The 72,089-nt window shown below is 35.2% G+C and overlaps 4 protein-coding genes across 5 annotated transcripts; 3 read left to right on the top strand and 1 right to left on the bottom strand.

The window, feature by feature from the left end:
* Nucleotides 1-29,782: 29,782 nt before the first annotated feature.
* LOC132560238 (MIT domain-containing protein 1-like) lies at nucleotides 29,783-40,051 on the bottom strand. The gene is made up of 7 exons (XM_060224900.1): nucleotides 39,995-40,051; nucleotides 38,721-38,941; nucleotides 37,164-37,265; nucleotides 36,347-36,483; nucleotides 35,218-35,304; nucleotides 33,393-33,511; nucleotides 29,783-31,984 (listed from the first exon to the last, which is right to left on the bottom strand). The coding sequence occupies exons 2-7, from the start codon at nucleotides 38,860-38,862 to the stop codon at nucleotides 31,819-31,821; spliced, it is 753 nt and encodes a 250-aa protein (XP_060080883.1). The 5' UTR covers nucleotides 38,863-38,941; nucleotides 39,995-40,051; the 3' UTR covers nucleotides 29,783-31,818.
* Nucleotides 40,052-40,363: 312 nt separating this feature from the next.
* Nucleotides 40,364-46,272, top strand: LOC132560279 (F-box/LRR-repeat protein 3-like). Its single transcript, XM_060224941.1, has 2 exons — nucleotides 40,364-40,495; nucleotides 41,839-46,272. Exon 2 carries the CDS (start codon nucleotides 41,865-41,867, stop codon nucleotides 43,410-43,412), a length of 1,548 nt encoding a protein of 515 aa, XP_060080924.1. The 5' UTR covers nucleotides 40,364-40,495; nucleotides 41,839-41,864; the 3' UTR covers nucleotides 43,413-46,272.
* Nucleotides 46,273-50,102: 3,830 nt separating this feature from the next.
* Nucleotides 50,103-53,614, top strand: LOC132560252 (ectonucleoside triphosphate diphosphohydrolase 8-like). 2 transcript variants are annotated; one of them, XM_060224915.1, is made up of 7 exons: nucleotides 50,103-50,146; nucleotides 50,472-50,865; nucleotides 51,313-51,499; nucleotides 51,613-51,854; nucleotides 52,172-52,464; nucleotides 52,776-52,935; nucleotides 53,127-53,614. In XM_060224915.1, the coding sequence occupies exons 1-7, from the start codon at nucleotides 50,138-50,140 to the stop codon at nucleotides 53,186-53,188; spliced, it is 1,347 nt and encodes a 448-aa protein (XP_060080898.1). In that variant the 5' UTR covers nucleotides 50,103-50,137; the 3' UTR covers nucleotides 53,189-53,614. The 2 variants fall into 2 exon arrangements, with proteins under 2 accessions (XP_060080898.1, XP_060080897.1); XM_060224914.1 differs by having other exon boundaries at nucleotides 52,776-52,940.
* Nucleotides 53,615-58,081: 4,467 nt separating this feature from the next.
* LOC132560237 (autophagy-related protein 101-like) lies at nucleotides 58,082-64,118 on the top strand. The gene is made up of 8 exons (XM_060224899.1): nucleotides 58,082-58,185; nucleotides 58,579-58,615; nucleotides 58,909-58,949; nucleotides 59,373-59,456; nucleotides 59,773-59,865; nucleotides 60,288-60,402; nucleotides 61,445-61,611; nucleotides 62,312-64,118. The coding sequence occupies exons 1-8, from the start codon at nucleotides 58,156-58,158 to the stop codon at nucleotides 62,399-62,401; spliced, it is 657 nt and encodes a 218-aa protein (XP_060080882.1). The 5' UTR covers nucleotides 58,082-58,155; the 3' UTR covers nucleotides 62,402-64,118.
* The last annotated feature ends 7,971 nt before the right edge of the window (nucleotides 64,119-72,089 follow it).

Here is a 72,089-nt window from a genome sequence, read left to right as displayed (position 1 = left end):
ATCCGCCTTAACAATCAGCTACCAACATAAACAAAACCGGATGAGGAGACTATGAACGACATGCAGAATTGCCGCCCCTTCACACTTCAGTGACTTCTTATGGTTCCTTGGTTTGAAAGGTTCTAATTTTGATTGAAATCAATTTAGTAAATTAGTGCTTTTCTCGTACAAAATTGTTACTGACTGCTGTAAATTAGTAGCTCTGTCAATTGTTTACACAAACAATGTTAAATTGATTATGACTTTTCCAAATACAACGAGGTCCTCCATCTAAAGTATCCTTCTTACTCTGCTTATTATTACTAACTTTCAGAACAAAAGATGAACATAATATCCTCATCTTGGTTTCATATTGAATAGTTATACATGATACACTGTAAACTTTCAAAACTTTTAACAAATCTTAACATTAATACTACATATCACCTCCACATTAGTATTCAGTACCAAAGTATAACATTCCTCTTCAACATTAGTAACCAACACCAGTTCCCTGTTGCTATCTGTATGTAAAAAGTGGTCAACTAACAGAGGTTAATCAACCACATCACCTATATCTTTCTGTAAAGAGATGTCGACAAACAGAGATCAACCAACCATATCTACATCCTATGTACAGATGTAAATCACCTGTATCTTAATGTAAACAATAGTCAACTAACAGAAGTCACCCAACCATATCTACATCCTATGTACAGATGTAAATCACCTGTATCTTAATGTAAACAATAGTCAACTAACAGAAGTCAACCAACCATATCACCCATATCTTTCTGTAAAGAGATGTCAACTAACAGAGGTCAACCAACCATATCTACATCCTATATACAGATGTAAATCACTCACCTGTATCTTAATGTACACAATAGTCAACTAACAGAAGTCAATCAACCATATCATCAGCATGAACACAAAAGTCAACCAACCATATCATCAGTATGAACACAAAAGTCAACCAACCAGATCATTAGTATCAACATTGAAGTCATTGCCATTATATTCACCAGTTTACACAAAAAAATCTGTGAATAAATTTAATTCATCCATATTTCATTCTGTACATGTGTGATTAAATGATTTAACACTTATTTAATCACTGGTTGTTATAATCAGGAGACTGACCTATCATATGATTAAAAAAAAAATTTGTCCTTTAAAGTCTAACCAAGGTTATAACTTAGCCACAAGATCTAATTAACAATGTCTCTGACAAAGTTAATGATAAGAAAATGTCTTTACCATATCCCCTATAATAAACATCCCCGTCATAAATCACCATATCTACCACATTCACCACCATCAGAACCCATCTTTCCTCATATCATCAACATCTGATGACCAACCCCTACCAATTTAGTCACGTCCACGCCTGTAAATTTGCCTCTATTTGATTTTACATGGTCTTCACACCAGTTCATCACCCATGTCAACACTTGATTCTGACTTCGATGATTTTTAATCTAAATAATACACCAATCTCTCTGTTTCTTTGTTTCGATCATTCACAACTAAATGAATAGAGTGGGCTGTTTTAATCAAGAGAGATATAAAGCTACTGTGTTACCATAGAAACAGTGTAAACAAAGACAGAGGAGGGTTCTTTTTCCCTGGGTATAATTTCAAATGTCAAGTGAGGGCTTGTGGCTGAATAATTTCAAATATGATAAATTATTCATAAAACTGTGACAATATAGCTGCATTATGATGTTCGATGTCCAAAGAATCTTTTCATATTCCTGTAATTTGAATTTATCGCTTTCAATTTTTCCATTAATCAGGGTAGTCCCTGGGAAGATCCTTTCTTTCAGGGATTATGTTTTTGTACAAGGTCCGACATACATTTCCTGGAGATTTCCATACTGTTTGTTCCTGTACATGCCATTCCATATGGAGATCCACTTTACATGTATAACCTGTTTACCTGTATTGGTCAGGTGCACAGACCATATAGAGTTAAGTATCCCCAGTCAATAAGCACCCTTCACCACTAAATCAACTGGGACATTATTTTGTCAGAGAAAATCAACACATATGTGAACTTTTGTTGATATGAAGTTAAGGCCACTCGAAAAAAAAAGTTCATTTCGAGTAGAAAAACTACAAATTACATGAAAGATATTGTAAGAAAATGTCAAGAAAACATGAAGCGTTAAATTTCCTGTTGTGTTAGACTGTGACTTAGTGCTAAAAATCAGGCCTGTGTATGATACAGATGTGTCTACAAATCATAATCCTTTGATGGGATTGAGTCCGTCTCACAACGCGCTCGGTCATACGAAAAAAGAAATGGAATGACAATCAGGATCGTGTTCGTGTGTCCTTAGTACTCCCTCGGACGGGTCAGGTTCCAGTTATCAACCCGAACAGGATGAAACTGTATATGGAACTTAAGGGTAAATGTAAAAAAACATAATTTGATAATGTTAATTCTACTTACATCGCCTGAAGCAATTATGTTATCCTGTATTGGATGTCAGTGACAGATTTGGTGATAAGTTGTAGAAAACTGAGGTCGTTTAGATGGTATGGTGTGATTTTTGTGTGTTGGTGATTAGGGTTAGATAATAAGTTCACCTTAGTTAGGTAGGGTGATGAGGTACTTCTGAAAGTTGTCACCACATTAGATAAACCAGAGATCCCAGAGGGATCTTGGCGTCCACCACTTGAGGATCTGTTTTCAGTTCTTGAAGATTTGTTTATTTTTTTTGTTTGTTACAGGTGTTGTAAATGTTCATGAACTGGTCTTCATTGAATGTACTCAATGATGGCACAAGATATTTTTATTAAGCACCTATTAGCAAATATCATTTGAAAAAGATCCCAAAGTATCATTAGATAGTAGTCAGTTACAGGTGGATAATGGACAATATGCTTGTGCTGTATTACTGTCGACATACAAGATGGCTGCCTGTGGGCCACCTTGATTTCAAATCAGTCCAAAAAAGGTACAATGCACAACTAGGGACCAAGGGAAACCAATATCTATGAAATATCAGAAGGATCCATCCAGTACTTCCTCAGATATTGCAGTAACAAGATTTTACTCTCAAAATCCAAGATGGCTGCCTGTCAGCCATCTTGATTTCGGATCAGTCCAAAAAGGTATAATGCACAACTTGGAACCAAAGGGAACCTGCATATGAAATTTGAGAAAGATCCATCCAGTACTTTCCAAGAAATTGCAGTAACAAACTTTTACGTTCAAAATCCAAGATGGCCACCTGTCTGCCATCTTGAATTCGAATCAGTCCAAAAAAGGTACAATGCACAACTAGGGACCAAGGGAAACCAATATCTATGAAATATCAGAAGGATCCATCAAGAACTTTCCAAGAAATAGCGGTAACAATCTTTTAAATCCAAAATCCAAGATGGCCACCTGTCGGCCATCTTGAATTCGAATCAGTCCAAAAAAGGTACAATGCACAACTAGGGACCAAGGGGAAACTGCATATGAAATTTGAGGAAGATCCATCCAGTACTTTCTCAGAAATAGCGGTAACAAACTTTTACTTCCAAAATCCAAGATGGCCACCTGTCGGCCATCTTGAATTCGAATCAGTCCAAAAAAAGGTACAATGCACAACTAGGGACCAAGGGGAAACTGCATATGAAATTTGAGAAAGATCCATCCAGTACTTTTCCAGAAATAGCGGTAACAAGAATTGTTTACTGACAGACAGACGGACCACGGACGCAGGGCGATTTGAATAACCCACCATCTATTAGATGGTGGGCTAAAAACCTACAACTTTCTGATTAAAATGGACCATCGTGACATAATATCACATGTAGTCAAAACTGAAATGGCCCAACTGCACCAAAAAATTCACTGAGCTAAATGTGAAATGGTCCATTATTGTACAAAATGTCACATGGAGTTAAAAGTTGAAATAGTCCATCAGTACACAGACCTAAAAGTGAAATAGCACACCAGTACAAGGTACTAAGAGTGAAATAGCCCATCAGTACACAGACCTAAAAGTGAAATAGCCCATCAGTACATTGTACTAAAATTTGAAATAGTCCATCGGTACACAGACCTTAAAGTGAAATAGTCCATCAGTACACAAACCTAAAAGTGAAATAGTCCATCAGTACACAGACCTAAAAGTGAAATAGCCCATCAGTACTCAGACCTAAAAGTGAAATAGTCCATCAGTACACAGACCTAAAAGTGAAATAGTCCATCAGTACACAGACCTAAAAGTGAAATAGTCCATCAGTACACAGACCTAAAAGTGAAATAGTCCATCAGTACACAGACCTAAAAGTGAAATAGCCCATCAGTACACAGACCTCAGAGTGAAATAGCCCATCAGTACACAGACCTAAAAGTGAAATAGCCCATCAGTACACAGACCTAAAAGTGAAATAGTCCATCAGTACACAGACCTAAGAGTGAAATAGCCCATCAGTACACAGACCTAAAAGTGAAATAGTCCATCAGTACACAGACCTAAAAGTGAAATAGTCCATCAGTACACAGACCTAAAAGTGAAATAGCCCATCAGTACACAGACCTAAAAGTGAAATAGTCCATCAGTACATTGTACTAAAAGTGAAATAGTCCATCAGTACATTGTACTAAAAGTGAAATAGCAAATCAGTACACAGACCTAAAAGTGAAATAGTCCATCAGTACACAGACCTCTAAAAGTGAAATAGCACATCAGTACCCAGACCAAACAGTGAAATAGCACTTTAGTACACAGACCTAAATGTGAAATAGCCCATCAGTACATTGTTCTAAAAGAGAAATAGCCCATCAGTACACAGACCTAAGAGTGAAATAGCCCATCAGTACACAGACCTAAAAGTGAAATAGCCCATCAGTACACAGACCTAAGAGTGAAATAGCCCATCAGTACACAGACCTAAAAGAGAAATAGCCCATCAGTACACAGACCTTAAAGTGAAATAGCCCATCAGTACACAGACCTAAAAGTGAAATAGCACATCAGTACATTGTACTAAAAGAGAAATAGCCCATCCGTACAAGGTACTAAGAGTGAAATTGCCCATCAGTACACAGACCTAAAAGTGAAATAACCCATCAGTACAAAATGTCACATGGAGATGAACACAACATGTCTTCAGGACCATTACTAAAAGTAAATATGGCCCATTGACTGAAAAAAGTGGAAAATGAAAAACAAAAGTCAATTGCTAAAAGGAAACTGGAGGGACAAAATATGATCAAGAACCTGAGAGAATAACACAGTTTAATTAACATCTAATGATATTCAGACATTAAAGCGTAATTACAAAGTGATTGATGCAGAGGATTGTACAGCATAAAGTTTAATATTCAAAAAAAGTAATTCATACTTACATATTCATGTGCCAGTTTTTTCACCAAAGTTCATGTATAATTTAACTTTGTAATGGTCCCAAAAGTTTCTCAACACGTTATGTGATTTTCCAATTTACAGGTAACTCCAACTGTCATCAGTACAGAGTATACTAACTATAGCACAGTCTATGATGTGTTTGAAGAAAAATGCGGGGACTGTCGTCACCAGCAGTGACAGAACTATTAGTCCTACCTACAAACCTAGGTGGTACAATGAATGTGTTTTACCTCAGTATACCTGACAAAGGTAACGACATAATTAATTAGCAGCCGTGACAGAAGAGTTAAACCCCTGGAGGTGTATAATGATACAGATGATGATTTCCTCTGACTCAATGTTTACTGCAGCTGAAATAAAACAAGTGTTGATGTTCTTACGACTTCCCTCGCTCCAGGGCATCAACACTAAAGGACGGACATTGGTATAAAGTCGGGGGGTCAAAATGTCTGCTGAATCCAGGGATGTCAAATGACAGTGTCAGTCGTCAACAGACAAATCATAGCCGCGTTACTGACCTTTGGTCAGTTGAAACATCATGGATTTATCAAGTTTTATAAAGTGTCTTGTCACTCAGTGAAGCAGTCACCCCAATATTAAAGTTGATGATATACAATGTGTTTGTGACAGTCATTCTACAATAAATGTACACTTATTGTTATTAGGCCTAATGTTATGTACTTTTGATATCTCTCTTTCTTAATATAGGTGTAGTATTTAATGGTTATAAATAATGCATACTTAACATTATATTTATACTTAATGGTTTCCTATCAAATATCATTACCATCAGAACCCAATTGTCAAGACAGCTGGGAAAAATTTTGGCTTGCAAATGGAGGTTCAGGAATACCATCAAGTTAAGATATATCATTATCTTAAAAAAAAATCATGAAGTGCTTTTCTATGGAAGCGTCCCTCAAAGATCAAATCTTCTGATGCATTTTATAGAATCATAGCTTTTAAAAATTTGAAAAGAATTGTATGGAGATTAAAGAAAAAAAAATAGAAACCAAATTTAGGACCCTTTGTCCAAATTACAAATGTATTGTTTTTCATGGAATAATTAATGCACAATAAATAATTCCTTTAAAGATTAAGATTCTCAGAAAAAAGTCCCTTCGCACACTTTCTCTTTTAATCATATCACAAGGAACAAAAAGTGAAGAAAACAAACAAAACAGAAACATTTCTTCTTTATCACGATGCTACGATATCATTGTTAAGGTATACAGGGTGTAATTAATAAATTCTGGTCCCGATGTTTACAGTCGTTTCTGACCTGGCAGTTTCTGGGTTTATGTTACAATCTGGCATTGTTGATTGTTAAATCTCAAGCAAGACCGACATACAATTGTTTGAGAGCTTTGCATCTAACACTGTTCCTAGCCATTCCCAACAGAATAAGAAAGGATAGAGAAAACAGTACAATTGGCCCAGGTTATCTTGGTCAAGAAATCAGCTGACATAAGTAATAATGTTGGTGAAATAAATAAACCTTAAGGTCAACATTTGCCAAAAACTTGCCCTGTAAAAAACCCCATTGACAAAGGAGGAAAGAAACGCTATGCAAACTTTAAATATCAAAATTCAAGATGGCGACCTGTCAGCGATTTGGTTTTGTTTTACTGATCAGTCCTAAAACCAAACCAGCACAACTGGTGACCAAGGGAAACCTACAAATGAAACCTGGAAGAGATCCATCTAGTATTTCCCAAGAAATAATAATGATAAACTTTAATTATCAAAATTCAAGATGGCCACCTGTCAGCCTTGTTTTGTTTCTGATCTGTCCCAAAATCAAATGGCACAGATAGAGACCAAGAAAACACTAGTAAATTACATTAATTATACAGCCAACACTTGTCCTATTTACTTTGACAGAGGTTGGACTTTATAATGAGGGTCAATCTTATTAACACTCGTTAAGAGTCAAAAACTAGCAATAAATAAATAGTAAAGATTTGATGGAGTAATCCCCTATAGCTAGCTAGCCTACAGCCTAAAACTTATACCTTTAAACAGTTTATAGCCTGAGAAAGAAAGATAAAAGGTGTTTCAATATAATAGTATTTTTTGCTTGAAGACCTTTGATTGTAATGTTTGTGTATACCTAATAGGAAATAAATTCCACAACTTTTAATTAGAGGTTTGAGATGAATAATACATAGGTAAAGATATCTATGATACTACTTCCTAGTTTTGATGTATGAGCAGTGTACATGGTGTGAATATGTAGTAATTAAATCAGGATGATTCAGAATAAATTCAGAGAAATCAAACATTCCATCTGTTATCTGAAACTTTATGTTAAGTTCGTTAATATTTACACCGACACATGTTTGATGTCAAGTAACCTGTAATTATCCTTATGCATAAGTTAATGCTCATACAAATTAGGGCTGTACCTACCCACGATAAGGCTAAACAGGCGATGATTTATATTCACCTGTCCACTGTGGTTTAGTCGTTAACCTTTGAAGTGTTGAATCAGATGTCAATACCACCTAGGTGATCAGTACTAATCATACACCTAAAGGTACAGATTGTACAGGTAAAACTTACAGTAAGACAATAGCTGCACACCTGTCTATTTAACACCTGTATAAAACCTGCTAATAGTCCAATCACTAAACATCATCCTTTATTGTTTTATATAGGAGATGACATCAAATATCATGTACAGCTTCCTGGGGAAAGTCAACAGAAAATTTTATACACACATTATCTTCAATAAAAGCAGGACAACACAAAGAAGGAGTATAATTGTTATATATTTTGTACCAGAAATACTAAAACCTCTCCCTAATCATAAAGAATTTAAACAAGGTTTACCCATATAACAGTCAATCAAAAATGCTCACCTCTTTGACAGAAACAATCTCAGAACTCAAAAACTGGTTTTTTTTTTTTTTTTTTTTTATTCAAAATATGAGAAAGCACATGAACTTCAAGTTAGCAAATCAAAATGTGAGATTAAAACCTTTCTAAAAGAGTATGGAAAAGAAAATTTTCATATCTTTTTATCATTTCTAATGAATGTCACCAGAGCAACAAGGTTTATTTGTGAAACAATGCATGGGGATACCACAAAAACCTACCACTAAACATTTAAAACCAAGAAATCTGTACTACTGTTCTGAATATCTACTATCTTGTACCTCTCTCACAGACTTGTAGGCTCCCAACAGATTTCAGTAAGGATGCATAGAGGGACAACACACACACATATGTATACATTTATTTTATATTCTGCACCTGTTTACAATTTCTATCAGTTTTATTTTGTCCACTTCCTTTGCTTTTTATTTCTATGAAAACTGGCAGCCATATAACTACCTATACATCAGTTTTATACCAGGACAACAAAGGATTGCCTGGCAATCGTCTCAACAGGAACATTTGTCCTCTTTAGGCAGTAATCCTTTATACACAGAAAAGTAAATCTGTCAGAATGGTCGAGGAATATGGCACAGAAATCTGACATGAAGATGGGAAAGAATCACATCTCGGTACACCCACAATACAACACATTCCTATACCTCTGGTTTATCTCTTTTTTATTTCGTACAGAAGTCTGAATCTAATACTGGCTTAATCATTTGTTCTGAAGGTCAGCAGGAAGTAGCAGGTCAGTGACTTGTGTATATCCACGTTATGTTGGTATAGTTTTTTTACATGTAACCTTTACTATGATATATGATTTGTGTCACAAACTGACATAGAGACTAAATACATGTATTTACAAGTTCTTTGTTCATCAATAGTGTTTTCAATTATCAACAAGTTTTTTCAGCAGCAACGTCTGTTTCAACCATCAATACTGAGTCATAAAATTACCATTTCAAATTGAAAATAAAGTAAACAGATCTCGACATCCACCATTATATGATTTTTATTGGTTTTTGGTGACAGAACTTTTCCCTTCCTTTTCTTTTTCAAATCAAAATCAAATATGTACAACTACGGACCAATGGAAACCTACATCTGAAGTCTGAGAATGATCCACCCAGAACATGTCAAGAAATGGCGATAACAAATGTTAACCTTCAAAATCAAAGATGGCTGCCTTACAGCCTTCTTTTTCATCGAATTTGTCCATAAAGATTTTATTTACAACTAAGGACCAAGAACAGTACACACATAAAATCTGAGAAAGATCCACAAAGTAATTTTCAAGAAATGGCTATAACAATCTTCATCCACAAAATCCAATATGGCTGCCATTTTGGTTTTTGCGATCAGTTCCAAAATTAAGATGTCCTTACATTTTTTGTTTTAATTATTTCTTTAAGAAAGATTCTATATCCTGAAATCCTTAACCACAGTAACAATGAATGTATGTAGCACCTTCCAATACATCCCATCTAAAATGTAGATTAGTAGATTTTCAGAATTTTTATCATAGACTGGAGTATAGGAGTGTAAGACAATGAGGCGTCCTCTAATGAAAAATAAATTATGAAATCAGTCCATATATATCATAACTACCATATTGTTATCAATGATATCGATCATGATTGATAAGGTATGATAACCCATCCTCCATGCCAGAGCAGACTGCCAATGGTGCTAAAGGCCATCCTAGAGAAAATCTCAGTTGTTTCCTTTGTCTGGGAAAAGAGAAATTGCCAAAGAAAAACATGAATGCTGACAACAAGATGTTTATCATCAAAATAAAATTTCTTTCTATTTTGTTTCTCAATTTTTAAATCTTAGCCAAAAAATTCTTTATCTCTGCATAAACTGTAGGCTGCTTTGTATTTCAGCTGTAAATTCTATTTCACACTTGAAGACAACTGATGATATACCTTAAAGTGGACCTCCTTAAGGGTCAGTTTAATCATGCTGAATTAACTATTGCTTTTAAGAAGAACCTATATACTTATAGATTAGGGAAGTATCTATCAAGTACGTTTCAAGAAATAGTTAAAAAACAAGTTTTAACAAATCCAAGATGGCCACCGGTTGGCCATTTTGGGTTTTTTAATCTGTCCTAAAAGTAAACAAAAGTAAAAAAGAAAATAAAGTTTGTGAAAGATTCAGCCATTACTGTAAAGAAATAATGTGTACAAAATTTACTTAAAGAAGGACAATAAATGAGGGAATAGTGATGACAACAAACAAACAGTGATTTGAAAAGCTCACTATTCAATGATGATGTACTAATGCAATGTTATCTATAGTCTTATATAATGTTTGATTTCAGCTTGATTTTGTTTCATTTTTTTACCTTTTTTTTTTTTATAAAGTTTTTTTCATTATACTCCAAAGAAGAACTTTAATACTCATGATATGTGACATTAAAGGTCTTAATTATGGAGAGAAAGATTTTGAAAGATATGAAATCATTTTCTTTAGGTTCTTAATTAATAGCCAACTGAATACTTCCTTTTATAAAAGATTTCACTACCTCTGGCCTAAGCTGATATCCCAGGTAAAGGCCAGTATTGAGCCACGCACACTCATGAAATAAAAATCAATTTGACAACAATGTCCATCAAACAGCAATATAGTAATTACAAGGATCCATATCGTTTGGCCAGAATCACTTGACCATGTGTTTCTATGGTCAGAACTGGTCATCCTGACTCTTACTTCTGATGGCTTTTAAAGAGTCATTTCTTTTTCATTATCTTTTATCTATCAGACTGACCACATGATATCTAAATTGAGCCGTTAGGTAAATACACCTGAATGGTCAAGCCCTGTGCGAACCAAAAAAAGTAAACACAAAATCAGACGATCATTTGATGGGGTCTGTAAGGTTAAGGTAGCCGATCTGTGGGCGGAAAATTGTCATTTAATCATCTTTTTATGGATCTGACAGAAAACAAATTCCTGTATCCAGACTTAACCCTTGTGTAAACATTTGAAAATAATAGATCTCAGCAAAATACTGCTGGTTCTGAAACAGGATCAAGACATCAAGACAATAGATCGAAAAGTCAAAGGAAGAACAAACATTGACCTGGCTTCTTCAGCTGCCTGATAACAGGTAGGGATGGAAATGGAATCTCAAAGATAAACACAAGTTCTGCGTTGAGTAAACATTTCAAGCTTGCAGCTTAGAGGGTCTGTCAGAATGTACAAGATCACCATATTATGCAGCCAGCCTTGGCCGTCATGTAGCTTCGTTTTGGCTTTGTAGACGTCAATCTGCATCCAATCTGTTTTCAAACCCTAGAATTAATATCATCTTATTTTTCCAGTCAATATGTTCTATTTGAAGACTTATTTGGCCGAAAAATGAACCTTTCCTAAGGATGTCGCAGCCTGAGCAGATGTATAGGAATGTTGAGATACTCGCTGTAACAATACAATAACGACCCTGATACAGGTGGGCCTGCACAACACACAATGTTCACTACAAGTAATTCAAATTTTTACAATATTGAAATTTTGCAATATAAAAATTTGAATTTTTCCAATACTTGAGATCATTATAATACACTTTGAACATCTGTCTATATAAAATTCCATCACGGTTGATAATAATCCTTGAATTAAACCAGTGTGTACTGTAAAGGCAGGTCAACAGATAGTGATAAAAGCCTTGTATACTGGTGATATACATAATATACCTTAATTCATCCAGGCAACTAAATTCTGAAGTCAGTACATCATGATCACAGAAAAGCGATATATTCAATAAGATATCTGGAGTCTTGTATCTAAACCAGAATTTTTGGTAGAGTATTGTATGTGAAATAAAATATATCTCTGTGAGGATATCATTTTGCAAGGTTTTGGCCGATTTCCTGCAGCAATTTTATAATTGTGTAATTTTATGATAGTCGTAATTTTATGATAGTCTTGTTTTTATTTTAAGACTGAAATACAAGTGTTGTATAAAGGGTAAAATATACTTAACTTTGTTCTAAATCTTTTTTAATTGATAAGGTTGTCTTAGGAATCTTACCAGTAAACTAACAGTATGATTCTAAACCATGACGCTGCCTTTGATGCTGTGTCTAGTTACAAGGAAGTGGATAGCCATCCCTCCCATACAGCATACAACAAACCCTATATTAGTCCTCACAGCCAAAGACAATTTCTAGACCCTCGACCACAACACTCATATTAGTCAACACTAACAATTTAATCTGACTGGTTCGCTTCCGATAAAATCACAGTGTTTAAAAGTATCTGTGTTTTGATACGAAAATTAGTCCACTCTTTGTAATCTTACTAACTATTAGTAATTCTTAGATAGTTAAAGTTTTTGTGGCAGTTTGTACTCAAATTTCAAAACAATGTCAGTCTGTATGACACATAGATCCAGGAAGGATAAACACCCAGGTGTTAAATAAATGTCCTGGTCATTTAAATATATACTTGTACAGAATGCCTTCTGCATGTAGCCAACAATGCCGTCTAACAAAATGTATCATCACATCATTCGTTAGCAGCGAGAACATTGTCCAATGTTCAAGTGTCTTTATATATAAAAAAAATGAAATATTATTCTGAAATATTTTCATTGGAATTTTTTTAACAGAAACAAAAAATTCAAATACATGCTGTAGTGACCTTGACCTTATTTTAGACTTTTTGTGACTGTTTTGTCTCCAACTCTGGTCAGATTTCTGCATGCAAATGGATACCTTCTATCAAATAGTACTCCTACTTATGATAAGGTCACAGTGACCTACATTTCCCACATTTTTTACTCAGTTTTTTTTATCTTTATCATAGGTCTTAAACACATGTGGAATGTCTCAAATGATTAAACTTACAACAACCTCTTCCCCGACAATAAGTAAATAAACACAGACCTTTTAAGGAAATCCAAATTACTAGTAATTACATTTCAAGTTCTCATGGGTACCTGCCCTTTAAAGGTGGCCCCTAGAAACCAGGAAGGGTAATAAAGGGCTGGACTACCTAAGGTGATGTCAATGGTAAGATCAGGGCAAGTCCTTACATCAATGCTTGACCATGGACCTTAATGGACGTTTAATAGCTCCTTATAGGGAGTCTGCTCAATGAAATCTCTCTGGAATCTGAGCTTAATGTCCAGTAATGGTCACATGTTACCTGTGGCCATTGAAGTTGGTGAATGTGTGTTCCAATGCTGACATATTTTAGCTAGCTTCATTACCCTGAGGAGTCGTGGAACATGGTGAACATATTGTATTGATAATTATCATATTCATTTTAGCTGAATTTTCAATACCATATCAAAAGGATCATATATATATATGCTCAAAATTTGGTTCCCATTAGTTTCTACTGGTGGAAATATTTTGATATTCAAGTTATATTAGTGACTCAAGATAATATGATTAGCTTTGAATCCGTCCATACGCTGGTTTTAATCACGTATAATCACAGTGACTGTATTGAACGCTCCTCATCATTTTAACATCTTCTACGGGTCATTTTTATTACTTAAAAACAGATTTTTCCAGTTCAAGTTCAAACATTTCTGTCTCATTGAGTATCATTATACCAGTACAAAGCATTTTGTTGATCCAGAAGTCAGGAAATTGCACAAAAAGCACTTAGATCATAGTAGTGTCTGACAAGCCGTACCGTTTCATTTGGAGCAATAAACTGAAATTTTTTCTTGCGCTACATATCACTAGATAAATTTTAGTTATTTCAAGTATCATCAAAATCATATTTATCAAGTCCTGTGTCTCATTATACAGAACAGAACTGAAAGAACATTATTCATAGGCGGTTCCCCGTGTTCATGTGTTCAAAAGGATAAATACCGAGCCACGTTCCAATAAAGTAAAAAATATTCTATACATCCACATTTACTTCTCTTCCTCAAGGCTTTATTCATCAAAAATATATTACACAAGTCAAATTATCACAAACTACATATTTCATACTCAGTTAGAGCGTACAGCTGAGGATTTCAATGTGACAGATCTACTGCTGGCGACAGGAAGTTTTGGCTGAAATAGGTTTCAAGGTTCCTATCCCATAAAGACAAATTAATCTTATGACTGGAGTGAATTAACTATTGAAGAATTATAAATGTAAATTTGCTGCATCAGATACATATAAATTATAACGAATAATTGATATTATAGAGCTATCTAAAACACATTTCCGATCTTCAGTACAGTGAAAAATTTATGTAATACATTTGCTCAAACTTTAAGTACCTTGAAAACAAACACCTTTTATATCAATATTTATTTCTGAAAGGAAAATAAATCATGACTTATCACCACTTCCTACTTATGCATTAAATAAGTCATACTGATTTATCATATACATTTGTGAAATATTTCTTCTCCAAAAAAAATTTTGAATGAGTTGTGTGTTTTTAAAAACCAACATAAGCTGTCATCCTATTGTGTCACTGTGATAAATACCTTCCTCCTAAATGGAATATGTTTTTCATATATAGATAATTTAATGATTGTAGTGATCACAGGGTTTAGCCTTTTAATAAGGTCATTATGACTGGTTGTATTAACCTTAGAAAATGGGATATTTTACCAATGTCTGTACAGTTGTACCAAGTAACTTCTGATTTATATCTTAAACTGATAGTAATTTTAATGATGATGTCACTACCAGTTAAATATGTGACCTTTGTATAAACTCACTCAGCCTCTGTACCTGACCACTTTGATATTTCTGGTGTCACCCTGCAGCCTAAGTTTGGTTGTGAAAACAAGATGTTTCCATTGCAGGTAACCTTTGCATCAACTCACTCAGCCTCTTTAAGCGACTCGCTTTAATATTTCTGTTAACTGAGAGCTTTGCAGTCTGAGTAAGGACATGAAAAAAATATTTCCGTCACAAGTTTAAATCTTTATGAAAATGCTCTCTATATTACATTACAGATAAATTTTTACCAAGATATTATAAGTTAGCTGCATAAGTAAAGTTTAAAGGAGGCATTGGTACTGATGTCTACACATGTTGTAGTGATGCAGTCAAGTGTAAAGATATATACCAATCTAGTGATGACTAGTGTTTACTGGTGCTGATGTAATCAGGTAATTGTATAGAACTTCTTACTTCAGATGTCATCCAGATAGAACTTAATCAGATACATGACCATGTGTGAGTAAGCCTGACCACTGTCTGGACGTGTAATGTTTTTTGTAGGGAGCTAGTTCTATATCAAAGGGTGACTTGTTACAGGACTGTTACAGCTCATGTGTCACCTGTGCAACCTGTTGAGGTACACCCCAGGTAATTAATACCTGTGTTACATTAACTATACACCATGTTACGGCTACATTAGTGTCACAGCAGATTAATTGAGTCAAAAGGGAAATCCTTATTACAAGGACGAGAGCATGAGGTCAGCTGTGAAGAGCTGTTATTATACAAGATAATACATGTTATATCTCATTTCACAGGATTTATTTTAACATCAGCTGTTACAATCAAAAATATAAATTAAAAACTCAACACCTGAACACATGTTATTTTCTACGAGGATGTGATTTTGTTCCGTATGTATTCCTAATTATAACAGACAGTAATTCTAAAGGTCTGAAAATCAGCTTTAACTTCTACATTTAGGCCTGCAGCGATTTTATTTTTTTCTCTCTATCACTAAAACCTTGTTAGGGCTTGTAACGTTTACATATAATTAATCCTGAGCTTTAACATGGAAGTCTTAGGTCCCAGATAAAAGGTGAAAAAGCATGTAGAGGGCAGGTTAATGGATGTACATGTATACAGTGTCATGTAAAAGTAGGTGATAGACAAAACACAGGCAAAAATGTAAAGTTAAAAAAAAAAACATTATATAAAATCTCACAGAAATTGTTTATGAGAAAATCAAAAGGGAAATCAATAGATTTACATCATGTTTGATCTGTATATGTTTTATAGTAAAAGGAACATGCAACAAAATATAGAAAAATCTGTGCCTATTTATACAGGTGAGTTTCTATCTTTCACAGGTAGATGTTAATTTACAGAAGTACTCTCGCAGTCTCACATTTCTTCAGTGAACATGCTGAAAGACTTTTAAGTCAATGCTACAATTTTATTGATAACTAGTGAGAAATCTGATAAAACATTTTTAAACATCAAATTGAAATTGAAAGCTGAATTGGATATTATAAAGCCATGCAGTAAGGAATGTACCCTACCTGTTCTGTCGGGTCTGCAGCAGTTTTTGTTTGTTCTGATGTCTGGGTAGAGGTTGGACTTGTTTCTGTAATTTGTAATTGAAGATGGGTTAGACAATGATCAGACAAACAGTGATGTTCACACTTGTCTTTGTTACACTGTAATCTTTAACAGTAAACACCTCTATCTACAGCCATCAGCCTCCAGGCTACACATACTCTACACTGAGCGGATATAATTATCAAATTATTTATTACACATTGTAAGGCAATCCAATTTTATTTTTCTTTTGATTGTAAATACAATACAAAGAGGTGTTAAGTTTGATTGGACTTCAAAGAGGACCCTAGCCCTCTGGGTCGCGTTATACACTGACCAGAATTTGGGAGAGGTGTGACAGCCTGTTACACATTCTGTATAGGTTACCTCACAGCCATATAACACCAGAGTTTCCTCCCTTGTTAGCCCAGGTATTTTACCTTTACTGTGATTAGTGTTTAGCACATCGTGTGGTGATAAAAATGGTTGTAAACTGTTTGATGTTCATGCTCTTGTGTGTCAGATTTCTTCTTTTATTGTTTTCATTCACAGGGACTGTTTATATCTAACCTAACATAGCAAACCATTGACTTAATGTTCTATCTACCTGCGGTCACCTAGGTCGAGTGATCTTATTTGTAATTAACATACCTTGACATTTTTTACCTGTAATCTTTGATAACTGTTCATTGGGCCACCTGGGTGCAGGTGGGGTGCTAAGTCAGACAATGGTAGAGACTGTAAACTTTTCAGAGTGGAGTTTTAACAATGCTGAGAATAGTGTAGACCAGATAGTTATATGATCATCTCCAAAGTCTGTTTCAGGAATTTTCTCACATTAAGTGATATATATGAAAATGTTATAAAAAATGGCAGATCTGGGACTTTTTGTCAGCTGGTGTTCAATATGAGCTGAAACTTTCTCTCAGCACTCTTGATAAAATGTATCTGTATAGATAGTTAATTGAGTAAACCTCACTGTATTTTTTATTTATGATTCCTGAAAACAGATTTTAATGTTAAAGTGATACAGAACATTCAGCTGACCCTGACACTGAATATGTAGTGACATTGACCTGTACAACAACCTACTTTTGTATATATGGCTCAGCAATGATGCTGCAGTACATTAATAGGAATCAATCCTTGTTTGTCAGTAGATCCGATTTCCTGTTGTATCAAAGCCTTGAGTTTCTAGTGGAGTAAGGTCTGCTTTAATTGTATATCATTTGAAACCTTATGCAAGGCATTGAATGAATTGCACGAAGAGACCTTGTGATAGCGATCAGATTCGTAAAGTCAAATGTGGATAGGGAATCAGTCATGCCCACTTGATCACTTACTCATCAAATTGTGTGCACTACCTAACAAACTACAGAGTTCAAATCAAACACTACAATGCTGTAGAGAAGCCTTAGACACCAAAACAAACGCCCCAATGATACAAATCTCGCTAATATCCATGAAGGTGATATCCCATATCAAGGCTACTTCTATGGCCATACCTAGTGCCGTGAATATGTCCAATCATCTTCTAGTGACCAGTCAAGCGCGCATGTAATCGTATCAAGTGACGATTAAAAGATCTTGACCTCAAGCTATCTTTTTTCACAATCTTTCAGTGCAAATTAATTCATTCTCCAGAAAGCACAGGATATAATCTTTCATCAATTTCCTCCAATTGTCTAAGTTGACCATATACCTGCATTTTTGACAATGGTTTGATCCTGCAGGGTTCGCTGTACGATCGTGATCGAACACTGACGTGAGGTCGATGCTTTATCTCCAGAAGATGTATTGGGCCATTTGCCTTCCACACATGTCTTTCCTTTCCTAAAATGTTAAAAAGCTAAAAAAAATGTCTGTTTGAGTCAAATGAAGTCAGAATTTATGGGATTGTGTAAATGCCATCTAGAATGGTTTCTGTCAAGGCTTCGACAAAGGGAGAATCTTTGTGATCACCATATAAAGGTATTCCTGTAACCCCTTTGATAGAAGTAATCGCCCATTTAGAATCTTTACATTTGTGTTTAGAGTACTGTATTACCATACATTAATCAGACCAGTAGACTCTATACATCTTCTTTCTGTGATTCTGTTTTAAACATCACTGAGAGGACGAGATATTTCATATTACCAGGATCTCTAATTACTGAGACACACTGAGGACAAGATGTTTCAGATTACCAGGAAAGAATCTCTGATAATTACTTTTGCAGAGATATACTGAGGACGAGATATTTCAGATTACCAGGAAAGAATCTCCGATAATTACTTTTGCAGAGATATACTGAGGACGAGATATTTCAGATTACCAGGAAAGAATCTCCGATAATTACTTTTGCAGAGATATACTGAGGACGAGATATTTCAGATTACCAGGAAAGAATCTCCGATAATTACTTTTGCAGAGATATACTGAGGACGAGATATTTCAGATTACCAGGAAAGAATCTCCAATAATCACTTCTTCAGAGATATACTGCGGACAAGATATTTCAGATTACCAGGAAAGAATCTCCGATAATTACTTTTGCAGAGATATACTGAGGACATGATATTTCAGATTACCAGGAAAGAATCTCCAATAATTACTTCTTCAGAGATATACTGAGGACAAGATATTTCAGATTACCAGGAAAGAATCTCCGATAATTACTTTTGCAGAGATATACTGAGGACAAGATATTTCAGATTACCAGGAAAGAATCTCCGATAATTACTTTTGCAGAGATATACTGAGGACGAGATATTTCAGATTACCAGGAAAGAATCTCCGATAATTACTTTTGCAGGAAAGAATCTCCGATAATTACTTTTGCAGAGATATACTGAGGACGAGATATTTCAGATTACCAGGAAAGAATCTTCAGCAGAGATACAGTCACCATAATTGTAAACACTAGAGGCAGTTTCAGATTCCTGTCTTAGACAGAAGCTTTCTGTGAAATTACTTAATATTTCATTGTTTCAAGAATTCATTAGTCCCAAATATTTAATAGATGTATAGTTTTAAGGCATTGCTTGTCAAAATCAGGTCTATAAATACACTTTACTGTGGCTTGAAGTTTTGAATGCATACAATTTCTCCCTCGATAAGAGTGAATCCTTAGGTGACACAATCATAGGAACAATATCATATATATCTATATTAAACCAAATACTATTCATAAAGTTAGTAAAACCAATTCAGCATCTATCAATAATGCAAAAAAAATATATAATTATTATAATAATACACAACAACAAAAATTATCAATTAAAAAATTTGAGATAAAAAATTACTAAAATATTTATCTAAAAGTACTTTTACAGAAACCATTAATAAATCAGACATACAGATGATTATCTTTGTATCTTGTCATTACCTGATGGTGGTCACCAGACAACTCAATACTTTCACCATCAAACAAACCAGCCACAACTTCCTGCGGATCGCTTTGAAGTGTGCTGTAGAAAGATGACAATGTCAACTTGTATTATTCTGAAAAATATTAATGAAATTTTTAAATGGGCACAGATATGGTTGTTTATCATGAGTTCACATGAAAGCTAATAGTCATCATTATTTATAAATTAATACAAGTGCTGCCCATTTTTACCTGTTAGGACTCATACCTGTAAATCATAGTGTAGGTGTATTTCAATCAATTTTACAAATACAAAGTTTTCTTTTATTATCAATTGACTTATTTGGAATTCTTAAAATTTTTACTTTTTCATTAAAAATCATTAATCATACAATAGTATTTATCTGTTTATAAGTTCTCTGTGAACTTAAATGTTTGTATAACTAATATTTACTATGTAGTTCAGAAATAAACAACATGAGGTTGGTATCTTCACAGGAGTTTTTGAAGGTTAACAAATTTTAAAGAATCCAGTAGCATGTATCTGAAGAAAATATCTTTTTCTTAAAAATCAATCAAATATGATTGATTTTAAAATCCTTTTTTTTTCTTCTCTTTTTTAAGTTCTATCTTTGAATACAGAAAAATGTTGAACTCATAAAAAAAAATAAAATGACAATTAAATCAATATTTTCTCATATTTTCTTTCAATATCTGTTGGACGAAAAGTCTCAGAAGTCACCTAAACATAATTAACTTGAAACCAAATGATATAATCGTTCACAAGAAATTGGAGAAAGATATTACCACTACCAGAAATAGCAGTTATGATTTAAAAATTTAAAATCTATCACTGCTGCCTGTTAACTGTCATGTTCTCCCAATCTGCTTCAAAATGTAACATGTACAAAAAATGACAAAAAGGAATATACATTCGTAATTTGTGGTCAATCACATCAGTATCATTACACCAAATGCACTGAGGTAATACAAGACTGGGGGATACTCCAAATACAGTAAGGTAATACAAGGCTGTGGGGATGCTCCAAATACAGTAAGGTAATACAAGGCTAGGGGGATACTCCAAATACACTGAGGTAATACAAGGCTGGGGGGATACTCCAAACACAGTAAGGTAATACAAGGCTGTGGGGATACTCCAAACACACTGAGGTAATAAAAGGCTGGGGGGATACTCCAAACACACTGAGGTAATACAAGGCTGGGGGATACTCCAAACACACTGAGGTAACACAAAAGGAGGGGTACACCAAACACAGTGAGGTAACACAAGACTGGGGGATACTCCAAACACACTGAGGTACTACAAGGATAGGGGGATACTCCAAATACACTGAGGTAATACAAGGCTGGGGGATACTCCAAACACACTGAGGTAACACAAGACTGGGGGATACTCCAAATACAGTGAGGTAATACAAGGCTGGGGGATACTCCAAACACACTGAGGTAATACAAGGCCGGGGGATACTCCAAACATAGTGAGGTAATACAAGGCTGGGGGATACTCAAAATACACTGAGGTAATACAAGGCTGGGGGATACTCCAAACACACTGAGGTAATACAAGGCTGGGGGATACTCCAAACATAGTGAGGTAATACAAGGCTGGGGGATACTCCAAACACAATGAGGTAATACAAGGCTGGGGGATACTCCAAACACACTGAGGTAATACAAGGCCGGGGGATACTCCAAACATAGTGAGGTAATACAAGGCTGGGGGATACTCCAAACATAGTGAGGTAATACAAGGCTAGAGGGATACTCCAAATACACTGAGGTAATACAAGGCTGGGGGATACTCCAAACACAGTGAGGTAATACAAGGCTGGGGGATACTCCAAACATAGTGAGGTAATACAAGGCTAGGGGGATACTCCAAATACACTGAGGTAATACAAGGCTGGGGGATACTCCAAACACAGTGAGGTAATACAAGGCTGGGGGATACTCCAAACACAGTGAGGTAATACAAGGCTAGGGGGATACTCCAAATACACTGAGGTAATACAAGGCTGGGGGATACTCCAAACACAGTGAGGTAATACAAGGCTGGGGGATACTCCAAATACATTGAGATAATACAGGGCTTGGGGGATACTCCAAACACAGGGAGGTAATACAAGGCTGGGGGATACTCCAAACACACTGAGGTAATACAATGCCAAATTACTTTTTCCTGATGCACAGATTTCACCATCTTGTTTTCCTTGCAATAAACTTTTGTATACATCATTACCTTCCAAATAAAAAAATCCTGATATAGAAATTAAATATAATTTTGCATCATATAATGTCAGTAAAAACATTTATCACAAAATGTGGAATAAATTTAATATGACTCACAGTCAGTTGACTTCAAAAACATCTTTAATGCAATGCCATATAAATAATTAAATTACTATTTCATTTTAATGTTAAAAGTAAAAATATCTTCACAACTATGAATAAATGCATTTTTTATTCATTTTGAATATTTTGCATTGAATTTGAAATAATTTTCTTAAAATTCTGCAGATTGGGAATTTACACATTAAATGCACAATGACTATCAACCTCACCTATATCTAACTTAAAATAGAAACAAATTCAAATTGACCCTTTAAAGATATTTTCTCAAGGCTTGAAACTGACAGTATATTTGTAATTACAGCACATACTGCTGTTACATACAACAAGAAATAGTAATTTAATTGACATTTTTCACCTTCAACATCTGCTCTGGTTTCAAATCACATAAATTAGGAACAGAAAATTTAATTTCAAACAAATTATTTTATGATGTCAAGCTAACTAATGAAAGAAACAGAATGCTGAACATTGGGTACATCTCTCTGTAGCTGTATTAAGAAGGATCAACCCGTGTGGGAGATATCTCTGTCTAGTCCTTTCTCATGCCGTCTTCAAGTTTTACATAAATATCACCCACACAGACAGGCACCTCCTTTAAATATGATTTTTCAGCTGTACCAAAATTTGTTTCAAATTTTCTTTAAAAAAAATTGAAGAATGGAAAGAATTCGTGAAGCATGGTAAAAGGTATTAATCTCAAACCTACCAAAGGTGATATTAATGTATCCTCATCAGCGACAATCTTTCATCCTGTCGTCTGCTCATCATTTGTAAATTACTAGCCATTTTTACCCCACACTACTCCAAGCCACACAAAGACGCTCCAAAATATGATAAATGAAATGCCATCTTTTTAAACTGCAAACGAAAAATATAAGTTTTCAGTTAAAATGCATAATATTGCTATCATCTCATACAACAAGTTTTTTTTATTATTATTTTTTTTTTTTGGGGGGGGGGGGAGGGGGGGGGGAGGTAGTTTGTTCTATTGTATTAGTGTCAGTATGAAATATGACAAATTTGTATTATGAATTAAAATGGAGATAATGGCACCCTACATTACAGTACCTGTACTACTCTACACTCACTTTAAGCAAGTGATTCCTGAAACATTCACATGAGGTCTTTTTCACTACACGAGACTTTTTTCGTTTTTCACATCCACTTGAAATGACCTGCGTAGTTTCAGGCCTGAGATTGTATACATGTATAAAAACGCACTACATTGATCAGAAACAGAATCTTGTGGTTTTGATGTCTTCCACATGATATAAAATGTAAAATCTTACTCGAAAGAGAGCAGTGAGGAATTACAAATTAACTGAACTTACAATGAGAGAAATTTCTCAAACCACTTTCTGTAAAATCTTCCAGAAAATAGTACCGATCATGGGGTACTTTTTAGAAGCTAATTAAAGCCTTCAGGAATTGATAAATTACCAATGACTAGGCAAAGCTATCTTTTCCATGAGAAAAGGACACGATTTATGTAAGCAGCACCTTTAATGGAACCTCCACTTCCATGTCTGCTTACTCACCGTATTTATATACAAGCTAATTGATGAAGAATTTGAAGACTGTGATACTGTAAAGAGAGGTTTCTCTATCTTAACCAACAAAACTACTAATCCTCTCTCGGAAATTCATCAGGTTAATTTGACACATTAGATTTAATATGTAAATTTCACCTCACTTGTTTTAAATCAAACAGTCAAATCTTAAATACAATTTTTCACTTTTAATTGCAGAAAGATTATCACATCAAATGGCCCATCAGTCATTCTAATTGGATGAAGTTCTCATTAATCTTTGTCAATGTTTCTGACTGTACATTGGATGTAAATTGTGCAGGCCTGACCTAGCCTTTCAAAACAAAACATTTAATTTACTTTTTCTTTTTATAAATTATCAAGGTAATGGTAGGATTTTTGTTGATTCCTCTGATGTAAAATCATTTTTCTTCTTTTCTAATAGCAATAACAATGATAACTTTCAAAATCAAAATGGCCACCTTTTGACCATTTTTTTTCTGATCAGTTTGAAAGTTCAGAACACTGGGGAACTTGCAAGAAATCTAAGAAAGATCCATCTCGTATTTTGCAAGAAATAGCATTTAACTTTAACTGTCAAAATTCAAGATGGCTGCCTGGCAACCATTTTGTTTTCCCCATTAGCCAAAAAATTTAACATTTACAACTAGCTAAGAAGGAAAGGAAACATATATAAGAAATCTGGGAATAATTTATCCAGCACCAAAGTAATATTTATGTATAATGTTCATGAAGTACTCTTTTATATTTTGTCATACGTCCTAGGAGTCTATATAAGAACTTACAGTAGGAGGTAGCCGAAAACATTTTAACTGAAATCAAAATAGACACAGGTAGTTTACAAGAGGAATACTGAATCTAGACAGAAATTATAATATATACCACTGGTTAATGATAAGAACACACTGAAAGTCCAAGGATGAAATGCAAAATCCAAGGACTTTTAATGAAAATTCAAGGACAAAATGCAAGTACGAGGACACATTGCAAATTCATGGACATATTGCAAATTCAAGGATACATTGCAAATTTAAGGACACAATGCAAATTTTAAATGAAATGTCTTTGAAATATATCTGGTGGGATCCTGCTATTGTTACAGGAACAGAATAATAAAAAAAATGGGTGAAAAAAAGAAAATAAGAATATCTGGCATCTAAAAATAGATTTCTTACATACACCCAGTACAGGCATATTTTCATGGTAAGACCTGCTTACTGAATGCTATCTTGTTCAGTGGTTCTATAAGAAGATTTAACAATATATTGGTCAAGCTCCTAGATACAGATAAATGTGATGAAAATGCCATTGAAGACCTACAGAAACAGCTGTTGGTCATATGTACAACATTTCTGGGTCAACAGGAGCAATAGAATTGATTGATTAACAGGTCATTTTTAGAATAAAATGACTTTCCCCTCAGCAGGTGAGTAACATTGTCCCAGGCTAAACTGGTTAACTTGTTACACCCCCAGTATTCAAACATCTTTAGCCAGGCCAAAAACAAACAGTTTGGTCGTTTCCTCAGCAACAAAAGTAGGAGAAGGTGTCTTGCAGTGTTTTGGAAAGTGAAACATTGAGGATCCCAGCAGTGTTCACAAGTCATTGCATCTGGGTCTGGCATTGTAATTAAAGGACCACGCCTTCTTATAGCCACAGGACTTTTAGTCACCGAAACATCTCCTTGGGACAGTTTTACGGCACACTGGGTAGTACTGTCAAACTGTAACTGACAATTCAACAGACAGTTTGGGACAAAAAAGATCAAAGTGTACCCCTGTCTGAGATAAGGTTAAGAATGACCCTGAACAATGCATGTTCATTACACATCATAAAGCAGATGACTTCCGAACGAATGAACAATAATTTTTATTTGCCAAAAATAACAAATGTTAAAAGACGGGAGTGACTGGTCAAGTTATTAAATAGGACAGTGAGGGGGTTTATGGTCCAGTAATGACCGTATTTGTAAGTCCTTTACCTATAATTTGTCAACTCTAATGAGCACCTCCATGAGAATGTTGCCATCGCTGAAATATGATAGTGAAAACATTCAATTGGAAAGTCTCTCCTATTTCACGGGTACAGGTACAGCTAGGAAATTGGATAATTAGAGAGTTGTGTATGTATTCACTTTACAAAATGTGGGACTAAGGAAGTACACATTTCTATAACACTGTAATTTTTTAAACTGGGGATTTCCTCAAGATATAATATTAATCATCACTGTCTCAGAATTCCTATCCCCATCACCAAGTAGATCTCTATCAGTCTCGCTAAAAATCAAGTGGTGTGTGGTGCTGATAAGTCGATGGTAGCTACATAATACATTTAACTTCTAAATCTTTTAAGTAGCTTTTTCAAGCAGTGACCCTGAAAGTTGTTGCAAATTTGTAGCAGAGTCAAATGTTCACATTTCCATTTTATTAATTTAAAAATCTATTTCAGACAAAAAAATTAATTTGAATCAATTAGGCTAATCCTATTTGTAATAGAAGCACAAAATGTGTTGAAATAAACAAATAACGATAATTTAGGGAAATTAAACAAATCCTTGACATCATAGTAAATCTTAAACCATAACTATAATTCATATTATGTGTTAACATCAGAAGATTGTCAAAATGGAATGAATTAGAAAAGTAACTTCAAAACACTTCAAAAAGAAATTCAAAATCACGGGAAAACCTACAAACAATTCTAACAATCGCTCATCATTTTATGACACTTTAAGTCATTTTTTTAAAGTGCATGCACCAATCAAGAAAGATGTAGGATGCATATTTATCTATATTATTATATATATATCCTAAGAATTTTAAAGATATTTCATACAAAAACATGCGAAATTTAGGGAAAAATATACAAAGTCATTTTGGTGTTACAATCTTATGTCATGTTGAATTCTAATAATTTGATTTGCCAAACAGGACGAACATGAAATTAAGATTGTTTTAACAATTAACATTTTTATATTGCACCACAAAAAGGAAGTCTTGTCTCAAAAAGGGTTTAGCCTGTAATAGGATGAAAATTCAGAAATACAATAGATTATCTATTTTTCCACATTTAAAGTTATTAGATCACAACAAAGACTTTATATGACAAAAAAAGGGGTGTTGAACTGCAGATTTATGGAAGTGAATATATATACAAGAAGAATCCTAAACAGCAAGTTCTGAAAATTCAGGATTAAACAAATAATCTTAACTTGAAATACTGTAACATCACTAACACAGACCTCTGATATAAATTAGTTCCCATTTAGATTGAGAAATCTACCTATTTCCCCCCTGAATCAGAATCTGTCATCTCCATTAGATGACCAGCTGATTTTCTCAGTGATTTCCTTTGAGAGGACTAATATTAATGTTTTCATGAATGGTATGTGGAATGGAGTCACCTGCCTGACCATGTGGGTTTTCCCCAGGTACTCCAATTTCCTCCAAAAGCAAGACCCCTCGCACACAACCATCCAGGCCAACAAGTCATTAATATAAGTTGGAAAAACTTAGTTTCACCATTGTTGTAAAATAAGTAAAGTTTATTATTATTATCATTCTTGTCTTCAATGTTATCATGGTTTTCCCCCTGGGTAGACAGTCTGTTGCCATTTATTGTTAAGTTTTTTCCTTATGGTTTAAGTCTCCGTTTTCTTTCTGGAGTAATCAATGATTTCCACAGGAACCACACACACTTTCCTTCAAGTACATCTCATCCAAACATTTTCTCACATATGCTCCACTATTTCTTTCAGGGGCACCTGTTTTCTTCCATGGACTTCCTTTCATCATAAATGATTTCCTATTTTAAGAAATTGTTTTTTTTTCTCATTTTCTTATGATGATGTGACAAATTTAATAACATGTGTCCCAAATTATAAAACTCAAACTGAAATCAAATATGTGTTTTCTTGTTTTGTTGCTTCTTATTAACGATTATAAAGTACTCAATATAATTTATCAGTGTTTCATATTTCATTAGACTACTTTCCAAATCTTAAAGGACATTTCGAACCAAGAAAAGGCTTTGTTGTAAGGTTTAGACACTGTACTTTAAACATCCTTATTTTAGCACTAAAATTATTGCACTATGTGTATGTGTAAATTTATCAGTGCACAAATTTACCAAAAAGTGATAACACTGTAAAATAATTTTGTGCCATATAAGTGAGTTTGCATTATATAGTCTTTTCATTTAAAGAAAAATAAGAATGATAATAAAAAATGCCACCTAGTATACATGCTCAAAACACTATGTTCTCTGAAATAAAGTACATGTAATTGAAGTCCCTTTTCATCATTTATAGAAATTTGGTGCATCTGTACAAATCAAAGGTTTTAACAACTAGTTAACACAAAAGATAACTAAAGCATTATTTGATTACTAAAAAATAGCTCAAAATAAAGGTAAATCTACTGAAGTCTTTGACAGGCTGGTGTTAATTCTCAGGATCAATAGAGTCAAGAGGATAATGGTGGATAGCTTTAGGAGTGCGTGTGTCAAAGTAGTGGCTGGGAAAATACCTAACGATGGGAGGCATGAATAAGTAATGCTAAAAATACCAAACGATGGAAGGTATAAATAAGTAATTACGGATCTGACAGTTCACAACACTGAAAACGTAAATCATGACAAAATCAGACATTAATCAGGCTTGTTAGCACCTTACACCAGTACAGAGTCAGAGAGGCGTGTTGGGATGGGTGTGCGATAGGGATCTACTACTGAGAAAGGAGAGGATCCAGTGTTAGAGAGGAGTGTTGGGACAGGTGAAAGGTGGGGATCTAGTACTGAGGAGGGAGAGGAATAAGTGTTAGGAAGGAGTGTTGAGACAGGTGTGTGATAGGGACCTGGTACTGAGGAGGGAGAGGAATAAGTGTTAGGGAGGAGTTTGGGACAGGTGTGTGATAGTTATCTAGTACTGAGGAGGGAGAGGATCCAGTGTTAGGGAGGAGTTTGGGACAGGTGTGTGATAGGGACCTGGTACTGAGGAGGGAGAGGAATAAGTATTAGGGAGGAGTGTTGGGACAGGTGTGTGATAGTTATCTAGTACTGAGGAGGGAGAGGATCCAGTGTTAGGAGGAGTGTTGGGACAGGTGTGTGATAGGGAACTGGTACTGAGGAGGGAGAGGAATCAGTGTTAGGGAGGAGTTTGGGACAGGTGTGTGATAGGGAACTGGTACTGAGGAGGGAGAGGAATCAGTGTTAGGGAGGAGTTTGGGACAGGTGTGTGATAGGGACCTGGTACTGAGGAGGGAGAGGAATCAGTGTTAGGGAGGAGTTTGGGACAGGTGTGTGATAGGGAACTGGTACTGAGGAGGGATCGAGTGTTTGGGAGGAGTTTGGGACAGGTGTGTGATAGGGACCTGGTGTGTGAGGGAACTGGTACTGAGGACGGTTTCTGTGTTAGGGAGTTTGGGACAGGTGTGTGATAGGGAACTGGTACTGAGGAGGGAGAGGAATCAGTGTTAGGGAGGAGTTTGGGACAGGTGTGTGATGAGGAACTGGTACTGAGGAGGGAGAGGAATCAATGTCACAGAGGAGTGTTGGGATAGTGGAAGTGAGGTGAGGATCTACTGCTGAGGAAGGGGAAGGAATCAATAAAATTTGAACAGATTAAGAAATAATAGTTGGTCAATAACAACTTCAAGAGAGCTGACTGCTATATTAGTTATCATCAATCACCATGGTTAATAACAAAATATTAACTTAAATCTAATTTTTACTGTCATTGCACTCAACTGAAATTTCAACTGATGTATAAAACATAGATATGTGATACAAAACAGTCAATACTCATTGTAATTCGTACATCTAAACCTTATGTACGTTATCATACATCAAACTGGTATCCTGCCTAACACAGTTGATTATCAGAAAATATTGTCCCTGTATGTTTGTTACATCTAGATTCCAAATCATAATTTTCTGAATAGTAAGGTAACATTGTAATTTACAAATAGTGTCTAACAGACATGATTCAACTGTAAAAAGAAACCGGCATGCTTCATACAATCAGTCTCTCAAAAAGACACCAGAACAGTAATCATGTTTATTTGGCATGTTTATTTCATTAACAAAATTATTCTTATTTTGGGATATAAATAAACAGTCATGAAAATAAAACCAGAGATATGACATGTATTTAATGAAAGGCTCACATGGAACATAAATAAGCAGAACAAATTCCTGGTCCATGTTTGCTGCTCAAGGAGAAGATCGCAGGAGTTATTTCCCTTCGCAGAACAATATCTCTAGACATTTTACCAGCAGCATTATGCAGGATGTTAATCTATTATGGGAAAAGATCATTCATTTAAATTTTGTCCTATATTACAAGTATGCAGGAGTTTGAATACATCAATTTCAGATAATATCATGTTATTGTGAAAAGAATGTATATATGTAAAAAAAAATGGTGAAAAAATATCCATAAGAAAACTGAAAACACTCTTGAATGAAAAAGATGGAAATCATGATGATAGGTTTGGCTTATTTTGTATCTGTCATATTTTACTTAATAACTATAAATTACTGATTGTGGAAGTACTTATAAATAAATCAACAAAAACTATTGACATTTTGGACAATTTACTAATTGAAAGAACGAAGAGAAATTCGAAAAGAAGAGTTTGTCAGCAGATTAATCTCATCTTAGATCTTTGTCAATCAGGGTCAATACATATTAACAGGCTACATATTGTATTATGTTTTACCATTATTGCTTCACTATATAATCCATTAAACTGGAGGAGCTCTTCAAACATGATTCTCTTTAATGATGGGCTTAACAGATCCCATCTTTATTTCATAAAATTTCAAACATTAAAAGAAAACTAGGTTGTGAAATTAGTGACAGATATGTTTTTATTACATGTCATCATTACAGAAAAAGAAACAAATAAAAGGGAAGTTATTGTGAACGCGAGCAAGTCTCTCTGCTTCATTATAACTTCCTTCTAAAAGGTACAAGTAGAGGTTTGAAAATGTTTTTTAAATCTGAAAGATTTTCCCTGAAGTTGATTTATACACAGTGTTGATTCATATTATCTTAAAGATTGACTTTGCGTAATTTTTATGGATGGCATTCTCCATGCTGACCTGATACCTGTTACAATCCTATGGTTGGCTTAATCACAAACATCTGGTAAATATTTATATCACGATTACCTAATTTAAAAAAACAGTTTGTTCTGAGATATCACATAACCACCAGACAACAAACTAATAAACATGAAAACTTTTGAATTTTGAAATCTGATGCCATAAATAAATTACCTTATTGTTTAAAATCCCACTGTGTACTGGTACCTAATTGAGTTATTGATGACATAATGCTATATAGGACACAACACACACAATATATGATGACATCATCCTTTACTGATAACATAATGCTTTGTAGGACACAACACACAGTATATGATGACATCATCCTTTAATAACGCCAGTTTTACTGGGGAAGGGAGCACCCGGGCTTATTCCGGAATGTGACCAAATGTTCACATGATCACAGTAAAATTTTTGGATAAAAAAACCAACTAGAAAAATCCAAACTGATGATAAAGTACACTAGCGAAATAAAAAGAAGGCTCATCTCCCTTACCAACCCTCCTTCTAACTTTTACATAGCACTCTAAACTTTCATCTTGACCAGTTGTTGGTTACTCAGATGTAATTTCCAGAAAAGAAACATGTGACATTTGTAAACTTAAAACTGAATCAACGTTACCATACTCGTCCACGAAAATTGTTAGCATTTCATCCTGTCATGTTTATTGTAGCAATATAATCATCTAAATTTTAGCTTGTTTGTCCTTCAATCAGGAGAGCTAAAAATAGCATTACTAATAGTTTTATTGAATAACATTTAAAGTCACATTATACAGAACAATATAAGAATTTGATGACATTGCTGGAAGACATATTAATTAATGACATTTGCATCGGTAACTTATCACACACAGCAGTCAGGATTACATCATAATCTTATTTTCATCCAACAACTTTCAATAATATACCAGTGACAAAAACATTACAATTCAACAACACCGTTTCCAATGACATCATGATCACAGATAACTACACATTGTCTGTCCTGTGTAAATAATTTGTATGGAATATGTCAATTGTTGTTTTGTGGCAAGGTCGAAGGTCAAAGTCACAAAATCCTATTGTAAATTTAGATTCTGTAGCTTTGTAGATATCCAGTCCACGTCCAATTTTCAAAACCCAGCCATTATTGAACCTGAAACAAGTAAATATACGGTCTAGTGGTATTCTAGAAAAACAGGCAAATTGATTGATGATGTTGAAATGAATTTTCTTGAGATGTTCATGTGTCTATAAGTAGTTACGAGTACCACTTTGTAGCATTGTACTGAAGTGAAAACAAAAAGGAAAATTAATCAAGCAACAGAATTACATGTTATAATAAAGACAACCTTGTCTGACAGGTAAAACTAGAGGAGAGGATCTCCACACAAGATAAAAACAAAATTGTAGTAAGTGGAGAAGACAGTGATATATGCATTGATGATGTAGCAAACTAAGTATTAAATATATCAGGTGAAAATTGGGGGAGATAACATCAAATAGAAACAACTCTTCTAAAAATTGCTGAATCTAAACGTCCTTGAGAATCTAAATGTCCTTGAGAATAAATGTCCTTGAGAATCTAAACGTCCTTGTGAATCTAAACGTCCTTGAGGATCTAAACATGCTTGAGAATCTAAACCTCCTTGAGAATCTAAACGTCCTTGAGGATCTAAACATCCTTGAGAATCTAAACGTCCTCGAGGATCTAAATGTTCCTGAGGAATTTACTATCATTATACAGATATGAAGCCTATGTAGTTTCAAACAAATTATTTAAAAAGATGAGAGAGATCTTCTGACAAAATTAAGATGTTGAAAAAAATAAAAACAAAAGGAATTTCAAAAACTGTTGAATTAAAATGCTGTTCAGATAACAACAACTTCATGTTATGGTGATTAAGCTACCTAGTTTGAATGAAATGATTTGAAAACTGTGGGAGGAGAACACTGAATCAATAAAAGTTTACTACAGACAGATCAGATAATACCACTCAATATTATATCCAGTCCAATGTTTTGACAGGCATTTAATAAGATATTATGAAACAAAATGGATACATACTTTGTTGACAAAAGTTATCACTCCAACATATCTTAATCATCAGCATAATTTTGATTTCCTTCATTTCAGCAAAATGAATCTTAATTCAGAAATAAAAAATTGTCTTTTGTGGTATTTACATTGAAGTTGATAAGCAAGTTTGAGAGCTTTTTTAATTACATTCCAATAAATATACACTCACACAAAATGATAATAAATGAGAAATTGAAACTTCTTGACTTATCAGATTTTGGATTTGTTTATACTTTAAGTTCTTAACAAGGAAGGCCAGGATTTAAAGAGTGACTTTATATATCAAATATATTATCTATTGTGTAACTTACTACAAGTAGAATATGTTGACAAGGATTTTACCTACAACTCATTCAACTTCTATACTTCAGCCTACAAGTCTTTTCATTATTCTATCTTTCTACATAATTGATTGGCGATGTTTATTACTTTTTTGTCTTAGTTTCTATCAACTTTTACCCCCAGTTATGTTTACATCACTCACCTGATTTCTCGGTCATGTAAGGAGTCGTTATACTCGACAACCAGTTCAATGTTGTGTTTCTGTAAACTCCTTGTCAGCTGTGTCAGTCTATTGTGCTGTTGTTGCCTTGAGTCTTCATTCTGTATGTAAATAATGACCAAGATTCAAATAACTTCATCACATAAATTGTCTTAGGTTTATTCCAGTAAAACATCTACCTATACATAGCTACCTGATAATAAATCACTTCTATGCATGGTTCAGTTTCCTATATATTAGTATTAAGTAAATCATGAACAATGGTTTGTAACCCTAAACAAATCCTGGAGTCCTGGGGTGGGATAGATATTTACTGGAATAGCCTAACAAATCCTGGAGTCCTGGGGTGGGATAGATATTTACTGGAATAGCCCTAAACAAATTCTGGAGTCCTAGGGTGGGATAGATATTTACTGGAATAGCCCTAAACAAATCCTGGAGTCCTGGGGTGGGATAGATATTTACTGGAATAGCCCTAAACAAATCCTGGAGTCCTGGGGTGGGATAGATATTTACTGGAATAGCCTAACAAATCCTGGAGTCCTGGGGTGGGATAGATATTTACTGGAATAGCCCTAAACAAATTCTGGAGTCCTAGGGTGGGATAGCCCCCTAAACAAATCCTGGAGTCCTGGGGTGGGATATTTACTGGAATATTTACTGGAATAGCCCCCTAAACAAATTCTGGAGTCCTGGGGTGGGATAGATATGGAATAGCCCTATCCTGGAGATATTTACTGGAATAGCCTAACAAATCCTGGAGTCCTGGGGTGGGATAGATATTTACTGGAATAGCCCTAAACAAATCCTGCAGTCCTGGGGTGGGATAGATATTTACTGGAATAGCCCTAAACAAATCCTGGAGTCCTGGGGTGGGATAGATATTTACTGGAATAGCCCTAAACAAATTCTGGAGTCCTAGGGTGGGATAGATATTTACTGGAATAGCCCTAAACAAATCCTGGAGTCCTGGGGTGGGAAAGATATTTACTGGAATAGCCTAACAAATCCTGGAGTCCTGGGGTGGGATAGATATTTACTGGAATAGCCCTAAACAAATTCTGGAGTCCTAGGGTGGGATAGATATCTACTGGAATAGCCCTAAACAAATCCTGGAGTCCTGGGGTGGGATAGATATTTACTGAAATAGCCTAACAAATCCTGGAGTCCTGGGGTGGGATAGATATTTACTGGAATAGCCCTAAACAAATCCTGCAGTCCTGGGGTGGGATAGATATTTACTGGAATAGCCTAACAAATCCTGGAGTCCTGGGGTGGGATAGATATTTACTGGAATAGCCCTAAACAAATCCTGGAGTCCTGGGGTGGGATAGATATTTACTGGAATAGCCCTAAACAAATCCTGGAGTCCTGGGGTGGGATAGATATTTACTGGAATAGCCCTAAACAAATCCTGGAGTCCTGGGGTGGGATAGATATTTACTGGAATAGCCTGACAAATCCTGGAGTCCTGGGGTGGGATAGATATTTACTGGAATAACCCTTGTAATCATAAACCATTTTACTTGGGAGTCCTATTCAATGTAAAATGTATGTATCAGAATTGAATGCAAAAATAACATACACACCATGTACATATCGAAATGGCCTCTTATACCTTAAGATAGGTCTATGTCACAAACATCATAAAACACATCCTTAATAATACCACTGGTGACATCATACAGATTGTGTTTCATCGAAAAACATTGTTTTTTTTCTTTAAAGAAAACAATAATTTTTACACAATGAAGCAAGAAGCTAATTTATTTTTGAACTGAAATGAATTCACCGTGCATTATATTACCTCATCTCTGGCAGTATATAGACGGACTTTATTCACAGGAGATTGACTCTTCACAAGCATCTCACAGAAACGTAGGAAATTGTACATCTAAAACAGACATCATCATCCCACATACAGTATAATTCAACAACTACAAACCTTTGATTTCGGTCAATATGGTGTTATATTGACCAGGTAGAAAAATATTGACTGAGGGTGACGTCATCAATATTTTCCCACCAGGTTGATATAATACCATATTGACTTGAATTAAAGGTTCTGGATTTTTATATTATATATGCCTCGGCTATTTTATCATTACTTTGTATGTATTTATGAAATAGTGTTATCTTACATTTGAACATCCAGACAAATACATAATAATCAGCATGTTTATTTTCTTAACAGAGTACAAAAAATTTTAAAAAATCTTTTTAACAAATGAAATGCCGGAATAGGAATATCACAAATCATTCTATAAGAAAAGTTCATCATCTTCCCGGCTGTTCTAAATATAGAAACATGCAATCTACTTTATCATCTCTTACCCAATCAGAATAAGGAAAAATCTTGACCTAAGAAATAGTATGGTAAATAGCACAAAAAAACAAGATAAAGAATTACTTCACAGATTTGATAAAGATATCAGAATGGATATAACATTCCATTGGTTAAGCATTTTACTCGTATCAAATATATTCTATTCTTTAATAATACTTAGTTTTATGCATGAATACAAAAGAAATATGAATTATGTCATTAATTATGACATAGTATTAATGATATGGGTAAGTTAAGAGGAGAAAAGACAGTTGTACAGGAAAACATGAATACAAGAAATATCTTAAAACCATAACAGTCAAAACCCTTTCATTCTGGTCTCAGCTGAGTGTCATACCCAAATTATTAGTATCAAGTAAATTTTTTGTACGTGTCGTCTCCCTTAGACTCTAAAAACAACTGAAAATTCCTGGCATGAACAAATAATACAAACATTACAGTATAAATGATAACAAAATTGGCAATTTTTTTCATGAAAAGATGTAAATATATAAAAAATCATGCTTCAGACTTATTTTCAAAGTAGGCTCTGAGAAGCCAGGACAAAGCCGAATTATACAGCTGTGCTATATGTGCGTTTTCCTGTTACCTGGTGTGTTGATCTAATGTATGGGTCTTCTATCTGGACCTCTGTCAGAAATCCATCCAGGTATTTCCCAAACAGGCTCTCATAGCCATGGCCTGTAGAGTACTCCTCTATCTGGATCTGTTCATGGGACTTCCCAGCTAGAGGACATATAGAAACAGACATTTCTGCATTAAATAGAAAGGATTATATATAATATCATCATCTTGGGCCTTTTGGTTAATGAGAGGAAGTTGCTTAAGCATTTCAACACATTTGATCCCTGTGACCTTTCATGCCAATCAATGTCATTCATATTAACTAGAGGCCAATCAACTTTCTGAATTTAAGAAATGATTCCCCACTCGCACCACGAAGAACGAAACACAATGACTATAGGTCATGACCTTGTGGCCAGATGACCTGAAAACAAGAAGAACCACAGTAAGAGAAATTGAATTTCTTTAAAATTTTCCAAACACACATATTTTTGTTTTTAGATATTAGGTACTTTATGCTAAACCAGATAAAGATATAATCGTCAATGAACTTTTTATCAATCTGATTACAAACGCAATGACACTGAATCAAACAGGAACACAAATTCAAAGAAGACACCTAAGTTATAGACATTCACATCAAGGTTGGTGATAATAATATTATAAACAAGTATTTGAGATTATTAGACATTTAGTCCACCAAATTACCTGATTGAGACATGACAGAATTTACAGGTTTACATAGACTCAAGTTTGTTGAGGTGATACATACGATAGTAGGAAAGGGAGCATGCATCCCTCTATGTTGTAAATTCCTGTAAGGGCCATAATGTAGTTTATACCTTCCTTGACCTCCTGGACATGAACCTTGATTTGTTCTGCCCGTCCCATGTACTCCTCTATCTTCTTTCTTACTGCATTCTTTTTCGTCTGGTCACTGGTACCTATGAGTACAATGAAAAAATCACTGTCAAATGGAGCTGTACACTTTGTTAAAGAAAATTTCCAAAACCCTACCCAAGATAGTCTGTGTTACTTAGGAAGCTCAAATTCTTCATATGCTGATGTGGCTATGTTCTAGAGCAAGATACTACCCTTACTGCTGTGTTATTACAACAAGAAAATCAGTGAAACTAATGAATGCTCTCTGAAAACAACTGTATTGGTCACAAAATTTTAACAAATGGCCATAATTCTGTAATTAAAGAATTCCAGGTCCTGAATTTGGTATAATGCGCATTCTTTTGATAGGACTAATGTACACACAAAGTTTCATGAAGCTATGCTTATGACACAAACTTTTAAGAAAGGGCAATAACTCTGTACTGACGGGTCATGGGTCCATACTTTACTCCACTACACTTTGCTTTTGTATGACTAACTTTAATATCCTTGTTTGAATGCTGGCATAGTAATGTTCCATACTCAAAATTTCAACAAAGGGAAATAACTTTGTAATTAAGAGGTTGTGGTCCCTTACCTCGGAACACTGCACACTGTCTTTATATGGTCAGTGTATACACAAAGTTTGATTACCCTACCTTAAATACAAACAAAGTTAAGCTACAAAAAATATTTTTTAACAAAGGGCAATATCACTGTGATTGAGGGGATGCAGGTCCTAACATTTGTACACTGCATATTGTTTTAGTATGATCAAAGTATACACCAAGTTTCACTATCCTACCTTAAATGCAAGTAAAAGTTATGCTTCAGACACAAATTTCTAATAAAGGGCAATAATTCTGTGATTGGAGGGTTGAGGGCTCTGAATTTGGTACACTGCACATCTGCATAGTATGACCAATGTATACACCAAGTTTCATTATTCTTGCTTAAGTTATGTTCTGGACATGAAAGGACTTATTGACAAGGCAGCAAGTATATGCTACAGCCAAAAATGTTTATGGAGCATAACAAATGTGAATTATAAAGCTAATAGCTTATAATAATCATGCTTATCAACCTGGGTTGAAATGTGCAAGGAGTCTTAATGAGGAAGGAAATCAAAGTACCTGAGGGAAACCAACATAGACAGGCAAATGACACCATACCTTTCCACATCAGAGTTGGGATCAAGCCCTCGGTGAAGGGCTTGTGTGTTTCAGTTCTCAACAATCAATTGTAAGAACAGACATGACAATTATATTTTCCTTGCACAGAATTAATTGCTATATTCTTGCACCTTTCACAATCAGAATATGATTTGGTGATGTATCAGCTCAAGCTCTCTAAAGCCTTATGTGGTTTAATTAAAATGCAAATGATCATCCCCTTACAAACAGAAAGTTTCCATCTTCTCATATTTCCATAACAATCACAATTTGGCTAGTACACCACAACTGGTTGATAAGTTCTCTTTACAAATGTTATTTTGCAATTACCAGAGACTGACAAACCTTTGAGGACCTCCATCAACAGATGGATCCCTTCCTGATAGCAGACTACGGATTCATCAAACCTTCGGCTAGCATCAAGCTCAACAGCACGGGTCAGCACCTTCTTAGCTGCAGTTTCAACACCAGCTATTTTGTCAGCCATGGTCAGAATGAAATTTGTTCTACATCATATACAAGACACTAGGGCACCATTGTTGCCTCCTAATCAGCGATACGCAAATCTTTAAAGAAAAAAAGAATGCTCAGTTATTTAATCTACAATAACGTATTATGGTATTGTGTATATGAATTTTGTGATAATCAATATACATGTATATAAGTTGATGTTATAAAGGATTAGACATTTTAATTTTTAAAAGGGGTTTTGTGCATCTGAAGATATTTTATGTCATCTTACCAATGAATTTTCAGTAATCTATCAGATGTTCTGAGCCAATATTAGTATGTTAAGTTTCTTCAAATTAATCTCACATTTATATACATCTTAATGGTTTTGTTTGTAACATATGGTGGCGTGTTGAGAGGTGCCTAAGTAGCAGAGACATATAATGTAATATTTATATGTACCAGCTTAATAGTTATTAAGGCAGTAAGCTATTTTAGGTGCACACAGTCAATCACCAGATGTGCTGGTTTACAAGACAATATCATACAATAAACTCTATATTTAATGCAGACAGCTTACAAAATTCCACATTTTATCAAGTATAAACTACCCCATGATATGTCTCTAAGTAGCGCTATGTAATTCTTACCAGAATTTATTTTGCTTATTACAATGTGGTCTATGGTCCCTGTGGATTTATTTATCTCTTTGTACAAACTTCTATCACTTCAGCTATTTTTTCTATAAGTACTAAAAATTGACAATTTTACATGAGTGGTTAGATAAATAATTTTGTATAATTGGAAAATGTTTGTGATACAGCTTAATAGTTATAGGTGACCATATAAACCTGATTTCAATCGATAATCTATTCATCATGAGTATTTTATTACTGATTATAAAAATGAAACAGATTCAAATTATCATCACTATTCACAGAAAACCACTTTTTGTATACAGTAAGCTGTGAAGATACACGCCAAGCGTCATGTGATCGACATGTTTAAGAGCCAGTCAGTGGTAGAAATGTTCGTTAAATGAAAACTGAATCGCTAGACCTTATGAACACAATACAACGATTGAGCAGCCAACATATTATTGATATCAATTGGTTTCACAAACAAATAGTCACTAAACAGTATGGCACCTTGAATAGCAAGCTATTTACCTTCCAGTAAATCATAGTCGAATGTATGAAGTTGGCGCGGAAGTTTGGCTTTGTGAGCTAAAATTAGAAACCAACGTGGAATATGAAATGCAAATATATTAAAAACAGCGAGTTCAACCAATATGAATTTACAGAAGCCACAAATCAGTACTCGAAAAAATCTATAAAAACATTTATCATGACATATGGCCCAAACTTAACGTTATAATATGGTCGAGGAATCTGTTGGCAAATAGTGAACTACTACGCCGAGTTATTCCGGGTTCAAAGCAGGACCGGAATCAAGTTTAGTAGTCTCCTTTCGGTTTCATCTTCGCAATTTTGTGACGTCAATGCAGTGTGCTATTTTTAACATTGACAGTTTCTTGTACAGGTTAATACACAGAGTCATGTCTATTTTGAGAATTCATGCCAATCTCAGAAAGGAAGTTTCATGGGAGTAAATTCAACATGAAAACTAGCGGAAGATACAGGATATTTCACGGTGTTGACTTCAGAATTGTAAGTTTTCGTTGTTCCTTGATAAGTTTATTTCCGGTTCAGGACGTGCTTGAGTCCTCTATACCAGACTCAATAATACATGTTAGAGTTTCAAGATACTATAATAAATAAATTAAATTAATATGTGCCTCTCATTAGCAATGTTTCTTATACAATTAATTCAATAATAGTTAAGCTATTTCAGCTCTGTAGTTGAAGAAAAGTTTATGATTCCTCCAGTAACGGTCTAACTCATTTTTAAACATATTGATAGTTTTTGCAGTAACAATATGGTCCGGTAGTTTGTTCCAGATTGATGCTGATCTTACGGAGAAAAAGTTCTTGCGTAGTCGAGTTGTAGCTCGCTTTGAAAAATTTTTTTTAGCATTGACTCGCCGACTGTGTCGTTGCACAGCCTCATCCCATAGTTGGACTAAGTTACAGCATTCCCAGTCATACATTCCATTGGTGATTTTATAAAGCTCAATCATTTCTCCCCTGACTCTCCTGAAGGCTAAATATTCGCTGGGTAACAGAGTAAGATTTCAAATTTTTAATCTAAATACCATGTTAAGACTGGGCAGTACTGCCAGAAGTGAATAATACTGCCTGTGTTATTTGTCGTAAAAATATGTATTGTACTGTGTTATCACGAACTTGGATATAGCTAAGTCTGTTGTATAATGAATTTTTACATGACATAGCAACAGTAACTATCGTCCCAAAATCTATATATTGCCACTGGAGTATATTTTAGGGATTATATTTCATGATTTAAGTATCATTTTGATGTGCTTTCATTTGGTATGATTTGTGTAGGAAAATTCCTGAACTTAAGGAAATCTAAACTACCTTCAAAAGCGGTACATAAGTTAAGAAAGAAAAAAACTTAAATTAATGGAAATATCCTAACTTATTTACATAGAAGTTGAGAGTTCAGGTTGCCTTACATCCTCAGCTATTGGGAATTTCTAGATTGTAAAGGTAGAAACTTCACAGTTATAGCTACTTAAGTCTTTGATTTTATATAGAACCTTGTATGAATTTTGCTGCGTTATTGAATTTTTTGGTGAAATGGTTGAGATGATATAAATCAAAGTGTGGGCATAATTGTATAAGGTGTATAAAGTCTTTGGTCACTCAGGTTGATTCCTGGTGATTGAATGTGAAGCTGGGTTCATTTATATCCCAAAAATCTGCAACCATTTCATATAATAAATGCTCTTTTGATTAAACTCCTAGACAAATTCATGGTTCATCACCACTTAATAGTTTTCTTAGGAAATGTGTTGTTTTGTTTTTACCCTGTGATCAAATCACTCATATAAATTTGTGGGCTGACAACCATTATGTTTTCATTTTAGTGAAACACTGTCAAACTCTTAGAGAAATGGAAAGAGAGTCAGAAGAAGTGTCTAAAGGCCAGCTTACTGACTGGACAGACAAATCACAAGCTCAAGAATATGGCAGCTGCACTTCAGATGATGCTTTGGACGCTATAGTTGAAAGGGAAGGAACCCAGTCTCCTGTTAACAATGAAGATGTCCTTTTCTCAACTCCAGATTTCAGTCAGCTTCCAGAAGTAGTTTGGGTGGAAATCATGAGTTATCTGCCCCTCCACCAGCAGTATGCTGTATCTCAAACCTGCCAAGTCCTATATGAGATTTTCAATCATCCAAGCTTGTGGCATACAATGAAGATTCACTTGTTTGGCTGTACTGACAATTATTCTCATGCCTTCAAAAGCAAGATATATATTCCAAATAAGTACATAAAACTTGTCAATAGGTTTGGTAAATTTTTCAAACAGCTTACTCTGTCTGTAACTGAATATCTCAACAGATTCCCAGAGGAATGGATCAAAATCATGCAGGAACTTAGTAAACAATGCCGTCTGGAGAGGTTGACCTTGGAGATAGGAAGATTGACCTCCTACTACCATATAGATGGATACCAGCCATCAGAGAATGATATTGGAACTTTGTTGTCGTTTATTCAACATGCTGTTCGATTGAAGTATTTTCACATTAAATCGTGGCCAATGTACCCAAGCAGCCTATCAAATCAAGATCTGAACATCTTTGATGTAATGCTTAAAAACCCAAAACTGGAAAATCTGGAGACTCTTAGCCTGTTCTGGTGTAAGGCTACAGAATGGTCAGAGAGAATGCCAATCCTTCCTTCGCCAGAAGCAACCTTACCACTCATACACAATTATAGGAATCTGAAACAGCTAAGTTTACGATCACCCATGCTTGATAAAGATATTATACTGGAACTTTCTAAACCTGGACGCTGTAAGCTCAAACTTCTACAGGTTTTTGTGCACTTCACTCCACAAAATCAAAACTTCAAAATACCAGAGATAGCATCATCACTATGGAAACAGTTTGTTTTAGCCAATCCAGAGGTGGAGATGGAATGTACAATATTAGCCAGAACTCCCCATCTAGAATTAGCATCCATGTTGAAAACAGAATGTCCACTTACTGCAATCACATTTTTGAAATTTTCAAAATGTGACTCAGAAATTGTTTCTGCTTTGAATGATATGTACCACAAAAGTTTGAAGAAATTTGCATGCTATTGTGATCCATCATGCAAAGAAGATGAAGTTGTCTCCCTTGCAGTGAGATCCCCGAATCTGAATCAGTTGGTATACCATGGATCTCTTAGCTGTGAATCAGTTGAAAGATTGGCACAACTCCGTGGCACATTTTGGAAAGATTTTGTTATCCTTGATAGCTGTATCACAGTCCAGAATGTACCCTCCTATGATGATGATGATGACAGAGTTATTGCCCCTGGGGAAGATGGCCAATATTATCTTGTTGGAATTGCAAGGTTTCATCAGTCGGTACACCCTGATTCACAGCGAAAACAAGAAATGCAGGACAAAGTGTCAGAAGCCTTGGGGTACAAATGGAAGCCAGCTTAAAAGTCGTAATCACCAATATGTTATGTATTTTTGGATATTTTTTTGTCTACGCCCAGCTATATGCAAATTTAATCATCACATAGGTGTATGCATTTATCTTGATAGGGATGATAAATACTCTAATAGAGAATTTATTTGAATCAGCTGCATTTTTATATTGGTTATATTATTGAATATGTATTGTGTCAATTTCATTATTTATTTTACTACAACAAGGCATATCGTGGTTTAAAATTATGTTTTAACTTGAGGTAAACAGTTACAAAATTGTTATGCCATAGCGAGTAAGCAAAGCTTGATACTTCTATTTCTACAAGAACAAATTACCATATGCTGCTATTAACCTAAAATGACAGCATTGTGCTTTCTGTATCATTTTATCAAATTAAAAAAAAAGTACTTACCATATTGAAAACAATAGGAATATTCTTCTCATAGTAATTTCAGAAGATGTAAGGTACTAATATTTGGTCAGTAGGTATCTAGAATAGAGTAGTACAAAGTTTCTTCATGTAAATGACCTTGACCAATTTAAGGTAACAGAAGTCAAATTTGTAAAGGCACTTTTGATAATCTTCTCAACTTCCAGAAGACTTAGGGTACTGATGTTTGGCCAGTATGTACTTGACATGATGTGATACAAATGTTCCTCATAAATTTTCTTGACCCATTTAGTATTTTCTAGGTCACTGTGGTAAAATAGGTTAAAGCATTTGACAATCTTCCTCTTAAGATCCAGAAGTCTCATTGCATTGACATTAGGTCAGTAGGTACCTTTGATGGCGTGCTGTAAGGTTTCATCATATATATTTTCAAGGTCATAGGGTAAAGTAAGTTAAAAACTTCACTAATCATCTCCAGTTCTTGAAGACCCAGAGTACTGAAAATTGGCTAGTAGGCACCTGAGATGAAGAGCTTAACATTTCCTCATATAAATGACTTTGACCAATTCTCAAGGTCACAGTAGTAAAATAGGATCTTTAGTTCCAAAAGACTCAGGTTACTGATATTAGGATAGCAGATGCCTGGGATGAGATGTTCCGATTCCATGATTTACATGACCAAGGTCACAGGAGGAAAAGAAGTTTGAAAAGTTTTATATTCTTTCTATCAGGTTCCAGACGACCCATGGTAGTGATGTGTTGGCAGTAGGTTATTGACATAGAGAGCTGCAATCTTTCCCCATGTAAATGACATTGACCTATCTTGAAGGTCGCAGCAGTAAATTAGATTAAAAAATTTATTGTCTTCTCAGTTCCAGAAGACCTTCAGTACTGATATTAGGCATGGAAGTACCTGAGATGACTGTTATAAATTTTTCTCACATAACTGATATTTATTAAATTTTGCTCTTATAACTGACATTGACCTAATTTCAATATCACAAGAGCAAAATAGGTTAAAATCTGTTTCATAATTGTCTTCTCAAATTTCAGAAAATACTGATCATATGCCAGTAGGTACCGAAGATTGGAGTGCTTCAAATTCCCATCATATGAATGACCTTGACCTATTTTCAAGATCACAAGTGTGAAACATGTCTGAAAAATTGAGTGATCTTCCCAAGTTACAGAAGATCACAAATCTTAATATTCTACCAGAAGATTACCTTGACTCATCATCAGGATCAAAGGTGTCTTATAGGTTGTTAATCTTCATGAAATGTTTTAATAAGTTCCAAAAGACCTAGAGTATTGATAATTTGAAGGGAAATATATTGAATGAAGTGCTGTGAAGTTTCCTCTTAAAATAAATTGACCTATTTTCAAGGTCACATTAGAGATTAGTAAATTAAAACAGTTCAAGAATCATCTTAAGTTTCAGAAGACTGGGGTCATGATGATTTGCAAGCAGGTACCTTGAATGAAGTGCTGCACATTTTCCTCAAATAAATGCCCTGCAATTTTAAAAGGGTCAAATTTACTAAAAAAAAAATTAAACACAATTTCTTGAAAACCATAATATCAAAAGCAAACATTATTTTGATATCATGACCATCAGTATCATTGAAATATACTTTGGCATCTTGAAAAAGGGTTACAAAACATATGGTTATTTTAGCATTCTTTTCTTAAATTATCCATTTGATCACGCCCCCTCATTTCATTCAGTCTCCTATATAGTCAATGAATTTTAGTATCCCAAATTACCATTGATCATGATGATGATAAAGTTTATTTACCGAAATAGCCCATTGGTTAAGATTATGAATGTAATATATTGTATACGAAACATTGGTTAGTACCTTGGTTTGTACCTCAGCTCTAGGTTATATGTATTTGACACAGTCTAGGCTATATATATATAGAGCTATGTGTGAGTATGTGATTTCTGTTTAAATTTAACAATAGAATCCCCAAATAACACATCCTTGATATTCCAGGGGTTACGATCACAGTGTCTCTCTGTACCCCTGGAACAGGGGCAAAATTGAAGGTACAAGTGATGTAATTTGATTGGTTCTAGGATAAATAAACTGACTAATCACAGGCTGATATGCTCCTTTACAAGATTACAAAGGAGAAATACCCAGCTTCAAAGCCAGTATAAGATACCAATATTTGACCTTGAGATTTGTTTTTTTATGTTCATCAAATGATCGATCTAGTATTTTGGTTTTGTCCAAAAGGTGTCACACATGTAACCTTCAATTTTGCCATGACATGTTCCAGGGGTGTAGAGAGTGAAAGTGATTGTATTTGGACCCTGGAATATCAGGATTAACGTAACATGTAGGATGTAGTAATGTCAGAAGTCTGTTCTCTAGATATTATACTTTATTTGTTATGTACATGTTTGGTTTATGAGGATGGTTTTACACTGGACTGTTTCTATTTATTAAATCAAGTATTTTAACAATTTTGTATTGTGCATGTTATTTTTCTATTTGTAACATAATAATTACTGGATTATTAATCACACAAGTGCTTTTGTTTATTAAATCCTTTTTTATCTACCATCTCTTTACTTCTATTTGTCACCATTGGTGAGAATATTTATTACATATGCTCGATATATAATAACATTTTTATGATAAGGTAACTGTGAACAGTGCCCCATTTTCTGTTGTATTGAGTCCTGTAACATCCACTATTCAGTTTTCAGTCCACTGATCATTGTCAGGATGACCTATAGTCATTGTGTTTCATTCAATGTCAAGTGTAACCTTTTCTTCAGATTTTACCACTGGAATTCATCTGAAACATGCCTGAAATGATCTAGAGATGGTCCTGACCAAGCGTTGTTATCTCTTGAGTCAGCCTGAAATCCAGTATGGCTGCCATCTTGAAAATCATTTCTTCTTCACTTTCTCTGGTGTCCTTTAACTTAAAATTTGTGGGGATGTTATACAATCACAACGTCTTCAAAACATCATCATAGGAACCAGGCCAGTCTTAAGCTTCTCTCAACAACACCTGTAATTCTCATGTTTCAATATTAGGATTTAGCTCAAACTTGCCAAAAATGATGCCAAGATGGTCTGGACAAAGTGTTATTAATTCTCAGGCCAGTCAGTCTTAAAATCAATATGGCCCCCATCTTGAAAACATTTTAAACTTCTCTCATGTTCCACTGGTGCCACTGAGATGATATATGGTGGAAATATTGAGAAACTAAAATGAAGGAAGTGTTACCCTTACTACTGAAATTCAGAATTGATTTAATCATTTTACAATATGTTTCCACTACCATGATTACTATATATCATTCAGGGTCATTAACTCATCACATTCCTCAGGTCAGCTTGATATTGATCATACCATGATCAGCTCAAATTCTGAAAAATGCTAGAATTCTTTACTTTTGAACAGTGCTCAAAAAATTCAATTTTTGGATTTAATATTGTCAAATTAATGCTCAAACATAACATAGAACATCATCTAAATGTATACAGATGTGATAAGTATACAACAGAATTGATCTTGATTATGTTCAAACACTTGGTTACCTTTGATTTTGATGGCTGTAACCAGTTATTATTTGATAACACTGATCATTGATTGGCAGTCTTTATGGTTAGATGATTGTTAAAGCCACTGAGTTTCATCACTCAGATTAAGCTAAATCAGGTCTGTCCTACTGAGATAGTCTCAAGTGTTATTATTTGAATTGATCCAAAATCCAATATGGCCACTATCTTGAAAAACTTATTTCAAACTTCTACGCTAGTTATTGCACAATGATTGAACAAAATTCAAACATACTTATAAAACTTGGCTGTCAAGTAACACATGATTAATTGCTCTCATCAAAGATGTTGATAATGTCATAGACTTAGATACCGATCCATAATAATGTGTTGAAGAATAACTTTTATAACATTCTGTTATCAAAGTTTGACCCGAAAGCCATTAACAGAACATAACATTAGGCTGAAACTGTAACTGTGTTATGTTTAGCCTAAAAATGATTCTTTATCAGATCATCCATAAATAATGACTTTTTTTTTCGCTTTAGCTTGCCATACATTTTACACTCTCCGCAAATCATTGATATTTTTAAGTTGACAGAACTTGAATTTGCGGACAAAATAGGTACACGTCTTAAATGTTTATTTGTTGTCACAAAAATCTGTATGACACATGTTAACAGATAATTGAAAAGCAAATTTACAGATAATGGGAAAATTGAATTTACAGAAAACGAGAATGGTTCCGTTTAATTATAATTTCTGCAATACATCAAAATAGCACCATACGTACACTTCTCGTGTTTGATATTTATAAATGTGTATCATCAATATGTGACTTTAAACAGACGAAGGTTTTTTTTTTAGAAAAACTAACAAAACAATAACAAACATAAGACAGCTTTACATTGTGTGTGTTACCTTTATTCGTCTCTGGATATACATCTAAGTCTGTGTCAAATTAAAAAAAAAAAGTTCAGTTATAAAAAGTTTCCAGGATTTCGTAAAGATTGCCGGTTCAATAAAAACACTTTATTTATTCACTCATTTTCACGGCCCTACGTATGAAATTCGGTAAGATAACCGTTATCGAAAACTAATGTACATGCATTTGATTGTAGACCTCTTCTCATAATTGGATCCAAAACTGAACATCAAACGCTAGAGACTAAAGCCTATACACATGCACATACAGAATTTACAACAATAAATCCTCGCTCCATTCACAAGAAACAGACTTTCTAAAATCCAAGAGGTGATGTTCAGCGTATCGATGGTGCAGTACTGAACTTGATTAAACAGCTATGGCAGGGTGAATTTATCTGTGAAGATGATGATCCCTAACACTCTTTGCAAAATATAGCGATAAGTGATGGCGAGGGATATCACAAGCATACATATTATTTTTATAAAGCAAATAACTTGCCACACCATCCAGATTTTTTTCCAGCTTTTGTTTGGGCGGAGACCCCCATACCATCTACCCTGGCAAGCCCCTGGACTCCTGATTATCTTGTCATTATTTTTAGACTGAATCACCTGCTGTAGATTTTTCTACTCTCCGCGTGACTTCGCTTTCAGACAGGACTGGTACACGTATTAAGTCAGCGACGTAAGTTTATTTCAGATAACCAAGTAATACTTTTTAATACAAACATTATACTTCCCGGGATTATTTCTCAATGGAGAATTACCACATCAAAAAACCAGGTAACACATATTGGAAGGGCGGTAGATGATGTATGCCAAGTCCTTTAATCCCCATACACTGATATTTAAAAGCATTGCTAATTATAGAGATGAAAATCTTATCATTCAAAATTATTTTGACATCATAATTGGTTAACTTTGCTCTAACAATCAGATTCTGTAGGCAGGTGTGACAAAACAAATTCCGGTACAGACTTTTTCACTTCTTCAAAATTGTAATAGATTTCCTTGTATGTAACATTTCATTAGAATGACGCTATGGACATTTTTTCCGATTTAATTTTCTTTTCTGTCGATTTAACAGGAAACTGTTGTTTGACATTGCTGCCATAGTTACTATATGTAACATGCATATGAAAGTACAAGTCAATAGACCTAAATGTGAAAATATTATCGACAACACTGCGATCTACCCTGTGACAAAACGTTTCCTGTCTTGCTTAAAAAAACTACGGCCCTTCGGCTTGAAATATTTGATTTTATATTTTATATTACATATATATCGATACATGGGTAAGTATAATGTTTCGTGGTGTACATGTTTTGATTCTATTTCATAGCAATGTCAACAAAAATATCAAAACTGAACGAAACTGGTCAAACTAGAATTATTGTCTTTATTTCATCCTAATATGAAGAGCATACTAGTATACACGCTGATGAGGGCGATCACAACTATTAAATGTCCTCTCCCGGTCCGAATGTGTATGTATATAATTCTGTTGCATGTCTAAAATGGAATTTGGGTGAATGTGTTACTTACACCTTTTAAATTGTAACTGGAAGAACGGCGTATTGGAAGTTACGACTACTAATGTGGTTAAAGGGCGATAACTCTGATCCTACTGTTGTGAAGAACACTGGTACTTCTTTCAATTAAAATATATGTATGTCGAACTTGTTGATAAACTTGAGATATGCGGATCATTTCATCATTATCTATACACTAAATAGGTCGCCCTGTCTAGGTTATTCTTGGTGACCGTAAAGCGACATTTTATCAACATAGCGGTAATAAGTCTGCTAATTGGACAGGAGACACCTGGTCAATTTACTGTGAAGACTGTGTAAGTGCCTGTATGGTGTATCCTCTCTGAATAACACTATGGCCGGGGTGAGTATACAGAAAAACTAAATATTATTGTATGATGACAAACGAAATATATTTCTTAATATTTTCTGTAAATTGATAACTGAAAATGTATATATCACAAACTTGATTTTACGACCAACAATTCGCATTGTATATTTCAGTATAAAATATCTTTGTGTATGCGTTTCATTGTCTTCACAAAGGAAATGACGCCGTGATGCATTATACATATATATAAATGTTTATAGGGTATTTTTACCCTGTATAACGATATTTATGCACGTTTGATTAAAATTATCCGAACTATAAGCAATAACAATATGTATTCTATCTTTAATATTTTTAGCGACAGTTGTCTTGTCCAGTTTGTGCTTTGCTCGTGTTTGGATATATGACTTACTCGGCTCCTGTGAACGAGACATGGTCGTCTAATGCTACTACCACAGAAGCATACACTACAGGTGACGGTTATGATGTCGATATGAAATTCGGTGTCATTCTCGATGCCGGAAGTACTAGTACAAAGGTTCATGTATACACGTGGAAACGGAAGGAACAGGAGACAACCGTGCCACAAATAACGGAAGTGCAATACCAGAAGTACAAACCAGGAGTTGGAGCCTTTGCAGATCGTGAACACGAGATGGGGGATTACCTCCTACCAATGTTTGACTTTCTGACGTCAAATGTTCCCGCTCAAGCCCATAATACTACGCCCGTTTTGTTCATGGCGACTGCAGGTAATGAAAAGTCATTGACATTGCTTCGTGTAGAACCTTATCAGTGAAGCATTTTATCATGCAGAACTGTGTCTGGTGTGTGTTACACATATCTAATAAAGAGAATCATCCAAATATTGGGGAGGGGCTTATAATTTTAGCAGTAGTGTTATATGCAATGAATAGTATTTGCCCAGCAATACGCCTAGTGATGTCTATCTTACTTTCCTGGTTCTTACTTTGATAACGTAACGTGACAGGAATGTCACCTAGATTTGTGTGGCTGGTATTTTTGGTCATGGATCAGAAAAGACGTTTTCTTCACGAATGCCTTAAGTCATTCTCTTTGCACTTTCAAGGACATCCGTGTCAACCTTTCATATGCATTCTTTTTCTCGATTCTGGGTTGGAATCACGTGTTTATGATGTTTGCAAATGTAGACTCATCATACTTCATCTCGTTCCAAGGTGTGCGGTTATTACCGGAGTCAGCGGCCCAGTCTATTTTACGTGGTGTCCACTTGGTAATGTCCAACTCGAGTCTGAACCCGTTCTTGTACCAGGAGCGGTTTGTACGGATCCTATCAGGAGAGGAGGAGGGTTTTCTGGCCTGGATCTCCGCAAACTATCTTCATGGTTTCTTCACCGATCATCGGTACTGTTCAGCAGTCCTTGTAAAGAATCATACGTATTGCTTTAGTTGCTTCGGATGTTGTAGATCATAAGAATGAATAATTCATAATTATCTTGGGTTTTGTTTTTTCGTAGGCCACTGGAAGAGAGTTTCGGTATTATTGAAGTAGGGGGCGGGTCCTGTCAGGTCGCCTTTATCCCGGAAGTGCCAATTTACGAGGACAAAATGCCGGTTTACATAGGGGGTCATACGTATGAGGTGTATACTCACAGCTACCTTTCATACGGAGCACAGACCATGACGTCACGCATCCGGAACCACCTAGTGCGCCGGAACAAACACGCCATTGCCCTGGTGGATCCGTGTATGTTGATTGGTAGGTAATTACGTCAAAGTCACGCTCATATAGTGAACGAAATTCTGTTATTGGTACGATCGTATGATACAACGAAATAACCACGATCGCCTGCAATAACGTGTCAGTGCCAAATAAATAAATCTTCGGCACAAAATTGTCTTTCCACTTGTGAAAAAGTATTCTTTCATCAGGCTTCTTTTCTCTGGTGTTATCAAAGTAAAACTGGACACCTTGCTTGTCCAGACAACCTGGTTTCCCAGATAAACCAAATAGCAAAACAACAAAACGACACCTGATGACGTACTATCATAATACATACTGTTCTCTATTTCCAGACGACACATACAATCTGATAGCCGCTGACAAGACTGTAAGGATTGTAGGCGGAAGCAACGCCTCCGAGTGTCGGAACGTCCTCCGTCATTATCTAGACAGAGTTCCAGAGTACATGTGTTCTCCAAAACCATGTACCATCGGGTCCGTGTACGGGCCTCCGGTAGGCAACCGGAAATTTATCGCCATGGGTGTAGTCTATAATACCGCGAAGGAGCTGGGGCTGCTGAAACATGGAGTCACTGAATTGGTGCCCAGCTTGATGGAGGCCAGGGCAGAGGAATTTTGTAAATTAGTGAGTATGTAGACAGACTTCGTTCTAATGTCACAAACCTCATTCATCTGAGATATAAGTGGACTTATTGATCAAGAATAGATTTAAAATAATACCACATCGGCAACATTGACGTCGATCATTCAGTGAAGGGGTCGTCGTAATGTTTTACAGTTAGTGCGTATAAAGAGAGATCGTACATACACGAATTTGAGAGGGAAAGTGCGACGATATGATGCGATATGAAATGATCCTTGTACTTCCCCGCAATATATCCTAATTACTAACCACATCATATTAATGCATCGTCACCTTGTATTATTGTCTAACAGCGGTTGTCCGAGGCCTATGACCAGTATGGAGTGGACGAGAGATGGGCCTCTTCAGACTGTCAGAACGGCCTGTACGCGCCAATGTTATTGGAGGCGCTTGGGTTTAAACCGAACTCCACAGACATACAGACGAAAACAAAAGCCGGAGGAACTAAAATTGGTAAGGTGACCTGTTAGTTTGGAGTACTCTTACTATCGTTAAGGACAACCAACGAGACGAACCTCTGCAGATTACACGTGTCTGCATAAATCATTGCTAAATCAACTTGTCTTTAATATTTGGTATATGTTAACGCAAAAGTATACATATACTTAACCGTCATTGATTCAAGCAGTATATTTATTTTTCAGGTTGGAGTCTTGGCGCAATGCTACAAGAAGAAGAACACCAGTATCGAAGTGACATCGTGTAAAACTGTAGACTGACTTCAACAATGTAACTAAGTTAACATTGGTGTGTCTGGCCTGTACAGTGTTAATGTTACATGTAAAAAAAAGTAGGAGATCGTCATAATCAACAGAGGATTGTATCATACGTTTGAGTGTTATAGTGATGGTTTACATACATCCAATTTTGACAATTCAGGATATCAATATATGAAAGATCTCCGTAAAAATACATTTCAGAATTAAAGTTCTTAATACCTTTTGATCCAATATGGACAATGGAGCAGAGCAACTTGCTCACAAGTATATATTCTGGTAAGTAAGACAGAGGAATTCGTGGCATTTTGCGGATAATTCGTGCCATTGTGAAATCCCGATTAGTAATCTATCACAAGATTAATTGTTCATTTCAAATTGTTTTCAACCAAAATAAAAATATAATTATGACGTAAGCATGACTACCTGTGTCTTTGAAAAACAACTGTCCGTATGGCTTATCTATGTTATTGACCATCCTGTATGGTAGATGACCTCATGTAGCACTGGGAATTCCAAAGTCGGTAGTTACAGAAGAGTAGAAAGTTCTATGAATCGCTATGGAGGATTCCCAGCATCAACTGGGATTATATTTCCTCAAGATTCGGCTTCGTCTCCTCAAGTGTTGGGGTTTTAGTTTAAACATATTTACTGCCAATAGATAGACAAGAGATTAGGCACAAGTTATTGTAACTTATAAACGCCTTATACATTTTAAATGACATAACAATTCCTACAATACAAATATACAGCTATTGTTACAATTAGACATCAAAATCTCTTGCTGGATTTAATAGTTTATCGCATACCGAAAAAAAAACCATTTAAAACGCTCTTTCAAAAACTTTACCAACACTGGACAGCATAAAATTATTCTATATTTCAAAGGAGAATGTCTGACACCCTTTTTAAACAATGACATAATATAAACTCATTTCTATTTGTTTACATAAATCCCTGTTGATAAGGACATATGAAATCAAATTTCGAGTGGAGTACAAACAGCGTGTGCAGTATTTAATAGCAGGTGGTGACTAATTCCATCCACACCCAAGGCATTGCCGAGCTTCAATATCTGTAGAACTTGTATTTTAGTCGAATTTAATCTAATTGAACCAATTTGATTGTCAGTTTTAGGCTCAATAATTAGAACATCAGTGTTACGCACTTCTACTCTAGTAATAATACAAAATATTTATTTAATAATTCAGCCTTATCTTCATCTCTAGTAACGATGTCATTAGTACCGGGGTCTACAAGGGAAGGTATAGGTTGGGAAGCATCAGACGTTTTAATTGGCCTTTTAATTGATTTCCAATAAGACTTAGAATCCGAAGATGAGTATTCGTCAGTGATATCCGTTTCTAGCCAGCTGTGTATTGTCCATCTTTGAAGTGTTCAGAAAAATAAAAGGAGCAAACGACACTCCCCCCCCCCTCCTCCCCGCCTTGATTGGATATGTGACAAGGATTTTATAGAAAGAAATTTCAATGGTTGTTTTATTTTTTCAAATGGGAACATCTCGGCAAACAATTGAATTAATTTTATACTTTTTCATTTAAATGATTTTTCCCTAACCCGGATCGAAAGATCGGGGACATTTTATTTTTGTGCTGTCCGTTTGTCTGTCGTCAATTTTAGCCTTGTCCATAACCACTACATCGTATTTGGTATGTGTGTACCTTGTGACAAGCCCTTTCTGGTGGTATCAAAATGTTTACCTTGTGACATTGACCGTGACATTTGACATACATTTTAAAATTCTAAAATTTTAACATTTACCATTGGCCTTAACTATTGCACAATGGAAACATAAGAGCACATGCCTTATACAGTACAGCTTTAATGTCCCACTTCAGAATTGTGTTGCATAGTGTTTTATCAACACATCTTGTTCTCTAATATTTTGTCTTTAATTTCCTTTTCCATAAAGACCTGCTGTGTACAGCCATCTTGGTCAACAGAGCTGATTATCATAATTATAACAAGAGGTATGGATGAGCTGTGACGGTCTTCTGATTATATAGAACTATACATGAATAAAGTGTCAGAACAATTACTTAATCATAAGAACAATACTGCATATCTTTGCACTTGAAACCACAAAGACAATGTTGTGCATTTCATTTTCTCGGCATTCCGACATAATTTCAGCTCAATGGCACCAGTAAACCTGAAAAAGGTGGCGGCCTTATTGGAGTTGGGGACACCCGAAAAGCTACAAAGCTTAATTATTTTGTTTTACATATAACCTCTCCAAATGCGAATTTAAAAAACTACATTTTACTTGATGCGGCTCAATCAAATAAAAAAGTATATAATCACTAAAGTAATCAGGTGTCATTTAAACACCAAGAAATTGATAATTACATATCACTTGATGATCATTGATGTTGATCGTGTGATTAAATCAATCATACTGTTAACCATCTAAGTTCGCAGCACAACACATCCATATGAAGAAGAACTCACCAAGTAGCGATTGTTTTTAACCACAAATTAAAACCATCAAAATCGTCTTTCGAAGTATATATCGATGGCACAAGGACAGAATGCCAGCAAAAAGAATACCCAATAGAAAATAACTGAATACCCTTGAATACGTATAAGGCGAATAAGACTGTATCCGGAAGGGAAAGCGTTTTCTGCTTCAACGAAGACACCTACCATGTAAATCTTAATCAGGTGAGTAAAAAACGTTGCTTCCCAAATGAGAGTAAATTTCACAACAACGAAAAAGTATAGCGTAACAAGCTATCAGCTTATATCACTCACTCTTGTTTGACCCGGATGGAAGTGTGCAAGGGGTCTAACTGTGGCAGGCAAGCAAAGTACATAGAGAAAGCCCACATAGGCAGGTGATCCCATACGTTCTCACGTCCGTTCCGGGAATCGAACCCTGGCTTAACATGAAAGACGAGTACGTTACCACTGCGTCACCCGAACATCCGTTTCGACATCATGGTGGTGGCAACCAGTCTTCTCCGTAGGCTTCATCAACCCTGTTGTATAACTTTAACTGTCAGCTGTGGCGGGCATCTTTCATGAAATTATGACATCTCTAGAACAAGCAACCTCTGAATATTGGATCAAGGTTCTGCAACAGTGTTCCGGAAGAGGTAGCGTATTCTGCTTTATGGTAGCAGTACACAGTTTCTCGGTGTGGCCATGGGTGATTTTTTTGCTCATTAGATTACCCCATTATAAAGGTTTTAATTAAAAATGAAAAAAAAAATCCTTGCTAAAATTGGTCCTGTCATGTTAAAGTGGACAATGTGGGGTTTCATTTTTTTCAGGATAATATTTTAGCTTTGTGTTGGAGATTACTATTTGGGCAGTCTCGAATCTGTGTCTACGCACCAAAAACTAGCTTTACAGGAAGTGAAATTTTCATAGTGTTTACATGTGGTCATGTTATGAAGAATTTCCGAGTTGGAATTTGCTGAAATGTAAGTACTTTGTTACCATGACAGTGTTGTTGATTGTAAGATAGGTGATTAGAATTAAATTTCTCCTAGAAAGTTGTAGTGTTGGATTAGAATTAGCAGTATTTTTGCATTTTTAGCATTTTTTCAGTAGGTAACCATGACAATCAAATGTCAGAAATCAGAGGAATTTTTTTTTTACACAAATTTCATCTCTCTACTGTTAATGTAATTGTTATACAGTTTATAAATATATATACATGTAATGATGTATTTTTCATAACCAATCTGCTATACCTGTATATCTCAAACATGACAAATAATTTCAGGAAAAATGCAAATTAACTGTTTACTGCTACCTATCAACGACATCTGCCATGTTTATCTTGGTCTATAAATTTTTTGTTATTTAAATTCAAGACGTCATCAATATATATTTGAAAGTGAAATAAAACGGCTTTGCAATGTCGTTTTGATAATATCTTCCATAAATTCATATGTATATAACCACAGGTCAGTCAACAGAAATGCACAGTTAGTTCCCATAGATATGTCAATAGTCTACGAAAAGATCTTACAACCAAACCTGACGAAGATGTCCTTCAGATATTTCTTCCTTGATTTTCACATTATTTTTTTCTCGAAATACTCTTCAGTATAGTTAAGAACCATATGATTATAACCCCATTCATTTCTCATGGATTAGAGCACTCTCGTAACAAGAGAACGTTCTGTCACTTTAGAATGGGGTATGATTGTGTACAGAGTAGGATAATAATTTTTTTTAGAAAAAAAAAAAACCAGAAGGCTGTGTCTCTAGGATTGTTAAAAGTTCTTTAAAATCCACATACTATTAATTACATTTCATGAGTAAATTAGTTATTTAGCTGGCATAATTGAGACTGAGAAAGGCTTCCTGGTTTAACAAACATTTTCTTCAATGGTACATTATGATGACACCTACCTAGATTAACGACATGTCTCATACGAAGGAGCCTTATTAAAACTGATTACTAAATATACATGCACATCCAGGAAACGTAGTCTGTGTTAGTTAATCAATAGCAGACATTATTTGTGCTTTCATATTCAAAGGCTTTTTGGTGATTTTTTTTCCATGATACCTAATTTTTCAAGTCTTTCCTATGTTTTTTTAAAAGTTGCTTTGCGTAGCTGAAAAAAATTGTTGTACAATTTAGATGAAACTGAATGGGTAACTATAAGCGCCTGTGCTATAGGGGAGATAACTCATATTGGTACAATCCAGTGTCGTAATAAAGTGATGCTAGCTGATTTTGACTTTCAAAGTGTTATTGAATCTAAAGTAGATCACTGTGATTCTTTAGATATTTTACCTATAATTTGTAAATTTGTAATTTCGTAATTTTGTTATTTTTATTTTACGACAAACAAACCCGACTGGTTTCCGGCTGATAATTGTTGATCTTAATGTGTAAATGATAAAAATAGCGAGACATTTATGGTTATATTTCATCATGCTTTATACATAATCATCTCTCTGATATGGCAATATGAATGCGAGAAGCCAGGTGTTTGAACTTGTAAGTATGGTATATTCTGAGATTGTGTTAATTAAGTAAACTGTAGATTTGTCTCGCGGTCATCTGTCACTCCAGTTTACTGCGCGATCCTTTGTTATGACCTGCGCAGTTTTTTTTTGCCAGCTGTTCGATCAAATGCATTTTTTGCTGTACTATCCTAATCTTAGCTAGATATTTGAGGCTCTCTCGAGTGAGCTCAATCTGTATGTAATCATTATTATTGCAATTCATTAAAAAAGGAGGCATTTTATCGGGAAAAATCCACCAATTCAAAGGTATGCGTATCTATATAAATCCACTTATCAGTTTGAAATTGAAAAAAAAAAAAAAATAAATAAATAAAAAAGTAAGAAATTCTCAGAAGTTAATGGGGGTGTTTGTTTCTTGTTTCAGTCCGTAGAGGGAAGACAGATAGAGGAAGTGGTCAGCAGTAAGTACATAAGATTAATTATGTTCATTCCAACTTTATCAATAGGCGTATATTAACAATACATCAATATGGCACATTTGATTTTAATTCTGAATTAAAAATTAAAACCCATGGGACTCTTTACCTCTGAAGCAACTGAAAATACTCCATTGTCATTGATAATTTCTCAGAATTTAATATGATAATCTGAATAATGTTTACATGATGTGACATAATGACCTGGGATATTAAGTCAATCATGAAAAAACAGCTCCATGAAATTATGATGAATTAATATTACTTTTTTTCTGTAGGTGTATTTCATACTCTGCTTCTCCATCGAACTCTTGGCAAGGTATGTTATACGATTATGACAAGTAGGACTGTTTCAAATAACATGCAAAAAAGTATATTATGGTTGCGACTTTAACATAAAAAAATTTCAACCATTTAAAAGCCAGAATACTCAATAATGAAATTAAAATGTATGATAAACCTTGTTTGGTACATTGTACAAAAGGCTCACATGGGCATTGTTCATGTAATCACATAACTTTTAACTTCAACACTATGGTAGCAGCAAACCTGCCTTTGGTCATTTACTATGTTTCTATGGACATGTTGTGTTAGTGTAGTAACTGCTATTGCAGGCTTCAACAATTAAAATTAAACATAAGACTATATTGTGTTAGTGTAGTAACTGCTATTGCAGGCTTCAACAATTAAAATTAAACATAAGACTATTTCGTTATACCATTGTGTTACATTTTACTTCCAGTTCCATTACAAACAAGAAGGAAGTTACTCTATAGGCACAGTGGGTGTGGTTGATGTCGACTGTGACTTCCTTGACTTCACTTATGTAAGTTGTTATAAATAGAATATACAGTGTATATCAATTCTAAATAGTTTTACCTCACTGACGATTGAAGTTTGAAAACTGATCAGAGTTTATTTATATGTATACACCGTACACTGTAGGAAAGATTTATTCTGAATTTGTCTGGCCAAAGTTTTATTTATCACATGATGGTCATGTGAGTAGCTAACTGATAAATGTTCACTTCTGTCAGCCAGATTTATCTAACAGAAATGTCATGCAAATGAAAATATAAAAATGTGTTTACACGACACTCCTGGTGTTGGCACTTATATTAGAAATTGTATACCATTTACAGGTGCGAGCTGCATCAGAGGACCTGGACTCCTCCATACAGAGGGAGATTGGTACCTTTAGGGATACGTTAAGGGAGGGTCCTGGGTGTGGCCAGGTTAGTGATAAACATATACACATTACAAAATTGTATGTTAAATGGCCATTTCTGCAATAGATAATATCACTTTGTGCTTCATTGTAGCATTTGTGTACCATCAGTCTCATGATCCACCTTTATTTTGTCAAGTAAAAGCCATTTATGTCCTCAACAATATTATTTGTGCCAATGAGAGCTAGTGATTTCTACAGGATTTGGTTCCCACTGGAAGGACATGGTTTTTCTTTTCTGTTTTTCTTTGTATTATCATTATTATTTGGAAAGTTTTTGCATCTTTATTTCAGTCAAACCTGAATTGGTACACACATTACAAAATGGTTTTTATGTAGATAATAGATGATGCTGCTAGGTTGTTACAAGCAAAATCTACTTTAAACCTCCAACTTTAATACTAAGGTGACCTGGACTTTTGTTTCCAGATCTCCTTGGAATTTTATCAGAAGAAGCGGGCACGATGGCCATTTATGGCGGAGTGTATACCTTGGGAGGTGTGGACTATTAAACTAGAAACACTGACCCTGGCAAATGAGAATGGTGAATTATAATTTTTTCTATTAAAATTTAGTACTGGGTTGTTTCATGAATATTCATAGTAGCAATTGGACAAAATATATACAAGAGGATTTTTGAAAGTCTACTGCTCCCATGTGACAAAACTTTTGTTTTAGTGCACTGATGACTGAAAGTTTTAAAATTGAACAATAGAAAGATTTAGAAATTTTGTACCTTTTGTTCAACCTTGTGAATTATGACATTGTGTGATGCTTCCTTGTCTAAGGGATGATACATTGTATTTCGAGTTAATGACTAACGAGAATTACTTTGAGTGGCCACATCATCTGTACATGTTACCATATAACCTGTGGATGAAGAGGTTCATGCCATCAAACCCTTCACAAGCATACATACACAAAAATGACATTTTAATCAAAGAATGGCATTTACCCATAGAACAAAGGAGTTTCATAAAAATTGTGTAAAATAATGTAAATGTAAGAACTAGCATTTTCACAATCATTGTAAAATAGCTACCCAATAACACCACAGTAATGTATAACCCTCTCTGACACCACAGTAATGTTTAACCCTCTCTGACACCACAGTAATGTATAACCCTCTCTGACACCACAGTAATGTATAACCCTCTCTGACACCACAGTAATGTATAACCCTCTCTGACACCACAGTAATGTGTAACCCTCTCTGACACCACAGTAATGTGTAACCCTCTCTGACACCACAGTAATGTGTAACCCTCTCTGACACCACAGTAATGTATAACCCTCTCTGACACCACAGTAATGTTTAACCCTCTCTGACACCACAGTAATGTTTAACCCTCTCTGACACCACAGTAATGTATAACCCTCTCTGACACCACAGTAATGTTTAACCCTCTCTGACACCACAGTAATGTATAACCCTCTCTGACACCACAGTAATGTATAACCCTCTCTGACACCACAGTAATGTGTAACCCTCTCTGACTCCATTGTTATATGCGACCCTTTGACACCATAGTAATGTGTTAACCTCTCTGTGACATCATAGTAATGAGTCTTTTTCGCTGACACAGAGAGACAAGTATGTAGGGAAAAGCTGGGTGAAATTCTCGCTGAGAAGGTGATGCATGTAGCAGAAGCCATGAATCGCCATGAATATGTCCCCAAAATGCCTAACCAATCCGAGCTGGACCTGATATTTGACACAAGTTACAGAGATGTTCAACCCTACCTATTCAAGGTCAGTCATTGTTCTCATTTTCTTATATTCATACATTCTTTAAAAGAAGAAAAGTGTAATATCATGGGATTTTGTTCAAACCTAACTTGCTTTCAAACAACCATATCATTCTTGAAAAGATCAAATTTCAGGGTTGTTGGACAAAGGTCAAGGTCACTGTTACTAGTTTTAGGAAGTCATTGTCAGCAATTTAGCTACATCTCTTCTTAAGGGGTTTTCATCAAACTTCACACACTTTCAAAACACTGAAATATCTTGAATAATTCTTGAGTTTTATAAAGAGCACCATCTTCATAAATCGTTGTAGTGTAATAGTTTGTGGGGCTGGAAGGGAACATGCATTATTTTAGCAATACTCAGTGTCCTTGTTATTGAAGTGTGATAGTTTGTGGGGCTGGAAGGGAACATGCATTATTTTAGCAATACTCAGTGTCCTTGTTATTGAAGTGTGATAGTTTGTGGGGCTGGAAGGGAACATGCATTATTTTAGCAATACTCAGTGTCCTTGTTATTGAAGTGTGATAGTTTGTGGGGCTGGAAGGGAACATGTATTCCTTTAGCAATACTCAGTGTCCTTTTTAGTGAAGTGTGATAGTTTGTGGGGCTGGAAGGGAACATGTATTCCTTTAGCAATACTCAGTGTCCTTGTTGATATTGTTATTTGTGACATCTTTCCTTTTAATGTGTTGTACCATTGTAGATTTCCCATCAGACGACAGGACCAATGCCCACCTCTGTAGGAACTACAATGAGAAAGCTTCTAAAAGACACGCTAGCTCTAGACTTATGATGACAACCTGAAACATAGTGTTAATATCACTCAGTGCTTCAGTTTGGTCATCAGAAATAACCAAGTCTGAACTGGTCATCTGAAGGGAATATATAGTACAGCATTAAGTTTATCAGTCTGATGATCTGGGAAAAGAACTTTGTGGAACATCACCAGCAGATGTGACTGTTGCAGCACCATCAAAGGCTTTGTGTGGCAGTGCAGGTTATCGTTTCAGTGTCCACACCGCAGAATTTACAACTCATTGTTGTATTTTATACAACTCAAGTCGACAGCTCTTAGGATGTAGACATTGGCATTAACCAAATATTCCAGAGAAAGTTGACATTTTGATTTATGAAGGACTTGTGTTTCTGCTATAAAATAATTGCTTGATATTATTCATATGTAATGGATATTGGATAAAGTACATGGACAGAAGAAGTACTGCATGGACAGAAGAATCAGAGATGTTGTTGAAATCAATAAGGTTTCAATAGTCCTGTACATTTAACCCTATGTTGAAGTCTTGCCATTGAATGAGAGTCGAGAATGGAGAATATCTTTATTGCTTGTGTGTGTGTGTATAAACAAAAAGATAACGACTAAATGAAATATCATAAGGATCAATGGCCAATTCAATAAGTAATTATTTAAACAGGAGAAATGATTAAAGTCCAGGTTCTTATGATATGTTCATGATGTAGAATCATGATAATAGATTGGTGATCCAACACTCTGTATGTCGAACTCTGTGGTAGTCTCCTAGAATGGATCTGTAATCGGTTCAATAGAGTTCCTCTCTCAGAGTGCTTTGATTCCTTTGTTCTATTTCCATGATGTAGAATTCATGACACTAAGTTCTATGATGGTTTCGAGAAAAGACAAAATATTTCATAACATAGCTTTTTTTAAAATGCATATGTATTCATATATTTAAGGTGAAGGTAACTTTTATCGTGCATTAATTAAGTGATATTTGAATATGTTGGTGGAGTTACTGTTTGTTCTCACATATATAATTTAGACAGAGAAAGACATGATACTCATTTTGCCAAATGTCAAAAGTGCACATGCCTGTGTGTTCATGCAAGTTGTTTTTATTTTAGTTGAGTAATTGTGTATAAAATGTCAAATTATGATGTGATAGATTTGTGTGGAAAGTAATATTGTATAAATGACAAGGAAAGAGTGAATGTTATTATTTATAGTGATGAGAACTGTAAAAGAAGCAATATATCTATCATGGTATGTAGGGCTAGGGTGAAGATTCTACTGATGAGAAGATTGGTAGATAATGATTTATACCTATGAGTGACAAGACCCGAGTGAAAATTATTTGTAGAATTGATCTCAATTGCTTAAGTTGGGACATATAAATACTTGTATTATACAGGTATAGAAATGTTTCAGTGATCCATTCTTCATAATTTCATGATAACTTCACTAATTATCTACCAAAAATAACTGATGAGTACTGTTAATAATTTGATATATTGTCTATAAAACTCATGATGTGTGTTAGCTGTATCCAGGTATATACAGGTATAAACTACATATAAAGCTGCCAAGGCTATATAATACTAACTCGTACATACAATTACTGTACTCCATAGTACGTACAATTACTGTACAAACTAGTACATACAATTACTGTACTACATAGTACATACAATTACTGTACTACATAGTACATACAATTACTGTACTACATAGTACATACAATTACTGTACTCCATAGTACTACTGTACTCCATACAATTACTGTACAAACTAGTACATACAATTACTGTACTACATAGTACATACAATTACTGTACTACATAGTACATACAATTACTGTACTACATAGTACATACAATTACTGTACTACATAGTACATACAATTACTGTACTACATAGTACATACAATTACTGTACTCCATAGTACATACAATTACTGTACAAACTACAATTACTGTACAAACTAGTACATACAATTACTGTACTACATAGTACATACAATTACTGTACTACATAGTACATACAATTACTGTACAAACTGGTACATACAATTACTGTACTCCATAGTACATACAATTACTGTACTCCATAGTACATACATTTACTGTACTCCATAGTACATACAATTACTGTACAAACTAGTACATACAATTACTGTACTACATAGTACATACAATTACTGTACTCCATAGTACATACATTTACTGTACTCCATAGTACATATAATTACTGTACAGACAAGTACATACAATTACTGTACAAACTAGTATATACAATTACTGTACAAACTAGTACATACAATTACTGTATAAACTGGTACATACAATTACTGTACAAACTAGTACATACAATTACTGTACAAACTAGTACATACAATTACTGGACACACTGGTACATACAATTACTGTACAAACTAGTACATACAATTACTGTATAAACTGGTACATACAATTACTGTACAAACTAGTACATACAATTACTGTACAAACTGGTACATACAATTACTGTACAAACTGGTACATACAATTACTGTACAAACTAGTATATACAATTACTGTACAAACTAGTACATACAATTACTGTATAAACTGGTACATACAATTACTGTATAAACTGGTACATACAATTACTGTACAAACTAGTACATACAATTACTGGACACGCTGGTACTGACAATTACTAAACAAACTATAACATATAATTCAGATGCCGTTGTTTCGAACTTTGCTACATTTCTAGGTTGCAGATGATAATATACAATGTTTGTATACTTTGACATGTCTATACCTTGTGTAAATGTCCTTGCTCTGCTGAGTGGGGACAAGATCAGCAGTATTGCCCATTGTGATGAAATATATAAATGTTTAATTGAAGTCTATACACAATATTAATGTTGTTACCTTATAACTGCTTTGGTGCTAAACAGAGCTACAAGTTTATCAGCCTATTTTACTACCAAAGCTAGAGTGAGGATTATATCAAGCTATGAATGTCCCTTAATAGTAACACAAATACACAGAAGTGTGAAACGTAGCTGAGCTATTGGTAGAATGGAGTGAGAATGTCTGTATGTCCATTTTGTACTTGTGGTATTGTGTGCACCAGGGTATTTCTGCTTTCATACAAGTATATTCTGAGTAAATAAGTCAGACTTTTCCTGGTACTGTGTCTTTATGGTCAGCTGAGAAACTTTATATTTCAATGTGTTTGGTTGTTAATAATATTGCAAGTAAAATCACTTAAACAGAGGAGACTTTTTAAATTTTTTTGTCGTAACAATTTTGTTTCATTCTGCAGTTATATTTGCTATCTGTGGTTACATATTAAAGGTCAAGGACATGTAAAGGCCAAAGGGTTAAGACGTCTGTCTTCATCACAAGCCATCCACCTTTAAGTCGCTGTGAAAAGGTTACGTGGCACAGTCACCAGATACTAGCGACCGGTCGGTGATTTTTCTCTGGAAACCAGGGCTTTCCTACACTATCCAAATCTGGCACATCCTTAAATAACCTTTGTTGTTAATAACAGGATGTAAAGTAACAATAAAGCTAAGTTTATTCACAAGCTAATATGCTTTTTTAACACTTGAAAAGTCTCTTGACCGAAACTGTCCACCACTTCATCCAGACACTGTGTCACACAAAAAAGAATATGAAGATGAAAGACTCTAAAGAAAATTTTTTCTTTTATCTTTGCACCAACAAGTGTTAAATGTCAAAATCCCAATGGCCACCAAGCCCCAGTTGCTTTAAGTTTGGTTAGAGTTAATCCATGATAAGTGAAAATTGGAATTGTTACCACTGCAAAAAAGAATTAGAATTGACACTCAAAATAATATCAAAATGACCTGTCTCAACAAATCTACAGCTGTTCAAATTGGTTAACTCTAACAAAGCTTTGAGGAACTAGGCCAGAAGGCAATCATCTTCACTGAACTCAACAGTATACAGGACAGAAAAAACTGAACTCACCAGTATACACGACAGACTAAACTGAACTCAACAGTATACAGGACAGAGAAAACTGAACTCACCAGTATACAGGACAGAAAAAACTGAACTCACCAGTATACACGACAGACTAAACTGAACTCAACAGTATACATGACAGAATAAACAGAACTCAACAGTATACATGACAGAGAAAACTGAACTCAACAGTATACATGACAGAGTTAACTGAACTCACCAGTATACACGACAGAGTTAACAGAACTCACCAGTATACAGGACAGAGTAAACTGAACTCACCAGTATACAGGACAGAGTGAACTGAACTCAACATTATACAGGACAGAGAAAACTGAACTCACCAGTATACAGGACAGAGTTAATTGAACTCAACATTATACAGGACAGAGAAAACTGAACTCGCCAGTATACAGGACAGAGTTAATTGAACTCAACATTATACAGGACAGAGAAAACTGAACTCACCAGTATACATGACAGAGTAAACTGAACTCAACAGTATACACGACAGAGAAAACTGAACTCACCAGTATACAGGACAGAGAAAACTGAACTCAACAGTATACACGACAGAGTAAACTGAACTAATCAGTATACAGGACAGAGAAAACTGAACTCACCAGTATACATGACAGAGTAAACTGAACTCACCAGTATACAGGACAGAGAAAACTGAACTCAATAGTATACACGACAGAGTAAACTGAACTCAATAGTATACACGACAGAGTAAACTGAACTCACCAGTATACAGGACAGAGAAAACTGAACTCAACAGTATACATGACAGAGTAAACTGAACTCACCAGTATACAGGACAGAGTAAACTGAACTCACCAGTATACATGACAGACTAAACTGAACTCACCAGTATACAGGACAGAGAAAACTGAACTCAACAGTATACAAGACAAAGTTAACTGAACTCATCACTATACATGACAGAGTTAACTGAACTCAACAGTATACTGGACAGAGTAAACTGAACTCAACAGTATACAAGACAAGAGTTAACTGAACTCATCAGTATACACGACAGAGTAAACTGAACTCATCACTATACATGGTATGCGAGTAAACTGAACTCAACAGTATACAAGACAAGAGTTAACTGAACTCAACAGTATACATGATTGAGAAAACTGAACTCAACAGTATACTGGACAGAGTAAACTGAACTCAACATTATACAGGACAGAGTAAACTGAACTAATCACTATACATGGTATGCGAGTAAACTGAACTCAACAGTATACAGGACAGAGTAAACTGAACTCAACAGTATACATGAGAGAGAAAACTGAACTCACCAGTATACATGACAGAGTAAACTGAACTCAACAGTATACACGACAGAGTAAACTGAACTCAACAGTATACACGACAGAGTAAACTGAACTCAACAGTATACAGGACAGAGAAAACTGAACTCAACAGTATACAGGACAGAGAAAACTGAACTCAACAGTATACACGACAGAGTAAACTGAACTCAACAGTATACAGGACAGAGAAAACTGAACTCAACAGTATACACGACAGAGTAAACTGAACTCAACATTATACAGGACAGAGTAAACTGAACTCAACAGTATACACGACAGAGAAAACTGAACTCACCAGTATACAGGACAGAGAAAACTGAACTCAACAGTATACATGACAGAGTAAACTGAACTCACCAGTATACAGGACAGAGAAAACTGAACTCAACAGTATACAAGACAAAGTTAACTGAACTCATCACTATACATGACAGAGTTAACTGAACTCAACAGTATACTGGACAGAGTAAACTGAACTCAACAGTATACAAGACAAGAGTTAACTGAACTCATCAGTATACACGACAGAGTAAACTGAACTCATCACTATACATGGATGCGAGTAAACTGAACTCAACAGTATACAAGACAAGAGTTAACTGAACTCAACAGTATACATGATTGAGAAAACTGAACTCAACAGTATACACGACAGAGTAAACTGAACTCAACATTATACAGGACAGAGTAAACTGAACTAATCACTATACATGGTATGCGAGTAAACTGAACTCAACAGTATACAGGACAGAGTAAACTGAACTCATCACTATACATGGTATGCGAGTAAACTGAACTCAACAGTATACAAGACAAGAGTTAACTGAACTCAACAGTATACATGACAGAGTAAACTGAACTCAACAGTATACACGACAGAGTAAACTGAACTCAACAGTATACACGACAGAGTAAACTGAACTCAACAGTATACACGACAGAGAAAACTGAACTCAACAGTATACACGACAGAGTAAACTGAACTCACCAGTATACAGGACAGAGAAAACTGAACTCAACAGTATACACGACAGAGTAAACTGAACTAATCAGTTTACTGGACAGAGTAAACTGAACTCAACAGTATACATGGAGTGTGAGTAAACTGAACTAAACAGTATACATGGAGTGGGAGTAAACTGAACTAAACAGTATACATGGAGTGTGAGTAAACTGAACTAAACTGTATACATGGAGTGTAAGTAAACTGAACTAAACAGTATACATGGAGTGTGAGTAAACTGAACTAAACTGTATACATTGAGTGTAAGTAAACTGAACTAAACAGTATACATGGAGTGTGAACGTCGGTTACTGACTGAACTTATCAGCACATTGAAGTGTGCAGATTTTATCTATAACCAAAGAAGCAGACACTGAACATAAAGAATACTTCAAGACTGCTAACATTTCACATGATCCTGGAGAGTTTGAATCAGGTCGTACCATCGGGTCTCCGCCAGACCTACCAGGTAAGTACAGTCATCAACATCATCACATATCAGAATGAATTTAAATCAATAAACATACATTTAACTAAAGACAACAAACTACAGATTATATAACGTCTGTAAAGTTTTATTTGAGTACAACATGTCAATATGCCATACAAAACAGATTATTTTGTATCAATTATAATGTAATATATCTCTGGTATATATGTAACAGGCCAATGTGGAATGTAGCGACATCATGTTTAAATGTCACAAACAGCAAACATTTGATAAACTACACTGTCATTACAATATAACTGTTTATAAGCCATTTTACTACAGTACTACTGCCAAGATTTGTAAATTAATTAATAAAACATTTGATACAAATTCAATTTGATACCAGTTTCAGCTTCGAATAGAATCATAATTAAGAAGGCACTCCACATACAATTTCCTGCCTTCCCTTGATTTCATAGCTTTTGTACTGTAGATAATGCTTCCTGTAACTTTGAAAATACGCCACACGCACACAGAGAAACTGCAAATTATTTCCTCTAACATTATTACCATAAGAAAAGATTACATATGTAACTGCTGTACACAGAACCCTGAATATTCCATAAACGTCTTATAAAAAAAAGGACCTTTGGTTTTACAATACCGATGAAAAATCGTTAAATGATAATTGAGCATAATAAGGAACTGCTTTAGCATTAATGTTAAAAAGGTTTCATTTGACATGGTATCAATACGGACTTATCTGGAAAGAGAAAGTTTCTAAAAATACTGACACTAACTTGTTCAGGTGTGATAGGCTGGAAGTTAAACTCAGCTGATATTACACTTGAATGATAGGCTGAGAGTTACATTCAAGTCATAAGACTGGGAGGAGAACTTGAGTGATAGGTTGTGAGCTACACAATTTAAAGGCAGGGATTTACAATCATATGACAGGATTCGAGTTACATTCAAGTGAAAAGCTGTAACATTTGAGTGATAGACTGGGAATTACTCTCGAGTGATAGGCTTGGAGTTACACTAGAGAGATAGGCTTGGAGTTACACTAGAGTGATAGGCTTGGACTTACACTAGAGTGATAGGCTTGTAGTTACACTTGAGTGATAGGCTTGTAGTTACACTAGAGAGATAGGCTTGGAGTTACACTTGAGTGATAGGCTTAGAGTTACACTCCAGTGATAGGCTTGGAGTTACACTTGAGTGATAGGCTTGGAGTTACACTTGAGTGATAGGCTTGAGTTACACTCGAGTTACACTAGAGTGATAGGCTTGTAGTTACACTTGAGTGATAGGCTTGTAGTTACACTTGAGTGATAGGCTTGTAGTTACACTAGAGTGATTGGCTTGTAGTTACACTTGAGTGATAGGCTTGGAGTTACACTAGAGTGATAGGCTTGTAGTTACACTAGAGTGATTGGCTTGTAGTTACACTTGAGTGATAGGCTTAGAGTTACACTCCAGTGATAGGCTTGTAGTTACACTAGAGTGATAGGCTTGTAGTTACACTTGAGTGATAGGCTTAGAGTTACACTCCAGTGATAGGCTTGGACTTACACTTGAGTGATAGGCTTGGAGTTACACTCCAGTGATAGGCTTGGAGTTACACTAGAGTGATAGGCTTGGAGTTACACTCGAGTGATAGGCTTGGAGTTACACTCGAGTGATAGGCTTGGAGTTACACTTGAGTGATAGGCTTGTAGTTACACTAGAGTGATAGGCTTGTAGTTACACTAGAGTGATAGGCTTGTAGTTACATTTGAGTGATAGGCTTAGAGTTACACTTACACTTGAGTGATGATTGGCTTGTAGTTACACTTGAGTGATAGGCTTAGAGTTACACTCCAGTGATAGGCTTGGAGTTACACTAGAGTGATAGGCTTGAGTTACACTCCAGTGATAGGCTTGGAGTTACACTTGATAGAGTTACACTTGAGTGATAGGCTTAGAGTTACACTAGAGTGATAGACTTGTAGTTACACTAGAGTGATAGGCTTGAATTACATTTGAGTGATAGGCTTGTAGTTACACTCCAGTGATAGGCTTGGAGTTACACTCCAGTGATAGGCTTGGAGTTACACTCGAGTGATAGGCTTGTAGTTACACTCGAGTGATTGGCTTGGAGTTACACTAGAGTGATAGGCTTTGAGTTACACTCCAGTGATAGGCTTGGAGTTACACTAGAGTGATAGGCTTAGAGTTACACTAGAGTGATAGGCTTGGAGTTACACTAGAGTGATAGGCTTGTAGTTACACTCCAGTGATAGGCTTGGAGTTACACTAGAGTGATAGGCTTAGAGTTACACTCCAGTGATAGGCTTGGAGTTACACTAGAGTGATAGGCTTGGAGTTACACTAGAGTGATAGGCTTGGAGTTACACTAGAGTGATAGGCTTGGAGTTACACTAGAGTGATAGGCTTAGAGTTACACTAGAGTGATAGGCTTGGAGTTACACTAGAGTGATAGGCTTGGAGTTACACTAGAGTGATAGGCTTGGAGTTACACTAGAGTGATAGGCTTAGAGTTACACTCCAGTGATAGGCTTGGAGTTACACTAGAGTGATAGGCTTGGACTTACACTTGAGTGATAGGCTTGGAGTTACACTAGAGTGATAGGCTTGGAGTTACACTAGAGTGATAGGCTTAGAGTTACACTCCAGTGATAGGCTTGGAGTTACACTAGAGTGATAGGCTTGGAGTTACACTAGAGTGATAGGCTTGGAGTTACAGTGATAGGCTTAGAGTTACACTAGAGTGATAGGCTTGGAGTTACACTCCAGTGATAGGCTTGGAGTTACACTAGAGTGATAGGCTTGGAGTTACACTAGAGTGATAGGCTTGGAGTTACACTCCAGTGATAGGCTTGGAGTTACACTAGAGTGATAGGCTTGGAGTTACACTAGAGTGATAGGCTTAGAGTTACACTTGAGTGATAGGCTTAGAGTTACACTAGAGTGA

Source organism: Ylistrum balloti, unplaced genomic scaffold (assembly GCF_031769215.1).
Source record: "Ylistrum balloti isolate Yb309-2 unplaced genomic scaffold, AGI_CSIRO_Ybal_v1 Utg371040, whole genome shotgun sequence".
NCBI classification, from domain to species: Eukaryota; Metazoa; Mollusca; class Bivalvia; order Pectinida; family Pectinidae; genus Ylistrum; species Ylistrum balloti.
The sequence above is the reverse complement of the archived record's forward strand: the minus strand, read 5'-3'. Positions and strand labels throughout refer to the sequence as shown.

Excerpts from the sequence above, each read along its gene's own strand:
- LOC132560252 (XM_060224914.1), top strand. Across the intron at positions 51,500-51,612 it reads GGTTTCTTCACCGATCATCG|GCCACTGGAAGAGAGTTTCG; the intron begins GTACTGTTCAGC and ends GTTTTTTCGTAG. Across the intron at positions 52,941-53,126 it reads GAGGAACTAAAATTGGTAAG|GTTGGAGTCTTGGCGCAATG; the intron begins GTGACCTGTTAG and ends TTTATTTTTCAG.
- LOC132560279 (XM_060224941.1), top strand. The coding sequence starts at position 41,865 with ATGGAAAGAGAGTCAGAAGAAGTGTCTAAAGGCCAGCTTACTGACTGG.
- LOC132560237 (XM_060224899.1), top strand. The coding sequence starts at position 58,156 with ATGAATGCGAGAAGCCAGGTGTTTGAACTT. Across the intron at positions 58,950-59,372 it reads TCCATCGAACTCTTGGCAAG|TTCCATTACAAACAAGAAGG; the intron begins GTATGTTATACG and ends TTTTACTTCCAG. Across the intron at positions 61,612-62,311 it reads TTCAACCCTACCTATTCAAG|ATTTCCCATCAGACGACAGG; the intron begins GTCAGTCATTGT and ends GTACCATTGTAG.
- LOC132560238 (XM_060224900.1), bottom strand. The coding sequence starts at position 38,862 with ATGGCTGACAAAATAGCTGGTGTTGAAACTGCAGCTAAGAAGGTGCTG. Across the intron at positions 36,484-37,163 it reads TGTCCAGGAGGTCAAGGAAG|CTGGGAAGTCCCATGAACAG; the intron begins GTATAAACTACA and ends TATGTCCTCTAG. Across the intron at positions 33,512-35,217 it reads TATATACTGCCAGAGATGAG|AATGAAGACTCAAGGCAACA; the intron begins GTAATATAATGC and ends ATTTACATACAG.